This window comes from Mercurialis annua, linkage group LG2 (genome assembly GCF_937616625.2).
Source record: "Mercurialis annua linkage group LG2, ddMerAnnu1.2, whole genome shotgun sequence".
NCBI classification, from domain to species: Eukaryota; Viridiplantae; Streptophyta; class Magnoliopsida; order Malpighiales; family Euphorbiaceae; genus Mercurialis; species Mercurialis annua.
Genome location: NC_065571.1, coordinates 40,405,184 through 40,477,272, shown reverse-complemented (window position 1 = coordinate 40,477,272; position 72,089 = coordinate 40,405,184). Strand labels below are relative to the sequence as shown.

The 72,089-nt window shown below is 34.5% G+C and overlaps 3 protein-coding genes across 6 annotated transcripts; 2 read left to right on the top strand and 1 right to left on the bottom strand.

The window, feature by feature from the left end:
* Positions 1 to 12,217: 12,217 nt before the first annotated feature.
* LOC126668503 (zinc finger BED domain-containing protein DAYSLEEPER-like) lies at positions 12,218 to 13,180 on the bottom strand. The gene is made up of 2 exons (XM_050361694.2): positions 12,417 to 13,180; positions 12,218 to 12,318 (listed from the first exon to the last, which is right to left on the bottom strand). Exons 1-2 carry the CDS (start codon positions 13,081 to 13,083, stop codon positions 12,218 to 12,220), a joined length of 768 nt encoding a protein of 255 aa, XP_050217651.2. The 5' UTR covers positions 13,084 to 13,180.
* Positions 13,181 to 46,325: 33,145 nt separating this feature from the next.
* On the top strand, positions 46,326 to 47,381 carry LOC126668502 (uncharacterized mitochondrial protein AtMg00860-like). Its single transcript, XM_050361693.1, has 2 exons — positions 46,326 to 46,464; positions 46,789 to 47,381. Exons 1-2 carry the CDS (start codon positions 46,326 to 46,328, stop codon positions 47,379 to 47,381), a joined length of 732 nt encoding a protein of 243 aa, XP_050217650.1.
* A 12,425-nt stretch (positions 47,382 to 59,806) lies between these two features.
* On the top strand, positions 59,807 to 69,939 carry LOC126668820 (E3 ubiquitin-protein ligase BRE1-like 2). 4 transcript variants are annotated; one of them, XM_050362019.2, is made up of 19 exons: positions 59,807 to 60,026; positions 60,102 to 60,263; positions 60,351 to 60,402; positions 60,961 to 61,194; positions 61,343 to 61,510; positions 61,708 to 61,901; positions 62,009 to 62,092; positions 62,187 to 62,306; positions 62,386 to 62,572; positions 62,713 to 62,873; positions 64,317 to 64,388; positions 64,879 to 64,955; positions 65,772 to 65,966; positions 66,595 to 66,667; positions 66,770 to 66,856; positions 66,959 to 67,096; positions 67,643 to 67,845; positions 69,104 to 69,266; positions 69,599 to 69,939. In XM_050362019.2, the coding sequence occupies exons 1-19, from the start codon at positions 59,928 to 59,930 to the stop codon at positions 69,728 to 69,730; spliced, it is 2,601 nt and encodes an 866-aa protein (XP_050217976.1). In that variant the 5' UTR covers positions 59,807 to 59,927; the 3' UTR covers positions 69,731 to 69,939. The 4 variants fall into 4 exon arrangements, with proteins under 4 accessions (XP_050217976.1, XP_050217975.1, XP_050217974.1 ...); XM_050362018.2 differs by having other exon boundaries at positions 60,351 to 60,447; positions 60,985 to 61,194; XM_050362017.2 differs by having other exon boundaries at positions 60,351 to 60,447.
* The last annotated feature ends 2,150 nt before the right edge of the window (positions 69,940 to 72,089 follow it).

Here is a 72,089-nt window from a genome sequence, read left to right as displayed (position 1 = left end):
GATATTCCGGTCCGATTATCTCAAGAAGAAGGCAGCCTTGATAATTTCTCCAAAAGAAACAGAGATGTGGAAGGTAACAGGATGGCGAAGAAGATTTGTGTTCTCCCAGACTCCAAAATGGTGGAGGGTACCAGCCTCAATGGTACCCCGAAGGATATATGAAGATGCTGGGATGGAATGTTCAGGGTGTGGGGAGCCCCCTGACGTTCCTTAACTTTAAAGGGATTATTAAATCTCATTCCCCCGACCTTGTTTTCCTTTCTGAGACCAAGAATAAAGGACCGGTGGTGGAAAAGTTTTTACGCAAAGCAGGTTTTCGCAACTTTGAATTGCTAGATCCTATTGGCACGGCTGGTGGTTTGGCCTTGGCTTGGAATACGGGTTGTACTATCTCTATTATTAGTCATGATGTCTTTTACTTTCACTGTTTGGTAGTTAATAGGGATGATTTGTGTACCTGGAATTTCATTGGAATCTATTTGGATGTTTCTCTTTCGTCTCGTGCTGCACAATTTATGTTTTTGCAAAATTATTGCTTGAACCTAATAGGACCTGTGGTACTTGGGGGTGACTTTAATTGTGTGTGTATGCGTGACGAAAAGCAGGGTGGTGGTCCTTTTGACTATAGAAGGGCTGATGCTCTTATTAACTTCAAGTTAAATACAAGCCTCATGGAACTGAACTTTAAGGGATTCCCCTTTACTTGGAATAACAGACGCGATGGTGCTGCTAATATACAAATGAGGCTCGATAGGTTTCTAGTTTCAGTGGATTGGTGTAACCTCTACCCTAAGGGTCTTATTCTTCACCTCGATGAACTGGGATCTGACCATCGTCCCATTTTGTTGGACTCATCCCCTGCTACTAAGAAAAGTAAGAGTCGCTTCTTCTTCGACCAGAGATGGAAGGGTAACACAGAGGTGCAACAGATTATCTCTGATTCTTGGGCAAGACCACCAGATGGCTCATATAACTGTCTACAACAGGTCCATTGTAAGCTCCAGGCATGTAAAACTGGTTTGTTCAGATGGTCTAGGGATAAGAAGCATAATGCCCAAAGGAATATAGTGTCTCTTACTCACCAGATTTTCGCGCTGCATCAAAGGGGTTTTGGGGATAATGTGAGGGAAATTAGAGGACTTGAATCAACTCTGGCAACTGAATATGAGCGAGAAGAACAATACTGGCATCAAAAGGCGAAGGTGAATTGGTTAAAATGGGGTGATCGCAACACGTCTTTTTTCCACTCCTCAGTTGTTCAGCGAAGGAAGAGGAACAATATTACTCAACTTCGTAACAATGTTGGACATCTCTGCTCTGATGAAAATCAGGTTGTGAATATTGCCCTTGATCACTTCCGCAGCATTTACACAAGCTCCAGTCCCTCGCAGATCAGGGCTGCTACTTCTGGTTTGCAAGCTCGTGTAACTACAGCCATGAATCGCAACCTCATTAGGCCCCTATCAGACGACGAGATACGCAAAGCTGCCTTTTCTATTCAGCCGAATAAGGCCCCAGGACAGGACGGCTTAACTGGTCTCTTTTTTCAGAATAATTGGGAAGTAATTAAAGTGGATATTTGCTCAGCCATCAAGGCTTTCTTCGATGGTCAGAACCTCCCCCGGGCCTTAAATCATACTACCATTACCCTGATTCCAAAAGTCCACCTTCCTACTACGATGTCTGACCTCCGGCCCATCAGTCTTTGCCCGGTGTTTTACAAGATTATATCGAGGATCCTCACAGACAGACTACAACCTTTTATGTCTTCCATCATTGGGGAACAACAGAGCGCTTTCGTTAAAGGCCGTAACATTGCGGACAACATCTTACTAGCTCACGAAGTCACACACCATTTGAAAACAAGAAATAGCAAATCCAGGTTTGAAGTCGCCTTAAAACTCGATATGAGCAAAGCTTACGAGCGTGTAGAATGGGTGTTTATCAAGAGGGTCCTGCGGAAATTGGGTTTCCATCATAGGTGGATTAAGTGGATAATGATGTGTATTACGTCTGTTACATACTCTCTTAATTTCAATGGAAGTTCTCATGGGTTCATTATCCCTTCGAGAGGGATAAGACAAGGCGATCCGATATCCCCTTTCCTCTTTCTCCTATGCGCGGAATGCTTCTCTTCACTATTGTCCCAGGCTGAACAGAATGATCATATCGCTGGGGTCAAAATTTCCAGGAGAAGCCCAAGTGTCTCTCACTTGTTATTCGCTGACGATTCATTGTTGTTTTTTCAGGCAAATCAAGCTCAAGCTGTTTGTGTGTCTCAAATTATCCAGCTGTATTCAAAAGCCTCGGGTCAAGAAGTGAATCTCGCCAAGTCAACATTGTTTTTCAGCCGCAATTCTCCAGAAGCTCTGCGTCTTCAGCTTGCCGCTACCTTGAACGTAACCAGAGCCGGGGGTCAGGATAAATACCTAGGGCTTCCGGCACTTGTTTCCCGCTCTAAGACACAAACCTTCAAGGATATATGTTCCAGAGTGCGCCAGAAAGTGGCCAATTGGAAAGGGTGTCTCTTATCTCATAGGGGGAGAGAGGTCTTGATTAAAAGTGTTGCAACGGCTGTCCCGATATACTCCATGTCCTGTTTCCTCCTACCGAAAAGCGTTCATAAAGAGATTAATAGCATTATATCTAATTTTTGGTGGGGTAGAAAGAATACCGAGCGCAAGATTCACTGGATATCTTGGCGAAAGATGTGCTTGCCGAAAGATGCGGGTGGATTGGGTTTTAGAGACTTGGAGCATTTTAATTTGGCGCTTTTGGCAAAGCAAGGGTGGCGTCTTGTATCCCAACCGGATTCTCTTCTCGCTAGAGTCCTTAAAGGTAAATACTTCCCCTTTGGTTCGTTTTTGGAGGCAAATCAACATTCAAATAGTTCTTGGGCCTGGAGAAGTCTTATTCAAGGTAGATCACTTCTGAAGCAAGGAGTTAGATGGCAGATTCGAAATGGCGAACGAGTGTCGATTCTTAATACTCCTTGGCTTCCTAATTCTAGCCCATTCATGGTGCCTCAAGCCACGGTCCTTCCTGCCTCTGTTAATTCGGTGTCAGACCTGTTGCTTGGTAATAAAAGTGGCTGGGATGAGACGTTAGTCAGAAGCATTTTTCAAACCCAGGTTGCAGAAACTATCTTACATATCCCTTTAAGTATTACGGGAGCTGAAGACCGCCTGGTCTGGCATTTTTCCAAATCAGGGCACTTTTCCGTAAAGACTGCCTATCACCTCTCCTTCATGGGAGATCCTCTTATCCCAATTTCAGCTATTGAACCCGACTCTTGGAGGAACCTTTGGAGACTGAAGTTACCTCCAAATATCAAAGTCTTTCTATGGAAATGTCTTTGGAATGGGCTAGCCTGTAACTACAATCTCCATAGAAGACTTCCAGAGAAATCCTTCAAATGCCCGAGGTGCAATGAACCAGAAACCATAGAACACTTATTCTTTTCCTGCCCGTTCTCGGAAGCTGTATGGCTGGGGTCTGATGTGAACCAGTGGGTAAATGCCTCTAACTTCCACACCTTTGATTCCCTTTGGACGACAATTTGTGGAAGACTTCGTGATGTTCCTTCCAAGTCAGCGATTCTTCTAAACATCATCTGGACTATGTGGTCGATATGGAAAGCGCGAAATGTTCTTATCTTTCAAAATGAAGATAGTAACCCGATTCTGGTTCTGGAGAAAGCTAAGGAGATGTCATCTGAAGCAGATTTGGCAAGTCAGAGGAGAGATCGCTCGGCCAACCAAAGAACTCAGGCTGATTCAGATGCGGTTGCTGAGAGATGGAACCCTCCACCAATGGGATACGTTAAAATCAATTTTGATGGTGCTCTTGACTCTCACAGCTCAACAGGAACAGGTGCGTGTGTGGCTACAAACTCTGAAGGGAAGGTTATTGCCTCCATTGCCAAATGTTTTCAGAATGTTCAGTCTCCTGCCTTGGTCGAAGCCTTAGCTTTACGAGAAGCTATCTTGCTAGCCCAAAGATTGCGTTTTAATCAGCCTATGTTTGAAGGTGATGCGCTTAATATCATTGAGGCTATGAATCATAATTCTGTTGTGGATATGGATTGTGAGGTTGTCATTCAAGATTGTAGAGTGTTGAGTTCACATTTAGAATGCTGCTCTTTTATTTTTGTTAGACGTAAATGTAATTGGGTGGCTCATGAGATAGCCAAAAAAGCCCTTCGAGATACCGCTTTTTGTAACAATTCTCTAGCTCAAATGTTGTGGCTAGATATGAGACTTTCATAGTCGGATTTTAATGAAGATAAGCTTTTCTTCCCGGTAAAATAAAAAAAAAAAAACAAGGTGAATGGAAAGTGAATCGCTTTATAGATGAACATAAGCATCTATTTGCTTCGCTAACAAAAAGATATTTACTAAAATTTGTACGATCGGTTTCCCTTTCTAAAGGAGTAGTGTTAAAGTTGATGGATCCGGTCCGAGATCGTCTTGTCTTCCGGGTCGCTTTGTCACAAACTTGATGCTTAGGTGAATTCTGAGTTGTGTTCTTCAAGACAAACAAGGTCAGATAGTCTTCACCTTTTTCATGTAATATTCTACTTGCACTTTCGGATCTCTCATTATTTTGGAGATACGGTCTTCATCCTCTTCATATAATATTATCTTGTACTCTGGATCTCTCATAATCTTGGAGATTTGATCTACAAATAAAATCTTCTATGAACGGATTTCTCATTACTTGGGAGATTCGATCTTCAACTTCATATGTGTCTGAATCTCTTGTTGTCTCAGAAGTTCGATCTTCCACTTCTTCTTCATTGTTATTCTTGTATACCTGGATCTCTCATCATTGAGGAGATACGATCTTCCACTTCATGTGTCCGAATTTCTTTTTACTTCGGAAGTTTGATCTTCCACTTCTTTTTTATTGTTATTCTCTATATTTGGATCTCTCATCATTGTGCAGATATGATCTTCCACTTCACATCTTTGAATCGTTCATTACTTGGGAGGTTCGTTCTTCAACTTCTTGTTCTTGTACGCCCAAATCTCCCATCCTTTTTAAGATACAGTCTTCAACTTCTTCATTGTTATTCTCGTATGCCCGAATCTCTAATTATTGAGGAGATACGGTTTTCACCTTCTCCATGTAATATTTTACTTGTACTTCCGGATCTCTCATAATTTTGGAGATACAGTCTTCAACTTTTTCATATAATATAATCTTGTATGTGTGGATCTCCTGTTATTTCGGAGATCCGGTCTTCACATAATATTTCTTTGCATATCCAAATTTCTCATCATTTTTAGAGATCTGGTCTCTATAATATTTTTTCGTATGTCTGGTTCTCTCATCATATCAATGATCCGGTCTTCGTGAATATTTCTTGTGTCGGATCTTTTATGGGCATGTGCGTTATTCTATCTTGTTCTCGAATTTTAAGTGAGGAGTTTCACTCTCCACCTAGGGGTTTGAATTGTGCAGATATTTATGTCTGATTCTTCTATTCAGACGGTACTTTTTGTGGCATGTATTTGTTCATTGTTATTGTTTAGAGTTTCCTCTTATGTCTGGACAGTACCAGTGTGTAGCTTTTGTCATTATTTCCTCTTTTCTATTTTTTTAAAGTAATACCCCGTAAGTTCAGGTGTCGTTTAGTGCAACGTGTCCTGCAGAGAGGGACTGGAGTTGCAAAAATAATAGACTCTGTATATTAAAGAAAAAGGATAACTGTCACGACCCAAATTATTGAGCCGAGACCGGCGCTAGGGAATTGGAGTGGTAGCTCTGAAACCCGTAGCAAGCCTAAAACCACTAATAATTTTTCCAAAATTGAAAGTATAATATTATATATAAAACATTTCAGGAAACTCTTTTAGACAATATATTTATAGTTATTAAAATATCATATTAGAGTTAACATTAAGAATTAACTATTTGAAATCAAATCACAAGTTTTCTATTGACGCCTACTGACTATTGCAGCTCTACGAACTCATACTTGTGCAAGTCCATTGACTTCTAGTGGTTTGTCTGACCCGACTCCGTCTACCTGCAAACATCAGAGTGACGGGTCAGTATTTGGGAAAATACTGAGTGAGTTTGCAAGTTACTAACGGTATTATTAAAAACATGACATCGCATATGATAAAAACTCGTATATACAAAATCAATATTCGATATCAAAATATCATATAACATGCTATTATATTATCCAGGTATTAGATCCGGTTGAAACCCTAATTACGATACTTAATACAATCTATAACTTATATACGATCCATAGCGATAATAATCAATTCGATCGATCCGATGGGTAGGGTCCCGAGATAGTTCAACTGAGTTAAACCACTATCGTCTCTTAATACTAATGTGTGGGTCCCGAGATAGTTCAACCGAGTTAAACCCACACGATACGGGTCCCGAGATAGTTCAACCGAGTTAAATCTCGTATCCCATTTGATATACATATTCCGACTTCGATATGATACGATACGATTCGATAAGCGATGTTCGATGTTCAATATTCGATATTCGATATAATTTCATGACACGACAACAATCTAGACACGCTAGACTGACACACTTACCGGTGATCACACAGTCCTATTGACGCCCAATAGGTAGCACGTTTCCTCGGATCACACACTGGTTTCAAAACTATAATAATTCGATAAACGGTATAATAATCGATAATAACGATAAACGGTAATCGATAAAAGCAATTCGATAAGCGATATATCAAATCATGTACTATGCGATGTGGTTATCCATAATATATCAAAATAATAACTTTTAAATAACAATACACAAAAGTAAAGTGCCACTCACAGTGACCGCTATTCCTTATATCCGAACGTAAGTTCCAGGAGACTGGTCCGTCAATCCTCGTCGAGCTTCTTGGTTCGTCATACTCGTAGCTCGATAGTCCGTCACATCTTGAAATAAAGCTTAGGATTGATAGAGCTTCCAATTCCGAAGAGATTGCCTCGAAAATCACTCGAATCGGACTCCGAACGGCGAAATGGCGAGTGAACGAAGTTGATCGACGATTTTTGAAAGCTCTGGATCCTTCTTTTCTTTTCTCTCTTTGATTCCTTCTTTCATAATCCATTTCTTATATAGTTTGGCTAGAGTTCCACTTAGGTCCTTGCTTTCTTTATTTGTTACAAATTATCCTTTGAACTTTTCTTTTGTTCTATTTAGTCCATAACTAAATCAATCGATACTTTAATCCTAACATATACGTATTATTTATGTCCAATAAATAATACGAATCTCAATAGTAATACTTTCTCATTCATAATTTTTTAATTACTATTCTCGAGATTAATTGGCTAGTTTGCACTTTGGTCCTTGAACTTTTCAAAAGTTGCAATTTAGCCCAAAATGCATCCGCGTCCAAATTTTAAAAGGTCTCCGATTGACATGAAACTTTTACCACAGATACTATAAAACATTTCGCGAACCTTGGCGAAATAATTTCCCTTTTCGTGACTCAACTGGTTAAATTACCACTTTAGTCCCTGAACTCTAGTTTGGGACTTTTCTTGACATTTTTTCTGTTAATTTTAATTCCAACTTTAGAATTGGAATATGATATTAAATTCTGTATAGTTACTTTAATTTCTTGAAAATTATTTCCGATATCGCCACCCTGACAAATCAGAACTGGACACTTGGTCCAATTAGATACTTAAACATTTTGGGGTATTACAATAATACCGAGTAGGACGTCTATGTTTAAGGATTTGAATAAAAAAATTGGGATATTGGCAATGGTTAAAGCAAGAAATTATGATATTAAAAGAAATGAACGGAAAAATAGAAAAAGTGGAATTTATATCTCGGATTGGGAATTTAAGTATTTTAGCCGATAATAAATTAAAAAGGATTTATCATAATACAAATTAATTAGATATCAGAATAGTATTATTTATTTGGTTATAAATAATACGTAAGTGTTGGAATTAAAGTGATTAACCAATTGTTTAGTTAAAAGGCAAAGTTTAAAGAAAAGATTGTAAAGAATTGAAAAGGGAAGGATGAAACAAGCAAATTGGCCAACACATATAATTCATTAGCATTTGAAAGAATAAGAATCAGAGAAAGAAACTTAGTAGAGAAGGGAAATTGGCGATCAAACTTGCGATTGATACGGTTTCTTCGTTCAGAGTCGGAATCGAGCGATTCTTGCGCCGTTGAATCAAAAATTTGATTGTCTATCATCCTAGAGAATAAAATTAAGGTACGATTGATATTTCATTTGCTAAAAATCTAGGGCTTGGGGCTGTTTAGGTGAAAGTCATATGTGATCGAATGGAACACGTCGGAATCATGTTGTTTTTTGTCATTTTTTATGGTTTTCGATATGAGTTTTGTGTTAAACTGAAGTGGTAACATGTTGGAACCGATTGGAGGGTTTTCCGATGGTCGGAGACGCGTCGGAATAGCTCTAGGAGCTGTTCTCAATAGTCTCACGACGTGATACTGCCGTCTTACGACGTGAGACAGGTTTGTGTTGTCTTACAACGTGAGACATGGGTCTCACGACGTGAGACCACCCTCTCACGTTGTGAGAGGACAGGGCATATCGTGCCTAGCCAGTTTTAGCTTGGATACGACGTGCCGAGGCCCCCTACAGACAGCTCTAAATGATGGATCTGGTCCGATATCGTCTTGTCTTTCGGGTCGGTTCATGACAAACTTGATACTTAGGTGAATTCCGAGTTGTGTCCTACAAGACAAACAAGGTCAGATAGGATTTCAGACTCTTGGTCTGAAATCCACTCCGAAGCTTAAGTCAGTATGTATCTCAATATAATATATAAAAGTACTATTTGAAAGAGGTAATAAAACTTAACTTGTTATAGTAATAGGCTCGCTTGCCTTTATATATAGACTTGTTAAGTGGGTTTCCTTATAAACTAGCAATGTGGGATTTTGGTACAAAGTGGCCATGCGAGATTTTGTCTTATTCCATCATGTGAGATTTTGTCTTATTCCATCAAAACTCTGTGGTGAATTCTGGTATTCTAACTATTAATGCCTACTCATATATGGCTTAAGAAGGTGGAGGTGCTAAAATATTGGATTCACAAAAAAAAATTGCTACAATTACATTAATCTAGAGAAGAATAAGATGATCGAAGTTGGAGATTCTCAGAGTTTGGTTAATCATTTTAAACGAAAGGCAAGTGGAGAGGGAGAAATGTTGTATTAGGATGTACAACTTAATGAAAAAGAAAGAATGAGAAATTTTTATTGGCGAGATGGTAGATCTAAAGTTGATTATGATAGTTTTGGTGATGTGGTAGTCTTTTGATATCGAACAAATAGATATGAATTAGTATGTGCGCAATTTGTGGGGATGAACCATCATTGGAAAAATGTGATGTTCGGGTGTGCATTTCTCTCAGATGAAAGAGCTGAAATATTTGTGTGGTTATTTAGTACATTTTTGGAGTCCATGGGTAATCAATCTCCTAAAAAAGTTTTTACAGATCAAGACAAGGCAATGGAGAAAGCAATTGAAAAAGTGTTACCTAATACCCGTCATCGTTTATGCCTTTGGCACATCTCTAAAAATATAGCTTCTCATTTAGGTGCACTCAACTTTAATCAACCATTTCATAGTATTTTTCATAAATGTTTGCAAGGATGTGAGTTAGAAACGGAGTTTGAAACAATATGGGATAAGATGATCATGGAAAAAATTGATGGAAAACATAAGTGGCTCAATAAAATGTATAAGAGAAGGTTTAACTGGTGCACAGCTCTTAATAGAGATAGTTTTGATGGTGGTATAAAATTTTCTTAAAGAAGCGAGAGTATAAATAATGTGTTAAATAGAATAACTAATAAATTTACTTCTCTTACAAAGTTTGTGATTGAATTTGAGAATATGGTAAAGAAATGGCGAAAAACGGAAGGAAAAGATGATTTTGATTGTTACCAAAAAGTTCCTACTCGTGCAATTAAGTGTAGTAATATCCTAAGAGATACAGCTAATATTTATACACACAAGTTGTACAAATTATTTGAGAAAGAATATCTTGATGGATGCGGGGCTCTTAATTTCAAAGAGATTGCGTGTGATGAAGGATTATTGAGGTATGGTTGCACAATGCAAGGAAAATATTCAAGAATAAGAGTTGTATTTCTTAATATGCCTACTATGGAACTAAATTGTTCATGTATAAAATTTGAGACTCTTGGTTTACTGTATTCTCATGCATTGACTATTCTACACTTTAAAAATGTATATGAAATTCCTAAAAAATATATTTTGACGAGGTGGGCCAAGGAAGCAAAGACAAGAATTCGTTCATACTTCATAAATAAAAATTCTATGAATGACGGGTATGAAGCTGAAATTGTATGGCAAAATCAAGCAGTGTCGTATGCCTATGACATTGTAACAAGGGGACAAGAACATGAAGAAACAAGGCAACTTGTATGGCGTATATTCGATGATGGGCATAAAGAACTCAGAAATTATTACTCCCTTTATCCACAAAAGATAGGCTGATTTGGTTTATACACAGATTAAGAAATTTAGTTATTTTAGTTAAAATTACACTAGTTTCCTATAATAGCCTTATTAATTAGGTATTTCATTATAAACACAAACTCAATTTCCAAAATAAAAAAAATGAAGTGATACGGTTGTGTACATGAGTCATTATTAAAGCATTCTCCTAATTAATGAAAAGCACTGAGAATTTGCTTCTAAAATAATGAAATGCGTGTAAAAAAGCCTACTACACATTTTCCAACTCTCATTCCTATTAAAAACTAATTTATGTTATTATCAAAATATGAACAAAATATATTTTAATTGTCCAATTATCAAATGAACTAAGAATATTTTAGGTAGTTACTTAAACAACTAACTTATAAAAAAGGAAATCAACCTATAATTTGGGACAGCTAAAAAATAATCAGCCTATCTTTTGTGAACGGAGGAAGTTCAAATAATCAGCCCAAAGTGAAAAAATATAAATCTAGTATCATTCAGAATGGAGACAGTAATGAAAATCATGTGTTAGATCCTCTTGTTGCTAAAACCAAAGGAGTTTCCAATTCAAGGTTTAAAGTTTTGTTAGAGAAGAAATAGAAGAAGAAACTATCACAAAAAAAGATCAAAGAAACAAGTAAGCGTAAGACCTCCTAATCTTATTGCAATTCTTTTTTTATTTTTTTTATTCTTGATTTTTTTTTTTTCTAAAATTTATACGTTCTTGGTTGTAAAAATAGTGCGAGTAGCTTTTAATATGGATGAAGCAGATATTATAGTGCAATAAGATGCTTCAATAATTTTATCGACCACTCGTATGGTTGCCGCTCCGCTCCACCTTTTCAAGTTTCTTGAATCAATCGGCACATCCCAATTTGCAGAATGTAAGTTACGTTTTGCTAGCTGTATACACGTGTCGTGTTTGTACTTGTTTCGATATTGTTCTTTCTTATATAAAAACATATACTAATTATTTTGTATAGGTACATCCATGTCATGGTTATGTGCTTAATATCTCTAATCAAGTTCATGATTATATGTGGCACATGTTCTTACAACATGTAACAATATGAATACCCTTTATTATTAGGGATGGCAATGGGGCGGGGTGGGGGTGGGGAAGCTATCCCCATCCCCGTCCCCACTTCTATGGGGAATCCCCATCCCCGTCTCCATTTATTTGATGGGTATTAATTCATTCCCATCCCCATCCCCGTGGATTCCCCATCCCCATGGGGATCCCCACATCCCCGTGTAATTTCAATTTAAATATTTTTATTATTTTTATAAAACAATTAATATAAAAACATGAATTATTCAATGCCACAAATGTAGAATAGTATAAAATTAAATTATTCAAAAATTAATTAATTATCTAAAATATTCAACAATTTTAATATTAAACTAAACTAATCAAAACAAAATAAAATAAAAAGTTATTTTAACTTTTTTTGTCTTGTTTTCAAAAGTAACTTGTTGAGGAATTCATACATAATGAACAAACTGATCATAATTGCAAGATTATATAATAAATTCCATAGAAAAGATTCAAAAAAAGAGTAAATGGACTAATAACAGCTCAAGTGAAATAGAAACAGAAAGTGAAGAAACTGAATTTCATTTGTGAATTGCACCAATAATAGAACATTGCATCAGTTATGATCCTCCTCCTGCATCAAATTAATATGCATTAGTTTAAGTTAATTCACCAACAAATCAGTCTAATATAAAATAAATTAAAAGCAAATTCACCTTGTCATTTGTATCATATTCTTCATAAAATGTGCAACAGTCAGAATGGCCCGTTGAACAAGAATCTGAAAAATTGAATCAATAATTAACTTTAAACTATATATATATTTGTATAAATAATAAATTAAAATTAACTAAACTCGAAATATAATTATTCAAATACCTTTTATTTCAGCCCATAGCCAATTTTGTGCACACATTAAAGCTTCTAATGTGTTTGGATGAAGTCTGCTGCGATGTGGAGTTACAAACCTGCCACTCGTACTAAAAGCTGATTCTGAAGCTACAGTAGACACGGGAATAGCCAAAATATCTCTAGCAATCATTTGCAAAGTAGGGTATTTATGTGCATTTTTCCACCAGCTCAATATATCAAAATCAACTTTTCTGGGTATCACTCGTTCTTCCAAATAATGATCTAACTCAGTCTTAACATTCTCATTATTAGATTCAGATGCAACAAACAAGTCATATTTGCTCATAGGATCAACTTCCTCAACATCAAGAACCGAAGACTGTGAAAATATGTCATTTGAACTCTGAGAATCAAACCCATTATACCATGACATCTTGGATTTAGATGAATACTCAGCTAGCAAATCATAACAATGCTTTTGAATCTTATCAATCTCCTCAATTGATCTAATATCACCATAGATAAGAGGAAAATAATATTGTAATAATTTGAGCTTATATCGAGGATCTAAAACAATCGCCACTCCCATAATACCATGAATTTGAGACCAATATTTATTGAATTTTTCTAACATTTTTGCTGCCATAACTTCAATATAATCAATTCCACAAATAAGCCATCCCTTCAAAGCCATTCTAATCTCACATATCTTAGGAAAGTAAAGATTAGCAGTAGGATATTTGGTCCCAGAAAATATCTCAGTCACACTATGAAACAATTTCAATCTACCACCAATTGATGGAGATTCCCCGCCCCATTAGGGGCGGGTCCCCATGGGGATCGGGGAATCCCCTCCCCATTGCCATCCCTATTTATTATGAGTTTACATATAAATTTTGGAACTAATCCGATTTTTATTGGTTCAGAATTCATTTACTAACTTAAATATGGATGGATCAAATGTTCCTTTAAATCTTAATTTGCAAGGATTTGATTTTTCAAATTATTGTTTTGCGAGGTAAGTATAGGAACTTTGGCACTATACTTTTTTTACTTTTTTTATTTTGAATATCAATTTAATAAAAAATACTGATTTAATTAATAGAAATCTAGTTGTAAGTGGAGATTTCATAATTGAAGAATATAAAATTTGTACTCAGTTAATTATATAGATATAAATTATTTGTTTTGTTTTTATATTAGCTTCTCCAAGAATTAACTGTTGAGAGTTCATTATCTTTATTACTAAAAATTCAAAATTTGATGTTGGAAGTTCATGTTTCGTTGCTGCTGAAAAATCAAATTCTTCTGTTGATAGTTCAGAGTATGTTGCTGGTGAAAATTTATCTTTTAGTTAAGGTTGTTTTGTTTTGGTTTTTTTGAATTATAAGTTTCACAGAAAAGGAGATACAGAGTTGACAATCCTTTAATATTTATATTTTTTCATAATTAATTTAAATTTATTTGAGTTAATATTATTTTATTTTTTTAAGCACGTATAACAGTGAATTTAGAACTAAACATTAATAGTTATTTCAATTACCATAATATTAGATAGAACCTTTGGAAAATCATGATGTTTTTGTTCAACTGTCATTTTGCAAAATATTGAGCTGCTTATGCACTTAACTTTACCTAAAACACAAAAGTTGAAGTAATAAAAAAAAGTGGATTGAATAAGTAACAAAAGGACAACATCATTTCATAGAATTTAATCAATGTGAATACAAATGGTTCAAATTTTAGACAAAATAATTGGTACATCCATATAAATAATTATAAACTAATCCTTTAGAATCAAAGTGCAACACTAACACTGTCACGGCCTAATTTCATGAATCGTGACTGGCACTAGGATATGGGTATGGTCGTACCAAAATCCGTAACAAGTCTCGCGGAAATCAATCAAACACATTAACCTGCAGAAACTGCTCGGGGGCAACCGAGACTCCAACCTAAGTCTAGCAATTTATATTACAGTTTTAATATAAATAACTTAAATATCCAAAATGCTCAACAGCATGCCTTAAATATAATATTAAAATAATCCAGAGTAAACATGCCAATAATAAATAATCGATCAAATCGACAATCCAAAAGTGCAATAACAAATGTAATATATAAACTAGTCTTACTGCGGTATAAGAGTTCGAAAACAGAACTAGTTTAAATAACATAAAACCTCCAAGGAATCAAAAGAATCGGGGTGGAACAGCTTTCATATCATAAACCTGGAAAATTTGGGAAAACAACGGGGTCAGATATACTGAGATGAGTTCGCAATACTATTTACATTTATTAAGTTTAAAACCTTAAATTAAAACATTTTATACTAGTATAGTATGATTATGGAAAACAGTATTGAAATGATCACAGAGTACTTATGACATAGCATACTGATAAACCCAGAGTGGACGGGAACATATCCTCGTCATATACCAGCATAAGCAAAACATTAGTCTGCCGATCCCAGAGTACTTACCGGTGCACACAGTCTCGATACAAGCCTATCGAGCAGTTTGTTTCAATCCAGATCCATAATCCGTAGAAAACAGTTCAAAAGCATTTATAATATTAAAATACAATGCGGTACTTAATAAAGCAGTAAATAGCACTGCAAACTCACTGCTTGCTTATCCACGCGATACTTCGGCAAACAGCTAATCCTGGTTCGACTACGGAGCGCGAGTAGTCGAAGAGTCTAAAAATAACTCGTATGTTAAAATCGCTCCAACCCCTAACTCTAAGAATACTAGACACCACGTAGGACTAGCAAAATTAATAAGTTAGATAAAATCACAAAGAAACACAATCTCAATTAAATTATAATGCCGTAAGTAAATCAAGCCTATTGAGTTCATATTTAAAGTTCATCCGAAAATAATAATTAAATAATATTTAATTAATAAATAAAATTCATTCCTCAAATAGTGGGGTAGCCGAGTTTCTTAAAACTACCAAGCTAAACCCACATGTCGGTGACCAAAGTCTAAACCGACGCAACTGATATTCCAGAATTATAAACCATAGTTTATAATTAAATATTTAATAAAAACATTGGTTACATATCAAAATGAACTCAATAGATTGGAATCCAAGTAATTATAATTATCGGAAATATATCACAAATAATTAAATAACAAAATAAAACTAAATTATAACTTTAATCGCAAAGGCATTCTTAGCCAAAAATCTCAAATTATCAATTAAATAATAATTAATAATAATAGTTAATTTAATTTTTAAATAATTCAAATATTATTTTTATGTCTTAAAAATAATATGACTAAGTTGACAAACTTTCGAATTAAATGAAATCCCCAATTTTTATTTAATATAGTCAATTTATAAAATCACATATAAACTATAATAAGATTAATATTAATTTAAATTTAAAAATATTAATGCCCAAAGTAATTTCAAATTATAAATAATAATATTATTTAAATTTCTAATTGATAAGTCAAAATCAATTTCGTAAATAAATATTTAAAATCAATATAGAATAATTAACAAAGTAACTTAAGGGGTTAAACAATTTAACACCAAATAATTTAGTGGCCTAAAAGAACCTTTAACCAATAAGAATTAAAACAAGCCAACAAAACATTGACACATAATCATCTTCAACCTATTTCATAAGCCTAACCCATCAAATACCAAAACCAATAATTGCAGTAAAAGAAACTCAAAATTTACAAAGCTTCCAACAACGATTACAGTACAAACTAACGAAAATCTAAGCTACCAATTCAACATTTTCTCATCAAACAAACATCACCATCAAACAAACACCAGAGAATCCGGAATCAAGAGGAACTATCACAAAAACTATGAAACCGGGACAAACAAATATCGATTCACCGATTATTCAAAACGACTAACTAAAATCATACTAAACAATTACAAACAAGATTACCATACACTATAACTATATTTCACACCAAATCATCTCAGAGACAACGCCAAGAAATCGGCAGAAACTATTCAAAATAAAACAGTTAAAACTCAACTAAATACGACGAGACGACGACAATTGATATGGGTTCGTTTACGTACCGTTTGGCAAAAAACGAAAAGCAAAGTTGTAGAGGAATGAGTCTACTATCATGGGGAAGAAACGGAACTGGATTCGATCTAGAAACGGCTATAAACGAATCAAAATACGAAGAGATCGATTTAGAACTCAAAACAGCGAATTACATTAAAACGATAAACGGCGGCGGCTATAACGGAAAAGATAACGTACCGTTTCACAAAAACTAGGCTCGGTCTCGAAGATAAGTGAGTCTTCTATCGCTGGAGAGATTCAGAACTTATTTCGGTTCTGAAACGCGCGTGGAATTTGATTAAAAACGAAAGTAGTGCAAAAGAGCAAAACTAAAATTTAAGAACAATATTTACATATATTCAGCAAGGCTTTGGAGGAGAATGGCAACGTTTTTCTTCGGAGAAAAATAAAGAAAAGTGACGGCTAGGTTGTATGAAGTGTGGTGAAGATTTTAAATTGGTTTAAAATACTAAGGAAACGGGATAAAACCGTTGCACATAATCTGCAGCTATCCATTTAGCTACTGCTTCCAAATATACAAGATTAAAATAACGTATATGGCTGCATGTATTATGGACCAAAATAGTAATGAATGGGCCATTAAGGTGTAAGAAAAAAAAATAGGTTTAATTAATGGATTAAATAAAATATGGGCTAACCAATCCAACATAAATTAGAACACGAATTGAACCACGATCGAATCAACGAACGAATCAAATAAAATTAAATAAAAATATTTAATAATTAAAACTCGATGGAATGCAAAAACTAAAAGAAAAATTTAAAAATAAAAGAAAAAATACAGGATATTACAAACAACACATGTTGATTTAATAAATTTTGATGCCAATGGAACTTAGCAAACAGTGTTGCGACAGATTCTCCTAAGCTGTTGAAACTTGTTAAGCAATGATGGTGAATTAGAAGAATGATTCCCTAGCATGTTGCTTGATTCATCCACCACATGGAAACCTGCAGTTATATAGTATTGTTAAATTATCATGGTTACTGAATTAAATAGCTACAATTAGTAACCTGAAAAGTAAAATCAAAAAAGTTGTTGCTATCATGCTTTCAACAAGAGCCAAATACAAGTAATGTAATAAACATACACAATGCATATAAGGCTAAGAAATCTGAAGTAAACCACTAATAATTGAAACATAACAAAATCATGACAAAATTTGAAAAACCATCATATATCAGTATGCTTACTTTAGGTAAAACAATGTCTATGCTATTTTCATGTATCTCAATATATCTACCAAATACACAATGAGACAATAGGTTCTTTAATATTCATGAGGCGAACGTTTAGGCTAGACACTGCAAAATAGCAAGTTATTTTGGTGTTTATGTACAAGAATAGAGTTTTAAAATTCATTTCTCATACAGTAAATAAACTGAAAATGTTGATATAGAATTATCTAATCAAACATTGTTTCTTTCAAACCAACAAAATGCAAAGAATATATGAAAAAGAATGAAGAAAAAAAGGTTTATTAGAAGAAAATCCACAACTCTGTATTTACTGAAAAAAAGTGTTACCAGTTAAAGTGAAAAATAATTTTTTTATTGTATTTCAATATATATAATATAACTATAGGTAATTAGTAGTAATCCACTGCTGCAATACAGAGAATAAATGCAATAAACACATATGAAAATGAAAAGAAAATAATGAACTACAAAATAATATATATAGCTTTTGTACCAACAAAAGGAAATAATACGACACTCTTCAAAAATTGCATTGCACATCAACTTACCTCAGAATTGTGTATCTTACACCTTGCCTCACTGCTCATATTTATCACCACCCACACACCAATTAAAGCACTGCACACAAGTACAAAAAATTGATATAAAAAATCTCCAATGTTGTGACGTCTGCTTGTTGCCTCACAATCATTCTACTACGCTTAATCTAATTAACGAATCAAAATTATTTATTTATTTTCAATAATTTATAGCAACAAGGTTGGGCATCGGTTCTAAAGACCAAATAATTGCTTACGATCAATTATGAAAAAATTCAACAGTAAATTCTAAACCACAAAAAAAATTAGAAGGAAACAAAACCAGGAAATTGCCTATATAATCAATTGATAGCTTAATTTAATAAGACAAATTAAATTCGTAATAAGTACAATTCATTTACAGAATAATGATATTTGAGCTACAATTTTACTCAATTTTCTTAAAAAGAAACATAGAAACGTACCTCGCAAATCAATTTGAACTATATTCTGTCGCGCTGATGTTGGAAAAACTCACCGAAACGGCAAGCTGTATATTTCTTGAAGTGAGGCGTAAAAATCAACAAGATGAAAGAATGAGGAAGACAATGAACGATGATCGGCGGCTGTAAGTATCAGAGACGTGAAACAATTAGAAGTAGGAAGGATTTTCTTTCCAAAAGGATTTTTAATTATGAATTCTTAATGAATTACTTAAATAAAAATAATTATTGATTATTTAAATGATGTGGCATCATTTTATTAGCTCGGTCCACGGATGACGTGCTGGACCGAGTCTATCTAAAAATTTCTTCTTTATATTGTCTTTTTTGTCTTTATTTTTTTAATTTTTTTAATTTCTTTTACGAAAAATATTTTATTTTTTTAATTTCACAAATACTTTTCTTCACTTTTTAATGATTTATTCTATTTTATAGATTTTTTGTATCGTATTTTTTAGTGTAACTATGATGTATTATAGTATATCTATTGTGTTTTTTTTAGTGTAATTAAGTTGTTTTTATAGTGTAACAATAGTGTATATATAGTGTATTTATGGTATTTTTATAGTGTTTTAATGGTGTATACCATAAAAATACTGCAAACACACCATAAATACTGCAAATGCACCATAAATATAATAAAACTGGCAGAAATACACCATTAAAACATAAATATACCGAACAATACCAGAAATACAATATAAATACACTAAAAATACACTATAACATAAATACACTATAATAACACTGCAAATGCACCATAAATCAATTCGTTCTTTACAAAATCAGTAGCATTAAAATAAATAAACAAATCTATGAATAAGAGAAATACAAAATAATTATATGAATAATAGAACAATTTTATAAAAAAAAATCATATATCTACAAAAATTTATTTACAAAATGTTTAAATCATCACAAAAATCTAAAACATTACAAAAAAAACCAAAAACGATGTCGAAAAATTCATAGCGCGAAAGGAAGAGCCGAACGAAAAGGGCGAAAGGAAAAGACGAGAAACTCATCGGAAGTAGATGAACAGAAAAGCGAAAGGATGAGACGAACGGAAAAACAACCGGAAGAGACAAACGGAAAATCAAACGAAAAGAAGAGAGAATTTTGAGAGAAAAGAGAGTGTGGCTATGTGAAATGTTAACCTAAAATGAGATAAAACTTTTATATATAGTAAGTATTTTTGTAAATATGTTTGTTATTGGTGTAGAGTGGAAAATTATGAAAATGGACAAATTTATTGTAAATATGTTTTAAAATGAATTTTTTTTAAATAATTTTTAAATTAAATGGTAAAAAGACCAGTTAATTACTTTAATTAAATAATAAATTTTCAATTATTTATTTTGTTAATTAATTACTAAAGTGAACATGGTAACTCTTTCTTCAATAACCTATATTTTAAGTGACTCACAAATACCACAACTAATTCATCAAAACAAAAACAAAAATTATACTATTAGTTATTTGTTGACCATGTTCTTGGGGTGGAGATATAAATCCATCTTCGTATGTTCAAAAACAAATCTGTCTTCGTTTGATGAATAACTCAAATCAAATATGTTGTTTGTTTCAAATTCATATCTAATATGAGTTGAATTTGTTTATTGGGACAAAAATTGGAGTATTTGATGTTTCATGATTGAAAAATATTCTATTTTCACATTATAGTTATTTATTTTTACTTTTCAATAGTAGCCAGTTTAATTTGAAATTTGTTTTATTTTCATTATATCATATATTTATCATGTATTTTTTTTTTTTGAAATATCCACTATTTGCTTATAATTTAAATTTTAGGTTTCATGTATTATAAAAGATTGGATATTAAATGAATCATGGTTCATATTTAATTAGTATACAGTTTTATCGTAAGGTTAGTGATAAATCACTGAAAATAGAGATGGATCTGATACAACTCTAAAACCTGAGAACAGAGAACACGGTCAGATAAAACATCGGAAGGAATTTTTCGGGTGCTCGCTCTGACGTTCAAATAAATATTTAATGAAAAAAAGTGAAGTAAAAAGATTAAGAGTGAGATAAAAAAAGGAGATAACTTAGGTTTTAAGGATAAAGTGGTTTTTATATATTACCTCCTCTTCTTCACTCGTGTTTCTTGTGATGAGGTATGTAAGTTGATTTGGCCTTTTCTATTATTTTGGTATTTGGAGCGCAGATAGCACAATAAGTATATTCTCTTACCTAAGAATCTTCAGTGGTCATCTAGGCTATCATGGTTTTCTTTTACCTCAATTAATGCTCTATGGATGTCACACCTCGCCTAACTAAGCACGAGATGGACTTTGATAAATATTTATTGAAATTAACTTACTTCAAATACTTAATATTTTTATTAAAAACAAAAATTTGAAATAGTGTTATTCGCATAAATAAACATTTTATGAATCTCAAAAGTTTATTGATATTAAAATTATTTATTAATATAAATATAATATATACATGATACAAAAGTTTTTAAATATGTAGATAGAGTAGATACTATATAAATATTGTCTGTATACAAAATACATAGTACAAATACAAACGACACTCTAGCGGAGATGTGCCCAACCTTAGAGTTCTCACACATAAGAATATCTCAACCCTACACAAGTCACTCCAATTACTATGATAAGCCCTGCTAACTGAAAAGATTTGAAAATAACTAAAATGAGTGAAAACTCAGTAAATAGGTATAACAAGCATAAAGTAGTGTTCTTTTCAGTTTAAAATACGGATTTCAAATACAAAACCGTTAAACTTTCATAAGCACTTTAAACATGTTAAAAGAATCATCAAAAAACACATATAAAATAGAGTTAATTACATATAAAATTACACGAAATCTTAAAAATAACACGACCTTTAAAACGTGTCAATTCAGGGCATCACCTTTCATTTCTTTTCAAAAATAACATGAGCACATTTTTAAGTAAAATTTCGCTGACTTGGACACCCTATGGATCTGCCACGTGTCATGCCACGTCAGAAAAAATGCCACTAAAAGTTGCCGATGTTATTTTTGAAAACGAAAGGTGGTGCCTTGAATTGACATGTTTTAAAAGTCGTGTTATTTTTGAAATTCCGTGTAAAGGTGGTGATTTCATATGTAATTAACCCTATAAAATATTTAATGATTATAACACATATCATATTTAAAATTATTGCCAAAATAATATTAAAAATCAGATAAACATCGTCACGTCCGCCTCTGTTGTAATTCACTAAATCCTAGGTATATATGTAACTAGGAAAACAATGTTGGCTTATACCCTAGCCAAACCTTTCTAGGAACATTGATGGTTAACCCTTCCTCTTCATAAGCACAACTCAGTTTTTCTCCCTTCACCGACCATTAATCAAGTGTCGTGTGTCAAAATATGCACATAGATACACAAACATATCTTCCATGTGCATATATTAATCTCAGCACATAATCAGGTGCATATTACAACCTTGACACCTCTCATATACATCATTATAGAGTAGACATATCATAAACATAAATCGCTAAATCATTTAATCACAAACTCAATCACAATTTGACAACAAAATCAATCTCAAAAATGCTTTCATAAGCCATTTACCAAAAGAAATGACTATCTAACTAGCCAAAATGCATTTAGTATTTCATAAACATTCAATCAAAATATTTGAATCCTAAAAGCTTTTCCAAAATCAAACATTCGTATTGATTCAAAACAACATTTCTTTTAGTATAAACAATATTGTAAAAAGCGGTATTTAAAATGTTTAACTTGACATTTTGTTGAACACCTTATGTGTATTGTTAAAACAACCATATAAGATCATTTTAAATTTAACTAAACCTTGACATATTAAATATCAAAAGTATATGTTAATTCAGTTTTGAGGTCTTGCATATCTACTCACCAAAATGCGTCCAAAACATATGTTGTCGATTCACCGTTATTCATAATTCGCATCGGCACCTCTCTTTTCCTTATCCACACCTAAACCATGTAAACATAGCCTATATTTAAGTATGCATTCTATATGTAATGTAATACTTCCCAAATACACTAAATACCCATTACATAACCATTTAGGATCAATTCTATATGAAAATGCATGACAGTAAACAAAATATCAATTATGCCTACTAAGGCAGAACACATGCCCTAATATTTTTAAAAATTAATAATTTTATTTAAATTAATTTATTTTTTAATTATATATGTCTATGCTTAAATAGTTATCAATGGTGGCTAAAATATCTTTAGAATTTATTAACTTAAATTTGAATTAAATGATGTTAGTATGATGATCGAAAATTATTTATACAAAAATAATAAAAATATTCAAATATTCAAATTTCCAATTTAGTTTTATTAGTAAAATGTAACAATGTAATTGTAGAAATTAATCGGTATTTATACTTATGTTACTATAGACACCATATATATGGACACAATGTATGCAATTAGGATATGAAGTGTCCAATGGTAATTTTCAGAGAAATATAGCTAGCTAAAGAGATGGTTGGTTTGATTGAAGGTTTTATGCACTAAATTGCCCTATTGCGACGAAACTGGTGGATAAAAGTTAGATAAATTGAAATAATCCCAATATCTTAGAGTCTTATGGTTCAATTTGTACAAATACAAAGATTGAATATCTTACCAAAATTAACTAAAATTAAAGCAATTGAACATAATTGATGGATACTGAATCCTACGATAGTTATGATGGAGCCGAGTCACAGGAGATCCACTCTCAGGTGATACCGGACTCCCGATGAAGACCTGAATATATGAGGAAGGCGGCCGAATCCCTTGAGATCCGCCGATGCACCAATGAAGACCGAATCCCTTAGGATCCGCCCAAAGCGCGTTAATCCGGGATTCAGATAGATCGCCATGATCTACTATAATATCTCGAAGTATCTTCCTAGTTGGACACAATCTCTAACATGGAAAGATAAGCTCTATCTTAGGAAGACGAGACTATTTAGGAAGACGTTTCTAAATAGGACTCATGTACGAATAAGGTAGATCACGATAAATCAGGGGGAAATCCCTACAAAGTAGCTCGATCCCTACAAAGTAGGATTCACTTACCTACTATGACTCTACAAGGTATGCATTCATCTACTATAAAAGGAGCATGAGATATGCCTCGAATCACAATTACATTCATATACTCAAAACGCTGCTCAAAGCTCTAAACTGACTTTAGCATCGGAGAGTTAATCGGACCACCACCGTCCGGTTAGCTTCTATCCTGTTTTGCAGGTCTCATTCACCGGTTCAGAAGGCAGACTCCATCAATAATTATTATTTTAAATTATTAATTTAATAATTATTGACAAGTGAAGGGAAAGTATTTGACCTAGAATATATTGTGCGAGGTGAAAACTCTAACACAAACCTATTTAAACCACTTTATATCAATTAATTACGGTCAAGCACGTAATTAAAAAAGGAATACACACAAATAATATTTTTATATAGTAAAGCACTCAATATTGTAATACGTACCCTGTATTTTTATAAGCCCCGTGTAAGAATTTTATTAGCCGGGAATACGTAAATTAAATTTAAGCGTAAATTTAATTATAAGTATCCCTAAAAGTATATCATAATAATAGAAGATTAAAATTTAAATCGAGAATTTAAATTTTAATAAAGGGATATGAACGGGATTAATAGAACACAAAATACGACTGAAGTCGTAAGATAAAAATATATTTATAATTAATATATCAATATACCACTCAAATTGGAGAGTTTAATATTTTTAATAAAATCTCAAAATTTAAAATGTCGAAACTCGAAAATCTCGACGTGTTATTAACGAATATAAGTTAATATATATATAAAAATATAAATATATATATATATATAATAAATAAAATGAATATTATGATGAGGCGGTGGTATGCGTTGGGAATAAGAAGGAAAATTATTTCCTTTAGTCCTTGCATTCTTTACTTTAATTAGTTTTAGTTATAAACTAATTAAGTATTATTCGTTAATCCAAATTAAAATGAAAAGATTTATAAGTCCCGAGCGAATAATTTTGGTGTCATTATTCGCGAAATAATTTGACGAAGCTATCGTCAAATTTTCATGAAATTTGGACATAAAAAGTTTAATCAGTGGGACTAATTTGGATCTAATAAATCTTGAAAGATTTATTAAAAATAAATTATAAGTCGGATAAGAATAAAAATATATTTTATTAGATTTTCGGGTAAAGTTTCACGATATTTGAAAGTCGTTTCCGTTTGGGCTACGGACGACTAGTTTAGAAGTTGATTTAAAGTGCATGATTGAGCTAGTACTAAAGGACACTTTAACCAAATATATATATATATATATATATATATATATATATATATATATATATATATATATATATATATATATATATATATATATATATATATATATACTCATTCTTTTCAAATAAAAGAACAAATAGAGCTACTTAGCTCTGAAGACAGCGGGGGTTAGGGTTCGGATCGAACTCGACCGTTTCTCGATGCTAACTCCATTTCTTCGACGATTACTCGAGTAATCGAGGTATCAATCTCGTATTAAACGTTTATTTTGATATATTTCGAATATATATTCGTTTATAAACGGTTACTGTATCGAATCGAACGTATACCTATTATTTTTACATGTCGAATGTGAATTTGGATAGATTGGATTTTGTATACGTGTTAGGAACGGAAAAACAAGGTTAAAAGCACGTCGGAATGGCCTGGGGATCGATTTCCCCGGGAATGATAGGCACGAAGAAACTATGAAAATCCTGAGGGATAATTTCAGCCCAACAGCGACAAGAAGAAGAGGAAGAACAGAAAACACAAATCCAGGCCGTCAAGAGCCGAGGGGAGAAAACAACAGAAGAAGGGAACCCCGAAATGGAGGAAATGAAGAAAGAGACCAGGCAAGAAACGACAGAAGCCGACGAGAAAATGGAAACAGGAGTGACGAAGAAAGCCCAAGAAATCAAGAGAATGGAAAAGAAAAATCTGACGAGAAATCCCCTGAAACGCCCAGAAATGAGCAAAATCAAGACGATGCCCGAAGCGGGTTAAACTCAAAAGGAGAAGAACGAAGGAAGAAGGAGAAAGAAGATGCCTCACCTAAAAGCAAGCGACAAGACAGAGATGCAGGGAAAGAGCAACCAAAGAAAAAAACACCAAGAAGGGGAGGACGAGTCCTCAGAATCGCCCCAGAAGAGCAAAGCCACATATGTAGTCGAGGAATATCTGGAAGAAAAGATCGCCAAAGCACTCAAGCAATTGAAGTCGGAAGAGCTAGATATAGATGATCTCAGGCTGAAGGGATCGCCCCTTTCACCCGAGATCATGGAGGAAACCATTCCATATAGCATGAAGCTACTAGTATTGCCAACCTTCAACGGAGAAGGGGACCCCCGAGATCATACTTCCAGATTCACAGCCACCATGGGGATACTCAACGTATCAGATGCTATTTTATGCAGGGTTTTCCCAACCACACTCACCGGTACTGCCCAAAAGTGGTACAACAAACTAAAACCAGGATCCATCAAGAGCCTCGCATCACTATCGATTGAATTCCTCAACAGATATCTCACAAACATACCAGCAAAAACTACCACAGGCATCCTAAGATCATGCATTCAAGAAGAAGGAGAAATCTTAAGAAGCTACATCAAACGATTCAACAAGCAAGCTATGAAGATTGATAACCTGAACGTCGACATGGCAACCGAAGCATTGCGAGAAGGAACACGATTCGGAAAACTGGTAGACAAGCTGCTGGTTAATAAACCCACGACTTTCTCGAACCTGATGGGCATAGCCCAAAAATACTTCGAGCTAGACGAGGGGCGAAGGGCGATTTGTGGAAAAGAAGCGACGGGAAAAGAATCGAAAGAGAAATCCAAAGAGAAATCGAAGTTAAAATCTGAAGATAGAAGAGGAAGGCCAGAAGAAAATAGGCGATTCGCCCCCCAAACGAGATACGAACCGAGATATGACCCCAGAGACGATGAAAACAACTTCACACCATTGAACACCAGCCGAACTAATGTCCTCATGTGGATCAAAGAAAACGTCAAAAACGTAGTATGGCCACCAAAGATGAAAGTCGAGATAAAGGACACGAGAAAGTACTGCAAATTTCACGAAGACTATGGACATGAAATGGACAACTGCAAAGATTTGAAGGTCGAAATTGAGAGAATGATCGACACAGGAGAATTAAGGAAATTCGTGGCCTGCAAAGAGAAAATCAATGACAAGGGAGAAAAGAGAAGCAGAGATGGCAAAACAAAAGAAAAAGAAGACGAACGCCCATCCAAAAGATTGGGAACCATACACATGATCAATGGAGGTGGACACAGCAGCTCAACGATTAGGAGAAAGAAAAGGAGAGAAGTGATGAACATCAGAGAAACTCACATGCCACCCGTAATCTTCGATGTTGAAGATTATGAATATGTAAAAGCACCCCACAACGATGCCTTGGTAGTGACTACTATCATCGAGAATTGGAACATGGAGCGAATCCTGATCGAAGAAGGAAGCGCAGTGAATCTCATGACAAATGCGGCGTACAAAATGCTTGGAGGAACCGCGTCAAGGTTGCGCCGAGTCCCGATCCCACTATCAGGACTCGATGGCCCCTCCATCATTCCGTTAGGAGCAGTCACCCTGGAAGTAATAATCGGCCCGGAGAGAGGAATCAACAAAAAGGCTATGTCACTATTTAACATAGTTGACATGGAACTAACATACAATGCCATCCTCGGAAAACCTTTCCTTCATGACTTAGCTGCAGTGACTAGCATAAGAGCATTAGCAATGAAAATACCAACCGAGAAAGGAGTAGTGACGCTGAGAGAAGATCAAAATATCGCTAAGAAATGCTACGACGAGTCCATGGTAGACCTCCAAGAGAACAAGACCGAGAAGAAGGAAGAATAGGAAAGAAAAATGACCCATCGCTAGTAAAGATTTTACATCTTACCCGATGGTGTCAAAACTATCTTTAATGTTTTATATGCAGTCTTTTTATCAATAAAAGTTCAATTTCCCTACTATATGATTGGCCAGACGAATCACTAAAGAAACAAAAATCAAGAACCGCCATGAATGATTAAATCAAAGACGAACAATAACGAAATTATGAGTTTAGATTAACTCAGAAAAAAGGCAAACCGCAAAAAAAGAGTTTAGATTAACTCAAAACAAAACGAAATTATGAGTGTTAACTCAAATGAAAGAGTTTAGATTAACTCGGCCAAAACAAAAAGCGCCGAAGCGGGGTTTTGATTAACTCCCGAGGCGAAACGAAAAAGCTAAATCAAGTATCGACTCAGAAACATTAAATAGAACAGAAGCAAACACTTTATCCGATATTGAAACAAAAAGAAGATATATTCATAAATCACAAATTACAAATACAAAAGATACAAAAAGAAAAAACAGAATCTATTTGACACGATCCTTCGACATTTTATCAAGAAGATCACGAGCGATGACTTGAGGATCCAACCCGTTGACTCCAGACAGATCAATGTTTGGATTCTGCTCCAAAAGTTTCCTCCCAATAGCGAGGCGATACTCACTGATCAAAGCAGAATAAAAAGCATTCGTATCAAGTAGACAAATATGAAGCCCTTCTACCTCAGATCTTAGCTTATTTCTCTCTTCTCCAACAAGGGTATTGATCCAGATAAGCTCTTCGATCTCCCGAGTCAAGTCATTGGTTTTCTTCTCTATCACTTTGACCTGACGATCATTAATCGCATCTTGTGCCTTGAGATGTGATAAAAGCGAATCGTGCTCTTCTAAATAAACTTTCAACTTCACCCTCTAAGACTCAGACGTCGCCAGGAGAGAAGAAAGACGCTCGACCTCCTCCTCAGCACACTGGCAGCGATCATTCAACACCAAAACAGACTGGAGAGCCTACCATACAACACAGAAAAACAAATCATAAAAATATAAATAAGGAAATAATGAATTTGAAAAAGCAGTTTACTTAAACAATAATCAACTTACAGAAAAGCCGTGAAAACAAGCGAGATCAGAGAGCTCCTGCCCTGGCCTGGAGAAGAACCAAGTAATGTCATCAGGAATCGCCAACATCCTGATATATTCCGCCAACACTCTAGGATTCAGCAAACTTTCTGGATCGTGACCTTCAACCCACTGCACCAAATTGGGAGCAGAAGAAGAATCTCCAGGAAGACTCTCCCTCGAAGGAGAGTCATCATCAACTCGACGCCTTTTCCTAGACGGAGAATTCACCACGACTTGACTCGGGGAAATCTCTTCCGAATCAATAACAATCAACTCGCCTGAATTCACCTCCCCGGTCTCTTCTGGAATATCCACTGGAGCTGGAGGTGGAAGAGGAGCTATTGCAGCCTCATCAACTATCGATTCTTCAACCGCGTCGCCATCAGCTATGACGATTACTCCATCAGCAGCAAGCAACACTGCCCCGACAGGAATTATACTTAAAATAAATATCTAAGACTTCGCTCCTACGAAGCCCAGATCTGGTGATGGCCATGGCGGTGCATGCATTTTCCACTCGACTAAGAGGCATCCTAGAACAGGAAATCACAAACACAAATGAAAATTATAGATCAAACAGAGAAGATATTTAAGAACACCAAGAACAATAAAACATTTCCCAGAACAACGTTCTCAAAAATCGAAGAAAAACAGGAAAGTATATTCAACACCTTCAAAAGAACACAACAAACAAAAGAAGAAGCGTACCTGAAAATCTAGAAAAGCAAATGATGAAGAGTAGAATAATCAAATGAAGAACATAATAATCTCAAAAAGCCAGAAGAAGATAACTGAAAAATGAGAATAGTTTCAAAATACAAGTGAAAGGAGAAAATAGAAATATGAAGAGTTTAAATACAAAGAGTTCCAGTACAACGAACATTTATCAAATCATTAAATAATGACACGTGGCAAAAAAGAGAATCTTGCTAGAGAAGAAAAGCAACTCACCAATATATGAAACGACTCGCCAAGAATACAAAAAGACTCAGCTCCAAAAGAGCCAAAATCTACTAAGACATGAATACCAATCACTTCAGCTCACTTGCGGGGGGGCTAATAATGGATACTGAATCCTACGATAGTTATAATGGAGCCGAGTCACAGGAGATCCACTCTCAGGTGATACCAGACTCCCGATGAAGACCTGAATATATGAGGAAGGCGGCCGAATCCCTTGAAATCCGCCGATGCACTAATGAAGACCGAATCCCTTAGGATCCGCCCAAAGTAGCTCGATCCGGTTGATCCGGGATTCGGATAGATCGCCATGATCTACTATAATATCTCGAAGTATCTTCTCAGTTGGACACAATCTCTAACATGGAAAGATAAGCTCTATCTTAGGAAGACGAGACTATTTAGGAAGACGTTCCTAAATAGGACTCATGTCGAATAAGGTAGATCACGATAAATCAGGGTGAATCCCTACAAAGTAGCTCGATCCCTACAAAGTAGGATTCACTTACCTACTATGACTCTACAAAGTATGCATTCATCTACTATAAAAGTAGCATGAGGTATGCCTAGAATCACAATTACATTCATATACTCAAAACGCTGCTCAAAACTCTAAACTGACTTTAGCATCGGAGAGTTAATCATGAACAAGATTAATAAAACAGAAAATACGAATGGAGTCGTAAGATAAAAATATATTGATAATTAATATATCAATATACCACTCAAATTGGAGAGTTTAATATTTTGAATAAAATCTCAAAATTTAAAATGTCGAAACTCGGAAGTCTCGACGTGTTATTAACGAATATAAATAATAAATTAATAAAATGAATATTGTGATGAGGCGGTGGTATGTGTTGGGAATAAGAAGGAAAATTATTTCCTTTAGTCCTTGCATTCTTTACTTTAATTAGTTTTAGTTATAAACTAATTAAGTATTATTCGTTAATCCAAATTAAAATGAAAAGATTTATAAGTCCCGAGCGAATAATTTTGGTGTCATTATTCGTGAAATAATTTGACGAAGCTATCGTCAAATTTTCATGAAATTTGGACATAAAAAGTTTAATCAGTGGGACTAATTTGGATCTAATAAATCTTGAAAGATTTATTAAGAATAAGTATAAGTCAGATAAGAATAAAAATTATATTTTTATTCTTACTATATTTTATTAGATTTTCGGGTAAATTTTCACGATATTTGAAAGTCGTTTCCGTTTAGGCTACGGACGACTAGTTTAGAAGTTGATTTAAAGTGCATGATTGAGCTAGTACTAAAGAACACTTTAACCGAATCTATATATATATATATAACATTTCATTCATTAAAGAGGTACAGAAACCTCATTCTTTCCAAATGAAAGAATAAATAGAGCTACTTAGCTCTGAAGACAGCGGGGGTTCTCGACGCTAACTCCTTTTATTCGACAATTACTCGAGTAATCGAGGTATCAATCCCGTATTAAACGTTTATTTTGATATATTTTGAATATATATTCGTTTATAAACGGTTACCGTATCGAATCGAATGTAAACCTATTATTTTTATGTTTCGAATGTGAATTTGGATAGATTAGATTTTGTATGCGTGTTAGGAGCGAAAAAACGAGATTAAAAGCACGTCGGAATGGCCCGGGGATCGATTTCCCCGGGGCTGGCCTGCTATGCGAACGCACAGCCAGCCACGTGCGGACGCACAGTGGCTTGCCAACGGGACTTTTTTCGAAGACTTTTCCGGACCTATTCGTCAGACTTTCGAGGGGCGATTCCGAGATATTTTCGCCTAATAACTCGACGTGTTGTCTGATCGAACCTAAAATATTTTAAATAAATATTTTTAAACCTAAGCCAAATACTTTTAAAATGAGATTTTAAAAGTAAAATTAAACATTTAAAAAGGACTTTAAAAGAGTTAAAGTCGACGTTTAACCGGTTTAAAAGATTTAGCAAATGATCTTGTTAAATAATTAGTATACGACTGTGAATTGCTTTGGCAATCATGTCTATACTATTAAATGATTTTAATTAGGTATTGATATACCTAAAAGAACTTCTAGAGTGAAGTCTAAACGTTTTCTTAAGGTGAAAACGATTCAAATGGTTTTTAAAAAGAAAAAGACCATACGTGCTATGTGTTATATGTTAGATTAAACATAGGTTTCAGGACCTAGATGTTTATACCAGAAATGGGTATTGATGTATTATCTTGTGTGTTTGTATGTTTGATCCGACTAGCTGTCCAGCAGTCAGACCAGGACTCCAGGGAGTCTGTCACTCACACGGCGGTGCGAAGTAGTAACTTAGCAGTACTGTGAGTTTACGTGTTTACTTTTGAATATCATTATTCAACTGCTTTAAATCCATAAATCGCAGTAGTATAACTTAGCCAAGAGAGATCCATTGGAACGAGCTACCTATTTGGCGGCAATAGAGTTGCGTGATTACCAACACTGATTTCTAGATGTACTTCTGTCGAGGTATAGAGGTATGTCTGTCGTGTAAGTCATTGGGAAAGTAAATGCCCTTACTTTACGGGTAAACCCTGAGACGACAGTAATACAGATACGGTCACGGGTCAAACCGCGATGGCAGTTTCATGATTACGGTCCATGTACCAGAGATACAGAAGTGGACGGCAGTGACTCAGGTTACGGTCCTTAGTTAGTAGTCTATAAGCTTGTGATAAGAGTATGTCTGTTAGGACAGTTGTGAATTAGGGTCTCATATGGATCGACAAATTGGTCATATTTTATATATATTACTGTTTTTTATATATTATGCGATTTTGGTATTTATTTGTAAACTGTCTATTCACTAAGAAATATTTATATTTCTGACCCCGTTGTTGTTTCCCCATTTTCAGGAAACGAGTTTTGAGGTCAGTCGAGCTTCCACATCCCTTCTTCAGGAAAGCTCTTCTTTGGTAATTTACATAGGATTTTGTACTCTTAGTATGCTGCAATAGTATAAGTGTAATGTGCCAGCAGCCGTGCCACTAGTCCTTCATTTAGATACTCTGATAGGATCTAGTGCATGTGCATACCTTCTGGGTGGCTGCTTAGTGGCATATTGTATCAAGTTACCAAGTCGGCCTCGGGTGTTTTTGTGAGGGTCAAAAACAGTATGTTTTATATACGCCGGCTAATTGTAACCGGTCCGTTGTGTATTTTAATATGTTTAATACCACTGTTGCGAGACGCAGAGGTGTCCGCTTTATTTTATTAAACATATTAACGGTGGTGTGTGGTTTGGACCGGGGCTGCCTATGTGATAAGGCAAGCGAAACTTAAGTCCCTAGTTTCTAGTGATCACCACGCCAGGTTTTCAGAAGGAAACAAGGGCTGAGATAACGAGGTTATCCAACCAGTACTTCTAAAACCCAGACTTTCGCTTATATCTGTATTTTAGAAATTTGTTTGCGTTAGTAGAGAAATGTTTTAACGGTATTTTCTGAAAACGGATCGTACGCGAGGTGCGATCTTTTGATAATATTTGCAAAAAATTTCTAGAGGTTCTAGGCTTGCTACTGGTTTCGGAACAACCATTCCCATTCCCTAGCGCCCGTCGTGACTTGGATTAGGGTGCAATTCGGGTCGTGACAAAGGTGGTATCAGATCAACGTCTTAAGTACTCGAATGCTCGAACTACTGTTGCTGATACTGTTAAGTAAGTTGTGTTAGGAATTGTAAGAATTTCTAGTAGACTATTGCAGCAGCATAGGATTCGAGTCATGTCTTGAATCAGTTTTCGGTTGTTGAAAACATTCAGCTATAAGTAGCAGCTTGTATACCTGTGTAGTATATGTTGATGTTTGATCAAGAACATCTGAAATGTTCTTGTGTTTGAAACGCGACGCTAATGAGGGAACATGTGAGATGTTCCTGTGTTCGAGACGCGTTATTAAAGTAGTATGAAATGGTCACATTAATTGACCATTATTCAAGGAAGTTGATTCTATTCGAATACAGAACGAGGCGAAGATTCCAGAAGAATCGTTTGTTCGAGAAAATAGTTAGATTTTCTTTGAACTATATGTGTGATTGTTGTGTGCTTTGTTCTATATGTTCATGTTGTATTACCTGTTATATGAAAAATGTGTTTTTGTAAGATATTTGTGAGAGGCTTGGGTACAAAGTTCGAGGAACTATTGGCAGAGCAATCTGACTCAGCGATGTATTTGGCGGGACTTGCCAGACAGATTGAGCAGCGATTGAGCTAGTCGCCTATGAGCTGCTGCCAAGTGGAACAACCCTTTCTCTGTACAACGAGGAGGGAAAGGAAAACTTGTGCGTAGATGCGGACGAGGAAAAAGGTCTGATGATTCGAGAAGCACTACCGCCTCGACAATCATCCTCAGGTAACATTTAGATATGTGTCTTATGTTTAAGTTAAGTACGGTTATGTGTTTTAGTATGAAATACTAAAACTAGAAAACATAAAGTACAGATAGAGAATATCCTTAAACAAGAACACACATATTAATGAATAATAGTTGTTAATAAACAGTCTGACGATGAACAATAACATAAAAGGAAAATGTCAAATAAAGAACAATAAAGCCTAATGTGAGGATTAGGAAAATCTTGAAATGACACAGAGAAGTAGTTTGAAAGAAACTTGTTGAAGTTTTGTTTTACAGTTGAATGTATAATTGTGCTCATGCATTAAAGGTGCATGTTGCAAAAATCATTGTAGAAGAAGCATAACTGAATTTTATATATATTACATATATACATAAAATGATTTTGATTAGGGCATGCATCATATAATTGATATATCAGTATATCAATGAAAAGTGAATTGAAATAGCAACTCCTTTGGGATGAGAGATGTCATCACCCTGAAACACAATTGTATGAAAAAGGTTTTGAAACGTAAATTTGAGAATTCACCATTTGTTTGAAAAGTGAGATTTAAAAGGCCTGCATGCAGGAAAAAACATAATTGTCTCAGACGAGAAAGATTGTATTTGTCTGACAAATTGATTTGTATTTGTTAAGCGTCAGTGTACGCGAGACAAAACTGTATTTATTCAAACGAAAACTCTGTGATAGTGACGAGGTAGATGGGAATAAAGGGATAAAAGAATAACGGTTTTTATTATAAGAATAAATAATAAAGATCTAAATTCTAATGTTTCATACTGAGACATTAGAGATAAATGAAAATATGGGAAGAATAGAGAGAGTGAGAATTTATATTCTTACTCAAGAATAGACAGATGTAAGTCTAGTGGTGGACTTTTATAGTAAATAAAAGTTCAAGAGTAGATAATAGAAGGTTATCGCGATTAAGATAAGAGAGAGTATGATCTAATTAAACACAACTCGATTAGTTTGACTTCAAGTAACTGTCGGTGAACAAAGTCATACGTATGTGTTTAATTAAAAAGGATCTGAGATTGGTCTTACAGACAGAGCAGATGTCAGTAATAAATATATCTCTTGAATCCATACGAGTGGTTAGATAAACCAAAATTCATAAGTCTGAGAAGAGTAAACCTCAGCACTAAAATGATAAATAACAATGAAACATCTAAGAGAAAGATTATGAAAGGAAGTATGAGTATTCTCAGAACCAAGTAGATACACTACTAGTTCTGATATAAACAAAAAGGATTAATGAATATGTTAACGACTGACGGAGTTGGTTAAGTCGTGTTAACAGATATTCATTAAGAAAATGATTAACAAATCATAAAACAAATAAATAATATACTTAAAAAGTATATCAAACCTTGAACCAACATAAGATAAAGATGTTATCAAGGTGCAAAGGAAATGGAGATAGTGAATTGGACGAGTGAGTTTCAGATATTGTCTGGAAACTAGCAGGGTACAGTAAAACTCTAATAACTCATGATCGAACAGTTAGATCGGTATGATATTGGGATATGATGGTCCCAGAACGGTTATCTAAGTATTAACTGTTGCGATCGTCGAACTGAGAGGTAGACGATGTTCGATGATGGAGTCATGGTTGTAAAACTTGCATGAAATTTTGGCAGTAAGCCAAAAGTGCAAGTGACAACGATAAGAAGTATTAACTTTAATTAACTTGAAATTATCAACATAAGCTTCATATTTGAATACAAATCAATTTGAAAACTGTGTTGAGACAGTAGTTTCAAAAGATGGAAATTCCAAGAACTGAGGGTTATGACTGTGAAGTCTAGGCTGGCTGGTAATGGAATATACATGTAGTGTACATGTATTTTCAATGTCGGGCCAGAAATACGTAAAGTATGGCCGACTAAAAATGAAAAATGTTTAATAAACATTTTTTTCAAAGGGAAATGTTTTGAAAACGGAGCTAGAGTTGATAGTCAGTTAATTAAATACGAAAGTAACAGCTATGTTACAGTTATGACAACTGTTAGCTGTGAATAAGGAGAATATGTATGTGGGAAAGAGGCTAATAAGCCTAATTAACCTCGAAACTACCGAAAACTAGTGGCGGAAGTATAGTTTTGCGGTGACTGTGAACGAGTTAGGAAGGTGTTTCATGGGAGATGATTAGGTTATAACCTACACTTACACCCATACAATCACATCATTAGTGAGAGGAATCCAGTAACTCAATCTGTAACAGGAAGTTACTATAGATTGATGAGAAAATAAAAGACATTCTATACAAGATATAGAATCATGAGAGAAGTATATGATGATTAGTCTGTTTGTGGAACAAGAGTTCAGATAGATGAAGAGGGTAAGGTTAGAGATTAAAAATATTTAACCAACATTATTACCCTAAAACGAGTAAAAGATATGAAAAAATTTATAATAAGATTAAAAATCTTAATGATAAAAAGGTACAGTAAAATGTACAACCAATAATAAACAGCGAACTAGAAAGTTCAAGGAATAAAAAAAAAAGTGAATTCAAAGGTGATATCATAAGACTTAGTAACAAGCTGATATCCCAGAAATGAGTTCAAAGTTTGTACTGTCTGTAAGGAAGTACAGCAAAAAGGAAAAGTAATAAGATGTATAAATAATACAAGTATGGCTAGTAGCCAACTTCAAGGGTGATTTCGGAAACCGAAAAGAGGTCGAATTGAGTTCGACTCTTCATGAAAGTTGTAGATTGGATCTCAAAATATAGAATATGAAATAATATTTGGAAAAAGACTGGTTTAAATGCTTGTTTCATTGGCTTCAATAACAGCCATGACGGCAGTTTTGCAGTCTTTCAAAATTAGCTCGAAGAGGTAACTTTGAGATCGATTTTCGATACCTTCGAGAAAGAATCTAAACTCGAAGTCTGAACGGAGGTTGTAGAACGCGTTGCCTACTATAAGAATATCAAATTTATTTGGTAAACGGATTCTTCAGAAGAAGCGATTCGGGTAGCCGAAGTAGGCTTGAAAAAAAAGTAACATAAGGGAATAATCCGAGGTTAATGAGTAACAAGACTTCTGATAACAGAAGTCAAGGTTATAGGTTGAAAACCTATAAGTAAAAGTACAGTGAGATGAGATGTAAAACGATTGAGAGATATGAGCTGCAGTCAGAAGAGAACTGCAAGATGCTAGTATAAACATTCGTATACTAGTAAAATAAAGTATACGGTTTATTAGAACAAGTAAATACGAGATGAAAAGTTAAAATACAGAAGATAGTGCACGGCTGTGCAATTGTGCACAGCAGTTGTACCATATATGACAGCAGTAATATTAATGCTATGAGAAGCATAGAACAATGAATAAAAAAATATTGTTGGCTGTATAAGTAAAAGAAAAGGTATATGTAAATTCGAGGACGAATTTATATAAGGGGGAGAAAATGTAATACCCCGTATTCTTATAAGCCACGTGTAAAGATTTTAATAGCCGAGAATACGTAAATTAAATTTAAGCGTAAATTTAATTATAAGTATCCCTAAAAGTATATCATAATAGTAGAAGTTTAAAATTTAAATCGGGGATTTAAATTTTAATAAAGAGATATGAACGGGATTAATAGAACAGAAAATACGACTGTAGTCGTAAGATAAAAATATATTGATAATTAATATATCAATATACCACTCTAATTGGAGAGTTTAATATTTCAGATAAAACCCCGAAATTTAAAATATCGAAACTCGGAAGTTTCGACGTGTTATTAACGAATATAAGTCAATATATATATATATATATATATATATATATATATATATATATATATATATATATATATATATATATATATAATAAATAAAAAAATGAATATTGTGATGAGGGGATATTAAACTCTGTAGATCATTCAACTTATGCCAAATTACATAATGATCACTAAAGTCACTTTTGTTATAAAAGTGTCACTGAAGTCATTAAAAAGGTACAACGAGATGTCACTCATTCGAAACTCACCGTTTTTGGTGATATGGCATTGCCGGATTTGTCCAACAAAGCACTTTTTTCCACGTCATCCATGCCACGTCAATAAATGAATCTTTCTAATTAAATATTTAGCCATATTAATTTAACAAAACTTTAGGGATTATTTTAAACTCTTTTTCTTTTTCCATCTTCTTCATCTGCAATTAAAAAAATCAACCAAAACCCTAAAAAACAATTTCAGCTGCCGCCAACCACTAACCCACTCAACCCCATTGCTTCTCTTTTTCTGCGGCTCGAGAAAGGAAAGGAGAGATCTCCTTCTGTCATTACCGGCAACGAGAGAGAGGACAGGAGATGGGTGTTTCCTGTAGTCCATTGATGGAGCAGCGGCGCTTTTCAGTTCGTCTCCGGTAACAGTGGGGCAGTGGAGGTAGCAGGGATTAGGAGCAGCAACGACATTAATGCCGTCAAATTCCTTAGATTCCAAGAAATTTCAGCTCATTTCTCGCAGATCCGTCATGGCTGAATTTCACTCAATGCCTTACACTTCTTCTTTATCTTGCTGGGATCTTCAAAACCTTGAAATCCTCACCGCATACATGTCTTTTGGTACTGCTTTTTACTATTTCTCTTTTTTTTTTTCTAAATTATTTATTGGTTCTTGAATATTTTAATTAATTTTTATTTTTATTTTTGTTGTAGTTATGGAAGGAAATTTACCATTTTTTTCTTCTATGGAGTCTGATTTCTCTACTGGGTATTTTTTTTTGAATATTCTACTGGGTACTTAGAAGATGCTTTCGTTGAATTTCGTGAACATTCGAAACGGCGACACTTATACTAATGATGATGATGATGATCATCAGACCCAATTATCAAATGATCTTGTTACAAGGGAATTCACATAATTAAGGGCTTAATCTTATATATATGATCATAGATTAATGTTTGTTTTTTATTATGTGCAGAATGATGAGTGGGAAATGTCTGAGAAGCATAAGCAACGGCAGGAGAAGCAGGCAGCGGCGGAGAAGTAGGCAGGGTAGATTTAGGATTTAATTTTGAAAAAGAAAAGGAGTCTAAAATGGTCCCTAGATTTTTATTAAATTAATATTCAATTCAAAAGACTTATTTATTGACATGGCATGGTTGATGTGGAAAAAAAGTGCTTTGTTGGACAAATCCGGGATGCCATGTCACAAAAAACGGTGAGTTTCGAATGAGTGAAACCCCGTTGTAATTTTTTAATGACTTCAGTGACACTTTTGTAACAAAAGTGACTTTAGTGATCATTTTGTAATTTGGCATAAGTTGAGTGATCCACAGAGTTTAATATCCTGTGATGAGGCGGTGGTATGCGTGGGAAATAAGAAGGAAAATTATTTTCTTTAGTCCTTGAATTCTTTACTTTTATTAGTTTCAGTTATAAACTAATTAAGTATTATTCGTTAGTCCAAATTAAAATAAAAAGATTTATAAGTCCCAAGCGAATAATTTTGGTGTCATTATTCGCGAAATAATTTGACGAAGCTATCGTCAAAATTTCATGAAATTTGGACATAGAAAGTTAAATCAAGTGGGACTAATTTGGACCTAATAAATCTTCAGAAATTTATTAAGAATAAAGTATAAGTTGGATAAGAATAAAAATTATATTTTATTAGATTTTTGGGTAAAATTTCACGAAATTTGAAAGTCTTTTCCGTTTGGGCTACGGACGACTAGTTTAGAAGTTGGTTTACAGTGCATGATTGAGCTTAGTACTAAAGAGAACTTTAACCGAATCTATATATATAACATTTCATTCATTAAAGAGGTACAGAAACCTCATTCTTTCCAAATGAAAGAATAAATAGAGCTACTTAGACGATTACTCGAGTAATCGAGGTATCAATCCCGTATTAAACGTTTATTTTGATATATTTCGAATATATATTCGTTTATAAACGGTTACCGTATCGAATCGAACGTATACCTACTATTTTTACGTTTCGAATGTGAATTTGGATAGATTAGATTTTGTATACGTGTTAGGAGCGGAAAAACGAGATTAAAAGCACGTCGGAATGGCCCGGGGATCGATTTCCCCGGGGCTGGCCTGCTGTGCGTTCATGCGGACGCACAGTGGCTTGCCAACGAGACTTTTTTTGAGGACTTTTCCGGACCTATTCGTCAGATTTTCGAGGGGCGATTCCGAGATATTTTCGCCTAATAACTCGACGTATTGTCTGATCGAACCTAAAATATTTTAAATAAATATTTTTAAATCTAAGCCAAAGACTTTTAAAATGAGATTTTAAAAGTAAAATTAAACGTTTAAAAAGGACTTTAAAAGAGTTAAAGTCGACGTTTAACCGGTTTAAAAGATTTAGCAAATGATGTTGTTAAATAATTAGTATACGACTATGAATTGCTTTGGAAATCAAGTTTATACTATTAAATGATTTTAATTAGGTATTGATATACCTAAAAGAACTTCTAGAGTGAAGTCTAAACGTTTTCTTAAGGTGAAAACGATTCAAATGGTTTTTAAAAAGCAAAAGACCATACGTGCTATGTGTTATATGTTAGATTAAACCTAGGTTTCAGGACCTAGATGTTTATACCAGAAATGGGTATTGATGTATTATCTTATGTTTTGTATGTTTGATCCGACTAGCTATCCATCAGTCACACCAGGACTCCAGGGAGTCTGTCACACACATGGCGGTGCTAAGTAGTAACTTAGCAATACTGTGAGTTTACGTGTTTACTTTTGAATATCATTATTCAACTGTTTTAAATCCATAAATCGCAATAGTATAACTTAGCCAAGAGAGATCCATTGGAACGAGCTATCTATTGGACGGCAATAGGGTTGCGTGATCACCAACACCGATTTCTTGATGTACTTTTGTCGAGGTATAGAGGTATGTCTGACGTGTAAGTCATTGGGAAAGTAAATGCCCTGACTTCACGGGTAAACCCTGAGACGACAGTAATACAGTTACGGCCGCGGGTCAAACCGCGATGTCAGTTTCATGATTACGGTCCAGGTACCAGAGATACAGAAGTGGACGGCAGTGACTCAGGTCACGGTCCTTAGTTAGTAGTCTATAAGCTTGTGATAAGAGTATCTCTGTTAGGACAATTGTGAGTTAGGATCTCATATGGATCGACAAATTGGTCATATTTTATATATATAACTGTTTTATATATATTATGCGATTTTAGTATTTATTTGTAAACTGTCTGTCTACTCACTCAGAAATATTTATATTTCTAACCCCGTTGTTGTTTCCCCATTTTCAGGAAATGAGTTTTGAGGTCAGTCGAGCTTCCGCATCTCTTCTTCAGGAAAGCTCTTCTTTGCTAATGTACATAGGATTTTGTACTCTTAGTATGCTGCAATTAGACATGTTCATGGGCTTGGGTACCCGGCCCGCCTGCCCAGGCCCGTCCTCTTAGGGCCGGGCTTTAACACCAATTTTTGGTCCTAAGCCCGGCCCGAGCCCGAAAAAAGCCCGATTTTTTATGGGCGGGCTCGGGCTTCTAATATTGTAAAAAAACAACGTAAGCCCGCCCAAACCCCGCCCGAGCCCGTAAAAATAGTGAATTAGGGCCGGGCTTGGGTAGTATATTTAAAGCCCGAACTGGGCTTGGGCGGGCTTGGGCTTGCCTTTAGAAAAGTCAAGCCCGCCTAAACCTGGCCCGAGCCCGGCCCATGAACAGGTCTAGCTGCAATAGTATAAGTGTAATGTGCCAGCAGCCGTTCAACTAGTCCTTTGTTTAGATACTCTGATAGGATCTAGTGCATGTGCATACCTGATAGGAGTATTTTACTCCTATAATTAGGGTCGATTATACTCGGTTTTTATCATATTTAGTATTAATTACATACATTATCTGGCATTTTTATGTTTGATTGTGTTTGTTAGTGTTTCAGTGGAAATTAGGTACTAATCAAGTATTTGGAGCTAATTGATGATGGATTAAGCGTTGGAGTTAAAAGCGTAGCTTGCGGATGAAGAAATAGAATTTCAAGTAAAGAAAATTAAGAGTCTCGAACGAGACATGTGATTCTCGAACGAGACCCATGAAGAAAAGCATGAGTCTCGAACGAGAAAAGAAGTTTCGAACGAGACTCAAGAGAAAATAGGGAAGGTTCGTTCGAACCAAGGAAGAAAGAAAAGAGGAAAAGCTTTCGGAAACTTGAAGATACGAACGAGAAAGAGAAGGACGAACGAATCTGGTGAAAAACGCCTGGGTCTCGAACAAAACTTTAGGATTCGAACGAGACATATGTGGATTTTTCCTAATCAGACTTAGACTCGGATTTAATCTCCTTTTCCGACTTCAAACGCGACTCCTATTACAAATTCGATTTGTAAATCGACTTAGAAGATTCTAGAGCTTCCTCCACTATATAAAGACCTTGAAATAGACTAGTTTAACATATTAGATTACATTAGTTATATTTTCGTTCTCTTTAAAATAGCGTTTTAGCTTCTTTTTCCAGCAGTTTATAAGTAGTTTATAATTAGTTTCAGCAAAGAACGATTGTAAAGATTTCAAGTTTAATCAAGACGATTCTTCCGAAATTGACAACTCCGGTATTTATTGTTCTAATTATGTTTAATTCTTCATCTTCTTCTTTGTTTAATTTAAGCTTAAGCATGAGTAACTAAATCCCTTGTTCGGGAATTGATATGAACACTTAGATTAGTTTTCGAATTGGATTAGGATTTATTAAGTGAGTAAATTGTGTTTTAATTACTACAACTAATGCTTGAATTAATTTGATCACTTAGCTCATAATTTTGTGTTTGATAATCTAATTGAGAGATTGTTAATTAAATAGACATAGGTAATTAAGAACTTAGAGGAAAACACCGTGAGAGCGGGTTGGAATTTAGGTAGTCGTTGAGTTTGCTTCATAATTACAATTTGATTATTTAATTCAGTTTTAATATTGTGAGAGCAAGTTAATAATTGATTAGTTAATTAGGTTGTGATTTTATTTGAATCTTTGAAGCTTGAGAGAGCGGGATTCGGTGCATTAGAATAGCTCGATTCACAATAAAATCACTAAATAAGTTTTAATCCGTTCTTTTACTAGTTTATTTGGAATTATCAATCCTTGAGCTTGTTATCATTATTGTTTAAACCTTAAACTATTTACTTGTTTTTATTTTATACTAGTTTACATAATTGATTTAATTTACTTTAGATTTTCTTTAAGTCATAAGAACCAATTAATTCTTCTAACTAGCCAATTAGAGAGTAATCGAAATTAGTTGATTAATCTATTGCTTCTGTGGGATTGATACTTGGTCTTCCAAGTTATATTACTTGCGCGATATCGTACACTTGCGATTATTTGCCAACAAGTTTTTGGCGCCGTTGCCGGGGAGCAATTGCGATTAAATTAATGAAGAGTATCTTATTCTTAATTGAGTTAGTTTTATTTTTCAGTTATTTCTTTTAATACTTTATGAGTTTATTGTTCTTGGATTATACGTTGGTTTTCTTGTTTTTGTTTGCGCATGGGTTTTGGTTAGTGTATGCCTAATACACGACGTGCCAAACAACCGCCAGAACCGTTTCAGTCAAACCTAACGTCCTTCAAAAGAAGTATCCGAAAAACAGCTCGGAAATCCAAAACAATGGAGGACGACCGTAACCCTCCGTTGAATCATGATGGCGTTATTCCACCACCACCACATGATGGCCTTACTCTTAATAGGTTTAACGAAAGGGTTGTCCCTCATCCAGAAAGACGTACCTTGGGAGAGTTCTTTTTACCCAACGTTGACAACGCCAACTATGGATGTTTTGCACCTCCTATCCTTGCTAACAACTTTGAAATCAAGCCGGGAACGATTCAACTACTTGAAAGTCGTTGCCAATTTTATGGTTTGGAAAGCGAGGATCCAAACGCTCATCTTTCAAAATTTACGGAGGTGTGCAACACATTCAAAATCCATAATATGACGGAGGATCAAATCAAGCTTCGTCTTTTCCCTTTCTCTTTGAGGGATAAGGCGAGGAATTGGATTCAATCACTTCCAAGTACCTCTATCACAACATGGAAGCAATTGGCACAAGTTTTTCTCAATAAGTATTTCTCTATGGGCAAAACGGCGAGGATGACCAAGGAAATTATAGATTTTCTCCAATTACATGGTGAATCTCTATACCAACCTTGGGAACGCTTCAAAGAGCTTCAAAGAAATTGTCTGCATCATCATCTAGATAGAGAACACCTTATCTCTATCTTCTACAATGGTACCAATGAGCGTACACGGGCAACTATCGATGCGGCATCGGAAGGATCATTTATGAAGAAGACTTATGATGAGGCCAATAATTTGCTAGAGGAACTCGCTACAAATAGTTGTTTTTGGTCAACCGAGCGGTTGAGGCAACCACCTCAAAAGGGTATAATGACCCTCGAGCAAACCCAAGAATTTGATGCAATGAAAAAGCAAAGAATGCGACACTTCTAGCACAACTCGAGATGTACAAACAACAAGCTAATCAAAGGAATGCTCAACTTGCGGTAGTTCAAATGGGTTGCGAGACTTGTGATGGGCACGATCATTCGGGAATGGATTGCCCCGTTCTACATCAAAACTTAAATGAGCAAGTCAACTATGTCAATGGGCAAAGGCAAGGCAATGACCCATATTCCAACACCTACAATCCGGGGTGGAGGAATCATCCTAACTTTGCATGGAGGGACAATTCGGGTCAAGCCAATGCCAACCCAAACATGGGAGGAGCAAATTTTCAAGGAGGAAACCGTGCTCCTCCACACCAAGGTAACTTCAACAACTATCGGCCACAACATCCTCCCGGTTTTCAACAAAATCGGAATGCGGATGAAGGGAGCAAAATTGATAAGCTTATTGAGGAAGTTCGATCCGGTTTTAAGAACCAAGCTTCCGTCAATCACCATCTCGAGACTCAAATTTCTCAACTTGCCACCTTGCTTCAAAATAGAGCTCAAGGTGGTCTACCATCTACAACGGAATCAAATCCGAGGGAGCAAGTAAAAGCTATTGAACTTCGAAGCGGGAAAGAACATGATGATCCACATGTAAGTAAAGAGAAAGCGATTGATCTAACAATGGGCACAAATGAGGAGGAAGTAATTGAACTTCCATATGTCAAGCCGCCACCTCCTCCTCCATTTGTGCCAAGTCCCCTTTCCGGGACGATTAAAGAAGACGCCGGACAAACAAAAATTCCATAAATTTTTGGAAATTTTCAAGAAACTCTAAATCAACATAAGCTTTGCGGATGCTTTGCGTGAGATGCCTCAATACGCAAAATTTCTCAAAGAAATCATAACGAAGAAACGTAGTTGGGACGACAAAGGCACAATTTCTCTAACGGAAAATTGTAGCTCGCTCATCCTTAGTGACTTGCCCACCAAGCTTAAGGACCCAGGGAGTTTTACAATTCCATGCAAAATAGGCGATTTAAATTCAATTAATTGTCTATGTGATTTAGGGGCAAGTATCAATCTAATGCATTTGTTTCTTTTCAGGGATATTTTTTGTGATCAAACATTGAAGCAAACATCGATGATGCTTCAATTGGCGGACCATTCACTCAAAAAGCCATACGGAGTGGTAGAAGATGTTCTAGTAAAAGTAGACAAATTCATCTTTCCGGTGGATTTTGTCGTACTTGACTATGCGGCGGATAAAACATGCCCTATGATTCTTGGGCGTCCCTTCATGAACACGGGGAGGGCATTGATAGATGTGCACGCCGGACGACTCACTTTCCGTATCGATGATGACAAAGTGGAGTTTAATATGAAAAGGATCATGCGAAACACTTTTGAGGAGGAAGAATGCATGAGATTGGATATGATTGATGGAATCGTGGAAGAACTTTTCCCGGTTTCAAAAGTCACATTCCATTCCGATGAGACACACAAGACCACCGGAGAAGAATATTCCAAGGAAGATGAACCGAAAGCCGAGAATTTATTTAGAAGAGAAAGTGTTACACCACCTTCTTCTATTACTCCACCAAAAGTTGAGCTAAAAACATTACCATCTCACTTACGGTATGCGTTTTTAGGCGACAACATGACACTTCCCATCATCATCTCAAACAACTTGTCGGAAACACAAGAAGCGAGAGTTGTCAAAGTGGTGAAGCAACATATATTGGCAATTGGTTGGCAAATTTCGGACATTCGAGGAATTAGTCCATCGGTGGTCATGCACAAGATCCATCTAGAAAGTGAGTCAAGAGCATCGGCTCAAAGACAACGATGATTGAATCCAAATATGAAGGAGGTCGTGCACAAAGAGATAGTCAAACTTCTCGATGCCGGAATTATATACCCCATATCCGATAGTGCGTGGGTTAGTCCCATTCAATGTGTTCCAAAGAAAGGGGGGATGACGGTGATTGAAAACGAGAAGGGTGAGCAAATTTCCACAAGGACGGTAACGGGATGGCGTGTTTGTATTGACTACCGCAAGTTAAATACGAAGACGAGGAAGGACCATTTTCCGTTGCCCTTTATCGATCAAATGTTGGAGCGGGTAGCGGGCCATGCTTATTATTGTTTTCTCGATGGATATTCCGGATACAATCAAATTCTTATCTTCCCGGATGATCAAGAGAAAACAACTTTCACATGTTCTTATGGAACGTTTGCCTACCGGAGGATGCCATTCGGTCTTTGTAATGCACCGGCAACATTTCAATGATGTATGACCTCCATCTTCACTGACATGATTGAAGACATTATGGAGGTCTTCATGGATGATTTTTTGGTATTCGGGGACTCTTTCGAGATGTGCTTGAATAATCTCGAGCGAGTGTTGGCCCGGTGTGAGGAGACCAATTTTGTCTTGAATTGGGAGAAGTGCCATTTCATAGTAGAGGAAGGAATTGTCTTGGGACATAAAATCTCCAAGGACGGCATTGAAGTAGATAGAGCAAAAACGGAAATCATCGAGAAACTATCATCACCAACTACCGTAAAGGGACTTCGTGCTTTCTTAGGGCACGCTGGGTTTTATCGACGATTTATCAAAAATTTCTCTTCCATTGCTCGTCCTTTAACTAATTTGCTTGTTAAAGATATTCCTTATGAATTTACTAATGATTGCCTTGTTGCTTTTTCTAGGTTGAAGGAAGCGCTTATCTCAGCCCCAATTATTTCATCACCCGATTGGACTCTTCCTTTCGAACTTATGTGTGATGCAAGCGATATAGCACTCGGGTGCGTATTGGGGCAACGAAAGGAGAAGAATCTTCATGTGATATATTACGCAAGCCGAACATTGCGGGTGCTCAACTCAATTACACCACCACCGAAAACGAGATGCTAGCGGTGGTGTTCGCATTGGATAAATTCCGGTCGTACTTACTTTGCTCTAAGGTTATCATCTATACGGACCATGCGGCCCTTCGATACCTTTTTGCAAAGCAAGATGCTAAACCGAGACTAATCCGATGGGTGCCTCTCATGCAAGAGTTTGACATCGAGATTCTCGATAAGAAAGGAACGGAGAACGTCGTCGCCGACCACTTGTCAAGGTTAGAAATTCCGGAACCAACTTTAAGTGGCGTAGAGATTAATGAAACGTTTCCGGATGAGATGTTGATGGTACTTTCGGAGGTAGAAACGCCACGGTATGCGGATATTGCAAACTATCTATCTTCCGAAATAATGCCACCGGACTTGACTTACCACAAAAGGAAGAAGTTCTTAAGCGACGCTAAACGGTTCCTATAGGAGGAACCGTACCTCTTCAAGGTGTGTGGAGATGGGATTTTGAGGAGATGTGTACCACTACAAGAGATGATGCCTATACTTAGTCAATGCCATTCATCGGATTATGTGGGTCATTATGGTACATCAAGGATCGCCGCTCGTGTGCTAGAGTGCGGTTTCTTTTGGCCTACACTATTTCGAGATGCAAAAGACTTTGTTAGTCATTGCGATAGATGCCAAAGAGTGGGGAACATATCTAAGCGAGATGAGATGCCGCTTACCACCATTCAAGAGGTGGAGCTTTTTGATGTTTGGGGAATAGACTTCATGGGTCCATTTCCTATGTCGTTTGGAAAACAATACATATTGGTGTGCGTAGATTATGTGTCAAAATGGGTAGAAGCGGAAGCATTACCCACGAACGATGCCAAAGTTGTGTTGGATTTTCTCAAACGTTTGATGAATCGATACAGGACTCCTAGAGCAATAATAAGCGACGGTGGATCTCACTTTTACAATAGGCAATTTGATGCCTTGATGCGGAAGTATAAAGTCTATCATCGGGTCGCTACTCCGTACCATCCTCAAACAAGCTGGCAAGTTGAAGTTTCTAACCGTGAGCTAAAAAGAATTTTGGAGAAGACGGTTAATAGCACAAGGAAAGATTGGTCGCTAAAATTAGATGATGCATTATGGGCGTATCGTACGGCTTTTAAAACGCCTCTCGGAATGTCCCCATATCGCATTGTTTTTGGGAAAGCTTGCCATCTTCCGGTGGAACTTGAACATAGAGCATATTGGGCCATTAAAAAACTCAATTTTGACCTTAAAGCGGCGGGAGAGAAACGTATGCTTCAACTCAATGAGTTGGACAAATTTCGCTTAAATGCTTATGAAAACGCCAAGCTTTACAAGGAAAAGACAAAACGATGGCACAATGCTCATATCATTCCTAAAACCTTCACGGAATGGTCGTTCGTCTTACTCTACAACTCGCGCCTCAAATTATTTCCCAGGAAATTGAAGTCTCGTTGGAGCGGTCCTTTCAAAATTCGAAGCGTGGCGAGTCATGGGGTTTTGGAATTGGAGAATGCTAGCAGTGAAGTCTTCAAAGTAAACGGACAACGGTGCAAACCGTATCTTGGACCTTTGACGGATCAAGTGGTGGAACAAATCATGTTCACGACCCCTCCATAAATTTCGGGCCACAGTCTAGTTTTAAACTAAAAACAAAGCGCACTCGGGAGGCAATCCCGAGAGGTTCGTTTATTTGTGCTTTATTATTTTTGGTATATTTTATTTTATTTTGTTTTGTTTCCATTTAATTCCGGGGTGAGTTTTTGTTTTTGGTAGTGCAGGTATTTAATGGGTTTATAACAAGTTTCAGAGGGTTTCAGAAGGATTTTTTGAACAATTTTGCCTTGGTATAGTTCGAAATTTCAAAAATTAGAACGAGACCCTTACACAATTATTCAAAGTCTCGCTCAGGTAAAAAGGGTCTCGTTCGACATTTTGCAATTTCAAACGAGACACTGAATTTTCCTCTCGGTCTCGTTCGAGACCTAGAAGAAAATTCGAAGGGGAAAAGTCCTCGGTATCTCGTGGATACGAACGAGATTGCCATTCTCGTTCGTACCTAGGCAAAATTAGCCTAGGTCTCGTTCGAGAATTGCTTTCTCGTTCGAGACCTAGACCAATTTTGCCTATGTTCGATTCAGTCCCGAATGAGAAAATTTTAAAGGTTTCGATCCACACATTACACTGAAATTATTTCGTTCGAAATTCATAATTACCATTCGAAATTTTTGTTAAAAAATTATGGGAAATTTGATTTTTTCTTTCAAAATTTTTTGAATTAAAGTGTAGTAGATTTCTTGAGACTTGTGTTTCTTTTGGGACTTGTGTTTCTTTTGAAACTTGTGCTTCTTTGAGATTTGTGTTTTGAAAAATTTGAATTTTTCACTTAGATTGATGACTTGGCAAATCCGAACCATTCCTTAGTGCTTAAATTCACTTGGATTGATTACATGGCATTGATCTAAACCGTTTAATCAATTCAAAGTAATTAATTGAAAGTTTGAATGGTTGAGTGGGAATTCTTGAGATTTGTTTTAATTTCCCTATAAATACCTTGTATTTTTCTACTTTCTAATTCACAATTCCATTTCACATACTAATCTTCTTCTTTTCTTCTTCTATTTTTGCTTAGAAATTTTCATTCTGTAATCATGGTGCGAAGCAAAAACGCCTCAAATCAACCAATTCGCCGTTCAAGCACAAGAAATCAAGAAGCGGCAACTCCATCTTTACCGGTCGTCGGAAGAGGTCGCTCAAAATCAACCGGCCCTTCCGCTTCTAGAGTCAACACCACGGCGGTTTTGACATCTCGCTACAACGCCCCTTTCCAAATCCATACGGAAGAGGAAGGTGACTTGTATTTAGCGATCAAGGAGCGGGAGATAGCGGTGCCTTTTTGCATCGATTTTGATGATATGGAGCGCCTCGGGATTAAAGATGAAATCGAGAGATATTTAGACATCTTGGGTCTCATGGAATTGGTTAAGGTACGTCACCATTCCTATAATAAGATGACGTATGAATTCTTCTCTATTCTTCAACCAGTTCGAGGTTCTCCTACTTCCATCACTTTCCGCATCAACAACACAAGTCATTCTTTTAGTGTTGAAGATTTAGTGGAACTTTTTGGAATGAGGGGAACGGGGTTGATCAATTTGTCTCAAGAATTTGATCAAATAGCAATTTGGAGAGAATTGGCGGATGGTGACGACTACAAGGCTAAGGTGTCTAAAATGAATGAGGTAAAAGACATCTATATTGTGGTGTTTTTGAAATGGTTTGGGCATTCTTTTGGTGGGCGACACGAGTATTCCAAAATGGCGAAAATTGATCTCTTGGTGTTGAATGCCATTCTCCATCCGGAAATTGACGATTATCAAGTCAACACGGCTTATCGCCTTTTGAAGAGATTGCGAGCGGTTCCACAAGAGACTTCCAAGCTCGGTTATGGATGGATTGTTCGACTTCTAGCCGAGAAGTACAATTGTATGCCTACCGCGAATGTTTTATCCACTTTCATGCCCACTCCGGAGCGGATGATCAATATGTTACATTTAGATGTGGCCGGGTACGTGAAGCGGGGGAGAATTATTCCCTATCATAGAAGGGTGCGGTTGTTGTCTAAAGCCGAAAGAGAAGCGGCAGCGGAAGAAGAGAGAGAGCGGAAGAAGAAGGAGGAGAAGTAGAAGGAAGAGTAGGAGGACGAGCGGGAAAAGAACCCGCGAGGACTTCGCAAGCTGGCGAAGCGGCTAATGTTTCCGGATTTGATCAACGGTTTTCTGAGTTGGTTGAACAAAACCTGACCGGATGGGAGCAAAACCGGGTTGGTTGGGAAACTAACCAAAAATTACTTGAAGACATCCGACATGAGCAACATGTTGGTCTTGCACAACTTCAATGGAGGCAAGATCGAATGAGGGCACAGCTTAATCGGCAAGAGGATTTTCTTCGGGGTTATTTTAATACCGCCGGCGGAGCACGTTATCCATCACCGGAACCTTCACCGGATCCACCGGCCTTCGACTAGAGCGAGATTTGTTTTTTCTAACCCAAACTCCTTTAATTTTCTGTTTTAAATTTTCTTATTTCTTAACTTTGGGGACATAGCTAGAAATAGTGTGAGGAGGGGGGAAGAAAATTTTATCTTTCGTTTGGGTTATTTTCGGTGTTTATCTTCTTTATTTTCAGCTTTATTTTTATTTTTAGGGTGTTGAAGTAGTTTATTTTCAACTTTTTTTTAGTAGAATGTATTAGGGTGTTAAATTAGTTTATTTTCAAAGTCTTGTATCGCTCTAATCTTTGTCTTTAAATATAAAAAAGTGTTAGTTGATTTGGTGTGTATCTTAATTAATTTGTCAATTTTAAATTTCCCCGAATCAATGAATGTATGAACGCAACTTCTTAATTCGACAATTGATAAGTGATGCTTGCTTAATGACTTAATAATTCGCTGACATAATCCGATGAAATAAGGGTGAATTCAAAATTTAGACTTGTTCAAATCGCTGAAACATAATTGAATAACTTCATGCGAATTCATGACATGTCGATTGTTTATTTTTATAGTCGTTTTTAAACTTTTGGCATAAGTAGCATAATTTATGTAGAAATTGAGTTTATGGCATAACGCTACACACTTTTGAGAGTTTTGAGCTTAATTTCTTTGTTGTGAGTGTTGATTTCATGTTTTACTCATTGAACTTGCTCGGTGTCCGTTTAAAGTTACACGATTGAGTTTTCAACAATTAGATGATTAATGGCAATTAGGTATAACCTTTCTTTTAGACCACTAAATAGACTACCCTTTATCCCCTAGATTACACCAATTTGAGCCTCAACCCTTTTTATTGTTTTTACCATATTTTACCCTTTATCGTTCTATGTTTTACCTCTTTTGTTTACCTTATCGACTTGATATATTATTTGTTATGACTATGATGAATATAGGTGATTAAAAACTCAAGATTAGTGAAAAGATAAAGTGAATTACTTTGTGCTTAAAAAGATTAAGTTTGCGCCTTGAAAAAGATTGAAAAAAAAAAGAGATAGAAATTTGCAAGAAAAAGCTCAAAAAGAAGAAAAATTCCGAGATTGCAAAAAGCAATGAGTAAAGCGTAATTCACAAAGAAAAGAAAGTTACGAGTTCATATAAATACAAAAGCGGAGTTAGATCAACCTAGAAGTTAATAGTAGTGATAAATAATTTTATTAAGTTGATAATTAGCCTTTATTTTATCCTTTTTACCTACCCTTTTACCTTAACCACGTTACAACCCCAATAAAAGACCATACAATTTTTGTTGATTACCGAATCAAGTAGCGGAGTCCGGGACTATGAGCAAGCTTATGGTGGGTATACATGTTTCAATTAAGAGCTTTTCTTTGTTATCTACCCCTATTTGTTGATATATTGATGCCATTAGCTTAGTTTTTACTAAAATGTGCTATGATTTGCCTAAGTGAGAAATTGATTATTTTCCATGTCCCGCAAGTGATAGAGAAGCTTGAAGTGTGATTCAATTTGACCTTAGACTAATGAGTTAGTAACCGTTGTTATATTGAATTATGTCTTGAAATTATTTTTGTTATTTGATTGCATCATTATTTAATTGTCGGGTTTAGAAGCTTTGATTGTTCATATTGTTCATAGGTGGGGGGATTTCTTTTATTGATTCATTGTTAAGATATGTGCTAAGGATTTCTAACATATTTTGTAGAGTGAGATTTATTTCTTGCTTGAGGACAAGCAAAGGTTAAGTGTGAGGAGGTTTGATAGGAGTATTTTACTCCTATAATTAGGGTCGATTATACTCGGTTTTTATCATATTTAGTATTAATTACATACATTATTTGGCATTTTTATGTTTGATAGTGTTTGTTAGTGTTTCAGTGGAAATTAGGTACTAATCAAGTATTTGGAGCTAATTGATGATGGATTAAGCGTTGGAGTTAAAAGCGTAGTTTGCGGATGAAGAAATTGAATTTCAAGTAAAGAAAATTAAGAGTCTCGAACGAGACATGTGATTCTCAAACGAGACCCATGAAGAAAAGCATGAGTCTCGAACGAGAAAAGAAGTTTCGAACGAGACTCAAGAGAAAATAGGGAAGGTTCGTTCGAACCAAGGAAGAAAGAAAAGAGGAAAAGCTTTCGGAAACTTGAAGATGCGAATGAGAAAGAGAAGGACGAACGAACCTGGTGAAAAAAGCCTGGGTCTCGAACGAAACCTTAGGGTTCGAACGAGACATAGGTGGATTTTGCCTAATCAGACTTAGACTTGGATTTAATCTCCTTTTCCGACTTCAAACGCGACTCCTATTACAAATTCAATTTGTAAATTGACTTAGAAGATTCCAGAGCTTCCTCCACTATATAAAGACCTTGTAATAGAATAGTTTAACATATTAGATTATTTTCGTTCTGTTTAAAATAGCGTTTTAGCTTCTTTTTTCAGCAGTTTATAAGTAGTTTATAATTAGTTTCTGCAAAGAACGATTGTGAAGATTTAAGTTTAATCAAGACGATTCTTCCGAAATTGACAACTCCGGTATTTATTGTTCTAATTATGTTTCTTCATCTTCTTCTTTGTTTAATTTAAGATTAAGCATGAGTAACTAAATCCCTTGTTCGGAGATTGATAAGAACACTTAGATTAGTTTTCGAATTGGATTAGGATTTATTAAGTGAGTAAATTGTGTTTTAATTACTACAACTAATGCTTGAATTAATTTGATCACTTAGTTCATGATTTTGTGTTTAATTAACTAATTAAGAGATTGTTAATTAAATAGAAATAGGTAATTAACAACTTAGAGGAAAACACCGTGAGAGGGGGTGGAATTTAGGTAGTCGTTGAGTTTGCTTCATAATTACAATTTGATTATTTAATTCAGTTTTAATATTGTGAGAGCAAGTTAATAATTGATTAGTTAATTAGGTTGTGATTTTATTTGAATCTTTGAGGCTTGAGAGAGCGGGATTCGATGGATTAGAATAGCTCGATTCACAATAAAATCACTAAATAAGTTTTAATCCATTCTTTTACTAGTTTATTATCAATCCTTGAGCTTCTAGGTGGCTGCTTAGTGGCATATTGTATCAAGTTATCTAGTCGGCCTCGGGTGTTTTTGTGAGGGTCAAAAACAGTATGTTGTATATACGCCGGCTAAGTGTAACCGGTCCGCTGTGTATTTTAATATGTTTAATACCACTGTTGCGAGACGTAGAGGTGTCCGCTTTATTTTATTAAACATATTAACGGTGGCGTGTGGTTTGGACCGGGGCTGCCAATGTGATAAGGCAAGCGAAACTTAAGTCCCTAGTTTCTAGTGATCACCACGCCAGGTTTTCAGAAGGAAGCAAGGGCTGAGATAATGAGGTTATCCAACCAGTACTTCTGAAAACCAGACTTCGCTTATATGTGTATTTCAGAAATGTGTTTGCGTTAAAAGAGAAAAGTTTTAACGGTATTTTCTAAAAACGGATCGTACGAGAGGTGCGATCTTTTAATAATATTTGCGAAAAATTTCTAGAGGTTCTAGGCTTGCTACGGGTTTCGGAACAAACATTCCTATTCTCTAGCGCCGGTCGTGACTTGGATTAGGGTGAAATTCGGGCCGTGACAAATATATAAGAAAATATCAACGTATATACACATATTATAAATCAAATAAGAAACATTCAATTATAGTTCAGCCATCAAGTTCTCCGCAATAGCCGAATCAAGGAGCCGAATCTCTAACAAGATCAAATCACAAAATGAGTTAAGGCATTCAAATCATTAATTGAAGACCTTAAATTAGATATACCTTGCATAAGCTTCTCTTTCTTGATTTAGTTGTGTGTTTTTATTTGAATTTGATTATAAACTGTTTTATGTGTTCTTAAGCATATTTTAATTGAAACACTTTGAACAACATGTTTAGATCCATTTCTGGACTAAAAAAATTAACTATGATTCTTGAATATGTATTATTATTTTTGAGACATTATTTACAGACTTTTGGATATTTTAAATGCATGAAAAATGAAGGGTTAATTACATATAAAATCACCACCTTTACACGAATTTTCAAAAATAACACGACCTTTAAAACGTGTCAATTCAGGGCATCACCTTTCATTTCTTTTCAAAAACAACACGGACACGTTTTTAGATAAAATTTTGCTGACTTGGACACCCAATAGGAGTGCCACGTGTCATGCCACGTCAGCAAAAATGCCACTAAAAATGTGTCCGTGTTATTTTTGAAAAGAAATGAAAGGTGGTGCCCTGAATTGCCACGTTTTAAAGGTCGTGTTATTTTTGCAATTTCTTGTAAAGGTGGTGATTTTATATGTAATTAACCCAAAAATGAACGAGGTATAAAAAATGGGCTGAATCTATCCATAGATGAACAATCGTTATAAACCTTAGTGAAAAAATGACGCTAGTCTGAACTGACGCCATCCCTTGATGATCACTGGCTGTAATAGGCTTAATTTCTTAAAAAACCCCCACCTTGCATTTTTTTTTCGTTTATACCCTGACCTTGTAAAAACACCATTTGTACCCAATTTTGAGTTTTTATGTTTCATCTCTACCCAAAAATATTAAATTGTACTCTTTTCATTTGAAAAAAAGTTTAAAACAATCCTTCATTGTTAACTTATATATGAATTAGATATTAATGTTATTAATAGTACAAAAATACCATCTTTTTCAAAAAATTAAAAATAATAATAATTTTTAAAAAAATTTTAAAAAAATATTTCGATTTTTTTTTAATTTTTTAAAAATATTTCCGACAAAAAAATTAAAAATAATAATATTTTTTTAAAATTTTTTATTATTTTATCAAATTAAAAAAATTAATTAATTATTTGGATGTATTTGATTATTTTTTAAGTTTAAGGATTTATTTGTATATTTTAAAATAGAAAAAAGTATGTTTTAAACTCTTTTCCAAATAAAAAAAATACAATTTAATGCTTTTGGGTAGAGATGAAACATAAAAACCCAAAATTGGGTACAAATGGTGTTTTTACAAGGTCAGGGTATAAATGAAGAAAAAGTACAAGGTGGGGTTTTTTTAAGGAATTAAGCCGCTGTAATACAACACATTGTCGTGACATAAGTTTCTAATGTGTGATGAGTGATTTGCCAAAATTTTGAAATGAAACTTGTCATACTTATGGAAATTGACATTTGGGATATATGTTACCGATACATGGATTGGAATAATGAGAATATGAATTAACAATTCGCATTGGAATCAAAAGGTGTATACAATAATTAAAGTATCAAGGTGAATTGTGATTATAATTCATTAAACGGTTTGATACTGAATCAGAATTGAATTTTGTGTATTTCTTGCAGGAAAATAGGTGTGAAATGAGGTATTAATAAGATGGTATATGAGTTTTTAAATTAGGGTCAATATTGTTTTAATTCTTTTTGGAGTGTCACTTAAAATAGAGTCTGGGTGTTTTCTAAAACTGGCGGTTTGGTAAAACAATGATCAATCTAGATTTAACAGTTGGATTAGGATAACAATTGAATATGGGCTTCCCAAGATAATTATATAAGGAAAAATGGTCATTTATACCTCTAAGGTTTGACTTCAGGTTTAAATAAGCCCTTAACGTTTAGAAAGGTTCAAATATGTCCCCAACATATTAAAAGGTTTGGTTTTGGTAAAGTTAAAATTAAAAGGAATAAACAAACTAATAATAAAGATTAGATATAAATTAAACCACACACAAGTTTCAATCAATGGGAAACAATTGGGTAATTGACAAAACACATATACTTATGCAAACTAATGATATAAGAATAGCCCAGACGGCTCCTGAAAGGATACCTATGGTTAAAAAGATAAACCTTATACTTATAATACGAGAACTCAATCATCAAATTGTTGAATTAATTACGTGTGATCCAGGCTATTTCTAGACACTAATTTTGCTCTCTCAAGTCAACAATTAGCAAAGGTCAATTAACTCCAATTAAATTAATTAAGTAACTCACTCTCGTGCTAATACTAATCAACCTAATCAATTTTAATCAACCTAATAATACCATCATAGAAAACCTAACATACATTGCTCATTCTCATGTTATTAGGTAATATTGGTAATTGATTAATTAGGTCTAACTAGTGCTAAGTTTGCTAATGTCATATACTTATAGTATGTATAATTATTGAGGCCCTAACAACCCACAAAGAGCAATTAATCAATCCACACAAATAATCATACGCAGATACACCATTAGTTCACCTACGCATACGGTTATTGCCAACACCGAATTAGGAGATTAGTTTCTCATTACTTTTGAAGATATAAACACAATTGAAAAGTAGAGAAAGAACGACAATGAAACTTGAATCATCAAATGTATTAATTTTCAACAATAAATCATCTAGAATATCCTAGTTTACTCTCAAAATGGAGATCACACCAATTAGCAATAAGTAAATAAGCTTCCTAAATGGTAACAATATAGGGTTGTACAATGATTGGGGAATAAAATCTCAAAACTAGGAGGTAGGTGTGATGGAGGATTAAAGAAATCCTTATATAGCTCTTGACCTCTAAATTAGAGTTCCAAATACTAACTATGATGTTGCCCTCAAGTGTGGGGGATTGAAGGAGCAAAAAGGACTAATTTTTGACAATTTCGGTACCTGTCTGTCGAGTTGTGCGACCGCACTAGACATTATTGCTCGATACTGCTTCTGGCTTAGGCCCGGTGCGGGAGGCCTCCGAATTCTTCACTATGAGCTCTTCTGAGCGCCGCTTGATTTCCGGTTGATCCCCAAAGCTTCCAAACACTTCAATTATGTCCCTACACATCTTGATTTTGCATAAGTGACTTTGAAATGGATCAAGCAAAATAATAAAATAAATGAAGCTAAAAAATATAACAAATATGCAAAATCACACGATAAAAAGATTAAAAAAATAGGAGTATTATCTTAACACCCTACTTTGACATACAAAGAAGATTTTGCCCCCCACGTGTCGTAATTTTGTGCACACAAATGAATAACTTGATTTCAATCGCTCGCGATAAGCAAACATAAAGAGGGGATTCCATCCTAACCGATAAAGGTGCGAGCCTTTTTGGCCCTTTTACTAAAAATGACATTTTGATATTTTCCACCAAGTTGAGGGAGTGAAGTGATCCTTTGTTCTTCATGCAATCATCACAGTAAAACGACGACGTATTATGATCAAATTTCTCCGGCTTAATACATAGTTTAACCCCTGGACTTGTACCATTTTCCCATCTAATCTCTAAACTTAACGTGTATCCTATCAAACCTTTGAACTTGTTAAATAATCCTTTTTAACCCCTGAAACGGAAATTGAGTCTCAAATGCGCTGACGTGGCAAAAGACCTTTGACCGGGCTGCCAGCTCGTTTGCCATATCACTAAAAACATAACGCTTAATACATCATTTAACCCCTGAATTTATACTAATTTATCTATTTGACCCCTAAATATTTTGTTTAGTCCATCACACCTCTAAACTTATAAAATTATCATTATTAACCCATGAACCTAAGAGTTTTAAATTTATTTTAATTTACATTTTATTTTTAATATATATTTAGTTTAATTAATAATTACTAATAAAAAAATATTGTTTTTCCATACTTTATATACTATTTGTTTAAACGATACCATTTATTTTGTATATATTATCAATTCTAATAAAACTCAAATAAAAAATAGTTATAATTTATTAAATAATTATTTTTATTTATTTTGCAAAAGACGAGATAAAATATGAATGATCAGGTAAGACTTTTCAAATAAATATTATATAAGAAAATAATAATAAAAATTAATTAAAAAATAAAATAAAATAAATATTAAATTAAATGAAAATAATTACTATATAAGGTATAACTATTTTTCATTAAAATTTTATTAGAACTGATAATGAATATAAAATAAATGTAAAATAAACGATATATATTAAAGAAATATTATATAAAGTATTGAAAAGGAATAATTAGTTTATAGAAAATTATTTTATTAATAATTATTATTAAATTAAATATATATAAAAAATAAAATATAAATTAAAATAAATTTAAAACATTCAAATTTATGGGTTAAGAAGGATAATTTAACAAATTTATAGGTCTGATGAGTTGAACAAAAATTTTAGGGGTCAACTAGATAATCTAGTATAAGTTCAGGTCAAACGACGTATTAAATCATTTTATTTTATCCACCTAAGCTTTGCTTTTCTGCCATGACCCGTCAATTTTTGTTTGACCACACACGCTAAAGGCAGGTGGACGAGTAGGGGTTAAATATTTTCAAATTATCAAATTCAGAGGTCAAAAGGGATTATTTTACAAGTTTAAAGGTTCCATAGGATACATGTTAAATTTAGAGGTTAGATAGGTAAAAGGGTACAAATTTAGGGGTTAAAACTACATATTAAGCCAAATTTCCCCTTCTCCATTCCCATCTCTGTCCTCTAGGGTTTAATTGATTTTTCAATTTTGCCTTATTTTACAAACCAAGCAGTCTCTGTGTATCTAATGACTATGCTTTATTAAAAACTCTTAAAAAAACTTGTGATGGAAAACGCAGAATCAGATGAACCAGAGAAAAAGAGACCTCACTTGACTACTACAATGGCTCGCAACTCTTCCACTTCTCCTCCCTCCAATAAAACTGTAATTTCCATCTTTTAATTTACTTCATTATTTGATAATATTGGGTTGATTTTTAGGGTTTTTGTTTGTGCACAGGTTGATACGGCAGTTTTGCAGTACCAGAATCAAAAGCTAGTACAACAATTAGAGAAACAGAAGCAAGAATTGCATGATCTTCACTCCAAAACTCAGCAATTAAACGACTATCAATCTTCTTATGATGAAACTCTCATCGCAGTTAATCAGCTATGGAATCAGGTTATCAATCAATCAGTTGTACTGTGTGTAACATTTTGATTCATTTTTTTCGGATTAGTATTATGTTTTTTTTATTACTTATTGCAGTTAGTTGATGATTTAATCCTCCTTGGAGTTCGCGCTGGCTCGGCCGGAGGAGGTGAAGATTATTTACAAATGTTGAATCATTCAGATTATAATGGTGGTATGTTTGATGTTGTTTATTTTCTTGAATAGTAAAATAGTACTTACTTCACCGACTCGCCTTTCTCTTTTTCGGGAGCTTGATTTATATAGGCCTTGTTTGGAATAAGTTATGCGCAAAAGTTCAACTTACAAAATTATATGCAAGAGTTTAACTTCACTCACCTGCCTTGTTTGGAATAAATTCTATTCAACAGTTGATTTTTTTAATTTTTACAATGTTGGAAACACTGAATCCTGGTAAGTGGTAACTATGTGCTTTCCATACATGAGAATTGACTGAAATTCAATCAACATCCGTACATTTTAAGTCGTCCCAAACACATCTTATGGATTATTGCAAAATCATGGTGCATTTGGCGTCATTTTTTTCTAACAAAATGGCCTGTTTTTGTCCTATTTTAAAGTCTGCGATCTTTCCAGACAATAGAGGAGCATAGATAGACTTGTATATAGACTCTGCAAACATTATGATAGCAGATTGACATGGATGTGAATTCAAATCTTTTTATAGGTTCAATCCCATCATGCTCTGCAGATGAGATTTTTCTTTGTAGACTGCTAGGGGTAGATTTTATTCAAAGCAGCAGTGTAAGGAATGGGATTGTTGGTTCTGTTGAGGAAGCACTTTCTTCTCGGCACTCATCTACAATGAAGCTGATGAAAGTTTTGGATGATACGATTAGTGCTCAAAGAGTCAAATCTGAGAGCATAGCTCAGGCTTTACATGGAAACTTATCTACAGAAGGTCAGAAGAAATCTTGATGTGAAGTTATTAATATTTATTTCCTATAATTAGGTTAGTCTTTTTCATCTTGATTTCCATTGGTATTATTTTTAATACTTTCAAGGACATCCTTTCATTATTGTCTCTTCTTATATATTTGTGTTTTCAGATTGGATCATTCAGTTGTCTAGGATTGACGATATGATGAAAGAGGAAGTTAAGTATATACGCGAGGTGATGGATATTATCCACTCAAAGCATAAGGAGTATGCTGATGAGATACAGACTTGTATCAATAGCCATTCTAAGGATCAATCTGAGATTAAGCACCTTGCAGGTTATTTTTAAAGTTTTAGAATAGCTATTTAGACAGTTTATGAATATTTTTATTAGAAGGTACAAATGATTGGCAACAAATATGGACTGCAAGTATATTGGCACATACTTGTTCTGCATCGGATGCTGCTATTTCATATTGCTGTATTTTATGATTTGCTTTTGAATTACATATTGTTTTTTGGTTATTGATTAAAGTTGAGCTAGAAGAGACCATGGCTGAACTTGAAGAAAGTAGAAGAAGGCTAATCAATCTAAAAATGCAAAAGGATGCAGCAGCTTGTTTACATACTATGGCTCCAAGTGCTGTAAATGGAAACTTGTCACCTGAAAAGCCCACAGAGAAATCTAAGGGTTTGCAGGAGTTGAAGGATTCTATTGAGGAAACAAAGGTACTCATTTTGTGTGGCTTGTGCATGCACACACATCCTTCTGCATCTGCACCTTTGCATTTGCTGTATTATGAGCTGGAGAATGTGTTATTGAACAAGTGTTGCAGATATTGGCAGCTGATCGTCTCTCTGAGCTTCAAGATGCACAAGAAGAAAATCAGATTTTATCTAAAGAACTAGAATATCTTCAGGTCTCTTTCATTATTGACATAGTTTAATTATTATTATCCAAATATTACCACCTTTGCATTCAAGAGCCTGATTCATAATGATATTCTTGCACAGAATGAATTGAAGGACGACAAATTTGTACACTCATCTCGTTTGTACAACATGGTAAATGATCAACTTCAGCATTGGAATGCTGAAATAGAACGATACAAAACAATGATAGAACCTTTGCAGGTTTTTTCTAGTCCTATAGTTATCACCTATGCTTTGGATGCCTGTAGTATTTGCTGTGTTTATAAGTATATAATTTCAGTCCGACAGGTCTCATGTTGTTCGAAGGGAAAAGGAAGTCGGTGCAAAAGTTGAATCAGCAGATGCTGCAAGAAATGCCATTGACACTTCAGAATCTAGAATCGAGGAGCTTGAACTTCAGTTGCAGAAATGTATCATTGAGAAAAATGACCTTGAGATTAAAATGGAAGAAGCCATGCAAGATTCAGGTGAAATTACTTTCATAATCAGTATCTAATAATTAAGTGTTGTTTTGGTATTAGGTTTTTTTATTTGAAGTTAGCTTTGACCAAAGGTCTGTTATAGTTGTACTGCTATCTCACAAAAATGTAATGTGATCGTGATCCAGGGAGAAAGGATATTAAAGCAGAGTTCCATGTAATGGCTGCTGCTTTGTCCAAGGAAATGGGCACGATGGAAGCACAATTGAATCGATGGAAGGAGAGTGCTCATGAAGCACTTTCTCTGCGTAAAGAATCCCAATCACTAAGAGTCTTGTTAAGTGAAAAGGTTGGTTCCTTTCCTGTGTAAGATTTTGTCAATTGCATGAACTCAGTTTTAATATTAGCTTTCTTTTTGTTTTCTGTTCCCTAGCTTAGCTCCATTTTATCATGTGGCCTTACAAGTCTGTAAAGCTTATGTTGATATAGAGGAGTGCTTTTATATTATTATTGTCATTTATTTACCTTGTATATTTAGCAGTCACATAACGTTTTAACAAATGTCTCTCAATCAATACAATTCATTTGATCTTTCCCTTTTCTTGCGGTACACTTCTGTTTTCCAGTTTTATTGCTTAATTCAGTATTTGACATATCCTATCTGCCTTTTCCCCCCCCATAAACTTGTAATTTTTGTGAAAGTTTTTCTGTTTACATGATGCTTCTGGTTCTGGCATTTGTGATATGCTCAATTGGTTAACCGTTTACTATTACATATAGATGTTTTTCATAGGGGATGGGCAAAGATTTTGTTACGTGAATTGTTTATTACCGCAGTTAAGCACCGAAAATAAGTGAATTTTATCATAACGACTTAAGGTTTGATTGATTCTAGTTGAAAAAGGCAAAAAGTTGTTATGGATAAAAGAAAACATTTTTAATCTTATAGCTTTCTTTGATTACCCATAACAATTTAGCAAAAACTACACCAAATTGGCAAATCCTAGATCTTAGGCTTTTTGATTCAATGATTTTCACATATCTTGAAATCCTTAATTTTGGAGGGACCATTCCTTAGAATGTATTGTTAACTCTAAGCCTTAAATGTGGAATTTTATTGTTAGCACAATTTTTCTTCTTTTTTCTCCACATTCTTGTTTTCCTTGGAATCTTGCCAATGGAATGTGCAAAGAGGACTTTAATAAGTTTCTGATTTAGTTCTTGTCTCTGTTTACACTTCTATCACGAATTAAAATTCAGTTCAAATGAAGACTAGTTTTTATTTCAGTCTTAGTTCTTCTACACAATTTTTCGCACAACCCAACTATTTTAATGTTTTATGCTTGTAATATGTCAGATTAAATTCTATATTCTATGGATAAAGAAAATCCTAAGTTAGTATTGCAAATTAATGTTGCAACTTTTTTTACACTCTCACTTTAACAAAAACTTTCCTGTTATAAATCCCTGAACTTTTGTATAATTCGTAATCTATCATCAGTTTATAAAATTCAAGGTTGAAATGACAAAACTTTGGTGTTTGGGATGTAAAATGAATTCAGTTGCTAACTCTATAGGTTCAAAGTTTTAATGTCTGCATTCCCAAATTTTATTTATACCATTGATTGTAATTTCCTTTTTGATTCTGTGCGCTGAATGTTATTCTTCACTTTGTATGCTTTCCTAGCTAAGCTAGGAAGTCTGGTACATTACCTCTGCTCTCTTTGTTTATTAATCTCGTATCTCCACTGGAATTAACAAGTGCCCATTCTTTCATAAATTGTTGATGCAGGAAAAGGAACAAAAATCTTTAGCTGGCAAATGTGCAGAACAGACGTCAGAAATCAAATCTCTGGAAACTCTAGTAAGCATTCTATACTTGATCCAAGCTTCTTCATCCTTCATTCTTATATAGTAGGTATTAGCATCTTTCATAAATATTTAAGCTAAGTAAACTTTCATTGATTTACTTTTACCATCTGACAGTACATTGTCCTCAATATTCTATCAATATTTAAAGTGATCTGAATCCCATCACTTGGTAAGTTAGTATTATATGACTTGTGAATTAATTACAACTATTAATTATGAATAGCATTCCGCTCACTGAACAAGGCTAAAATTGTTCTCCATTTTTTTGTCTCCAAGTTACATGTAGCGTTTGCGTAGTCCAATTTCAATGGTCATACATTTCTCATATAAATATCATTGACAAAGTCTGAACTCATTTATGCATTTAGACATGCTGTAGTCTCCGATATTGAGTAATAATATTGTTACCATTAAATTGTTTATTACTCGTACTTTTTACTATGAATTAATATCAGTAACATAATAAGTTGAGCATACTGCAGATTGAGAAGTTGCAGAAGGACAAACTGGAACTACAAATAACCTTGGACATGTATGGACATGAAAGTTATGATAGCAGGTATGTTGCTCTTAAGAGCATCATATTTTTCAACCTGGCAGAGAACCATTTACCTTTATAGATGTCTTAGATAATGCAATTAGTCTAAAAATCTAATGGCCACTGGGTACTGTACGTTGATACTTGAAATTTAAATGAGAATGCCATATAAAAACATTGTTGGACTCATCAGATGGTAAAATTACGTAGATAAATTTTTAGATTTGTATGTTTGATGACATACATTTTTTGATAAAATTACATAGATAAATTTTTAGACTTGTATAATTTTTTTTAAGTATGGATTAATTTATTATAAATATTAGTTAAGGGATTAAAATATGTAATTTATTTTTATCAGTTAGACCCTCCATATTTTTTATTTGTTGCTTGCTTGGATATAATTGACACAAATCACAACATTGCTGGACTAAACTGATTTTCTTTTGTTTAGGATATATGTGCCAATTCCATTATAGTTCACATTTATTAATACATTTTGCCTATTTAGATTCACGTATCTTGAAAAAGTGGTCAGTCATTTCAGTAGGCTTGCATTTATTGTTGCCTTGTCCACTGCTGTAGTGATGCAGAACATTTTTATGTCCTTTCTGGACTTGGATTTTCGCAGACACAAAAAATGAACCTAGGTATGTCCTCTTAGTGGTTTAGATGAGTCTGGTGGAGGTACAAGTCGAGGATCTCTTTTGTTCCTTTACGAGTATATACAAGGTAGCTTTTGTGTAGCAATTCAGGGAGTCGTGTATTTTTATCTACATTCTCGCCCTATGTTTCTAAAAATCTTTTCCTCTGAACTAGTTGATGAAATTTTATCAGAGACTTGGTGGAAATAAGAGAATCGGAACGTAGGGCTCAGGCGCAAGCTGAAGTCCTCAAGGGTGCTCTGGATGAACATAGTTTAGAGTTGAGGGTCAAAGCTGCTAATGAGGCTGAGGCTGCTTGCCGGCAAAGGCTTTCTGCAACAGAAGCTGAGATAGCTGAATTAAGGGTCAAACTAGATGCTTCTGAAAGGTTGGTTCTCGTGATTAGTTATTTGAATGTTATATGATACTTAGAGGTCTTGGTTTCATATATTATTATCTTTCGTTTGTTAGAATTTCACAACCTTGCCTTAGAATATACAGTCAAAATTCTCTCATAAAGCAATTAGTCGAACAGTACTTGAAAGAAATCCTCAAGTAGTTGAGTTCAAACTTTACAATCTGTTATATTCCTTTTTCCTGAAATCAGGTTAAGGGTTTTTCAGTTTAAATTGCTTTTGCACTTTTCTAACTCAAGTGGCTCCATGGTTATCAAAGGCGCACCTCAGGTGCTTCCATGGCGCCTCACCCACCAAGTAGTGCGTGCCTGCCTCCAGCGTGCCTGCCGTGAGGCGAGGCGCTGGTAAGGCGCTATTTTTTTGGATATCCAGGGTCTTTTCGACTTCTTCTGCGATTAGAATGTCAGTCTTAGATTCCACCTCAATTAAAATGAAACCCTAGGTTTGTGGTAGTTAGATTCCACCCCAATTAAAATGAAACCCTAGGTTTGTGGTAGATAGATTCCACCCCAATTACTGAGGATTCCATTCATTTCCTTTTTTTCCATCTAATTCCTACGGAAATATTACAATGTTGACGTGTTGTTAATTCATGGGCAGAGATGTTTGGGAGGTAGCAGAAGCTATTAAAAGTAAAGATAGGGAGGCTGAGGCATATATCTCGGAAATTGAGGTGTCTTGCTTCTCGATTTGCTTTTAGAAAACTATTTATCTTTCAGTCATTTGCTGAAGTTTAATTCTATTGGTCTTCTCATGCTGAATTTTACTCATTTAGACCATTGGTCAAGCATATGAAGATATGCGAACACAACATCAGCATCTGTTACAGCAAGTGACAAAGAGAGATGACTACAACATCAAGGTCTGCGATATTAACCATCTTCTGTAAACATGTTGCTTAGTCTAGTTTTGAGAAACTCAGTATAGCTATATAATATCTTATCATTGAGGTTTTAAAGTGCAGCTTGTTTCTGAGAGCGTGAAGACAAAGCAGGCACAGAGCTCTCTACTCTCTGATAAGCAAGCCCTAGCAAAGCAACTTCAACAAGTTACCACATCGGTAGAATTTGTGAAAACGAAAATTTCCCAGAGTGAGGAAAAGGTAATGTTTTCCGAATATGCACCGGAGAGTTTTTTTTTTCTCTCCTTGTTACTAGAGGCATACACCAGGGGCAAGGTGCACTAGACCTAACCAGGCATTATATCCCCCTCCTTTCCTTTTGATTCCTTTTTTTATTACTGAAAGGCATATGTGTAACTTATTTTATTTGCACCAGTTAATAAAATTCCGGAAGCTTTCTTGTCAGTGTTGAATGGGTTCAAAATGAAATGACTATTTGCTTAAACTTCTTTTTTCTGCTATTATGGTGATACTTTGACCTTATTTATTTTTCATTGGTTGTTAGACTCTTTTGGTCTTAGCAGATGGATATGGGTGCTGTTTAATTTTTTTATTTCCAATTTGTTGGGAACTACTCATCTGTATTCTAGTCTAATTATTATTTGTATATTACTTTTTAGTGTTCTTGCGCTAGACATCTCTTAGGCACATCCCTACTTCCCGACTATAAGGCACCTTTTGCACCTCAATACACCCTCTTTTATTAGTAGTAATGATTTTAAATTGATTGGTGGTTGACTTCTTCAGATGAAAGTTTGTTTGACGGGTGCAATTAGATCAACTGAAGAAGACAGACATGTTGCTGTGATTCTTGAAACTGCACGATGGGAATTGACGGATGCTGAAAAGGAGCTGAAGTGGCTTAAATATGCTGTTGGTTCTTCCGATAAGGAATATGAGCAACTCCAGAAGAAAATAGACGACATTCGAACCGAGTTGCACAATGAACGGTATGTCATTTCTGGTGACCCAGTTTGAATTTTGTGATGTTACCAAGTCATTTAATTTGCATTTTGGAGGATGGATGTAGAAGATAGGGCTGAATGTTTAAACACTTGAACTTTAACCATTTAATTATCTAATAGAGACTTGTACTCTGTTTTTATAATTTTATAAGCACCTAATTTTTTATATAACCTAACAAACACTTAAACCCTTCTTTTTAATATGGTAACATCTAAACACCTGCACACTATACAGATATGCTGTGTTGAAATTAAGACAGGTCAAAAAGTTTTTAAATATCACCAGAAAGAAAAATCCACAATAAAAAAAAGTAACAAATTGAGGTGCAGACTAGGCTACATTGAAAGTTAAGGTGTTAAATTGACTAAATAATCAAAATTCACGAGTCCAATTATGCAGGCCAAACATTTTAGGTTTAATGATACCCTTTTTCAGTATTTGGCAACGTGCTACGCACGTGAATCACATTCCCGTTATAAATTTTATAACAATCGAATAATTCAATATAATAATTTAATTTTTGATTTTAATTATTAATTAATATATTCATTCACAGATGTTTAATTTTATTATTAATCACGTGTGTAACACGTGAGTGATGGTTATAAATTTAAGTTTTTTTATATTATCAAATAATTTAATTTTTAATAAATTATTATTAATCTATTCATTGATAAATTTTGTTGATTAATATACTAATTAAGGAAGAGGTTAATTCTAATAATTTATAGTTTAAAAGATAAGAGTTTAATTCCAATTTTACCCTCTTCAATTAATATCTTTTGAACAAATATCTTTTGGGAAATGTGATGTATTTATTTTAACAATAGGGTCTAAAGATAAAAATTAAATTTTATGTTATTGAATTACCTTAAACAATATATATATATATATATAAAATCTTGTTAATTAGGATGGGATAGAGGGAGTAGTTCATTAGAACACTGTAGTAACTAATTTTGCTTCTGGTTGTTTAGTAGATGGCTATTTTTTGCAATTATTTTGTGCTTGTGGTTCTTTTTGGACTTGGGTTTTCTAGCATACTTCACGTACATCCTGTACAGGCAAGCACATTGAATAAAGGTCGTTAAAGTGAAAAAATTAAATCATATGTTCCAGTCTTCCCGATAAGTAATTGTATGCCATAGAAAATTTAGAAGCTTGTGCTTGCAATCTAATTCAGCTCCCCATGTCGAATGAAATATCTGATGTCATCGAGGGACCTTTTTGTTTTGAAACCAGAAATGAGAGGAAGAAACTGGACGAAGAGCTCAAAGAGTTGAATGATAAGATTGATGAGCTGACTTCTGAAAGTGGTGAAGCTGCAATACTACGACTACAGGATGAAATAAAAGAGTGCAAAAGTATGCTCAAGTGTAGTGTATGTTCTGACCGGCCAAAGGAGGTAAACAATTCAGTCAATCTAGCTTCTACCTAGGGATATACATTTGGCTCGAACTGAACCAAATCAAAATTATGATTTTCTTTTTTCAAATTGAATTGAATTGATTTTACAAGGATTTACAATGTTTTAAATCAAACCAAGCCGAACTAGTTTGTTTGGTTTGGCTTTTGTCAAAATTATCATGTCGACATGAACAAAATTCATTGGTTTGGTTGATTATTCGACATAGTTAGGTTTCTGGGCGTCCTTACTTGTACTGCTTTTATTACCTACGATTATAGTAAATTTGTGTTGGGTGCTAAATCTATGTGAGGGTATTATGCATTTGGCAGGTTGTAATAGTGAAATGCTATCATCTATTCTGCAATCCATGTATTCAGAGAAATCTAGAGATTCGGCATCGAAAATGTCCTGGATGTGGAACTGCATTTGGTCAGAGTGATGTTCGCTTTGTTAAGATATGACTTCTCTCTCTCTCGATTGAACTTGGTACCTCTGGTATAGTTAATAACATTAGCCTAACCATGACGCATTAGAGCCTTAATTATCTTCAACTTAAATGCTCTTTAGTGGATTAGAAATTAGGGTATTGTTATGTAATTATTTGACAGGTCATGTATTTGTAAATATCGGAAGTGGAAACGAATGCAAGGAACATCATTTATCTTCTTCATGATTAGAGTGATGATGCTCAAGTTACTTTTTCTTTTTGGGAAAACCCTCAAAATTGATTTTTTAAGGGTTCATTAATTAGTAGGCCAATATCTATAAAAAAAAAGTCTCATTGTTAATATTTTATATTTTTTGGTTTTTGACGAAAGTAGTCAATATTATATTTAAAATAGAGTGATCTATATAAATCCCCTAAAAGTGTCACAGTGTTATATTTTTATCTCATCATTTTGATTTTGACAAAATATCTCAATAAAAAAATCAAAAATCTCCCATAATTCAAAAAGAAAAAAAACGATATTATCATTAGTATATATCGACATTTCAGTGTTCTATATATGAGTCAACAAAATATTGACATGTGGCAAATGTGGATTGTGATTAGATCAACCAACTAATTGCTACCGACCACCGGCCGGTCAACGGCGGTCAACTATAGTGGTGAGGTTTTAAAAGAATTAAATAAAACACAATTTTACTCTCAGTGTGATTCAAATCCATGATCTCTCACTTTTTGTCCACCGTTCTTGTGTCTAACCACCAATGCGACGCATGTTTATTGTCTCTATTTTGTTTTTTCCAAAGCTAAAAGTTCATTAAGAAGATACAAGTACAAATTATGAAAGTCATATCACATCCAAATTATGATTTTTCAAGTTTGAACAATTAGAAGCTAAACAACAATTCCTAGATAAGCAAAAAAGAATCGAAGGGGAGAAAAATCCGTGACATGGATCCCGCATAAACTTAACAACGATGAAACTATGTTTCTCGTAAACGGGGTACTTGGATAGTTCTTCTTCTGATTTTGTTTTTGAAACTGTTCTATCCTGTTGAGTCTAGCATTCTGGTCTTCATCTTCAATGAATTCTTAGTAAGATAAACCAACAAACTACCCTATTTTTAGATCTTCAAAAATTTAAATCGATCTTCAAACTCTCCGAATATAGATCTACAAGAATTTTGAAAGATCTAAAAAACCCTCAAAATTTTTGATCTTCAAGAACTTGTATAAATCTAAAAAACATTCTCTACATATTTTTTAGATCTTAAAGACTCGAATCTCAAGTCTGAAAATCCACCAAATACCTTGTTAGATCTAACAACTACAAAACCAAAAGACCTAAAATTATTCAAACATAATAAATTACAAACCGAAATCAAAAACTTCATAACAAAAGCATTATTCAACCAACACAAGTAGATTTATACTAATTAATTTTATGGGCGGAGACCGGAAAATCATCTTCTCCCACCCTTAAGAAGAAGATGAAAAAAAGACTTTTTTTAGAGAGAAAGAGGAGCACAATATTTTTAGAGAGAGAGAACTTTTTTACATGATCGTCTCTACTCTTTAATATATATATATATATATATATATATATATATATATATATATATATATATATACACACATACACACACACACACACACATGTACTCTTTAATAATGTATAAGAAAGGATGCAAACTAAATATAAACTAATTAAAATGGTTGATTATAAATAGTATATTATTATAAAACAATAATAAGATATTAGGCTTGTCAGAATTTAAATTAATTTCTTCTAATAAATTAATATTAGGATAAATTAAATATTAACTTAAAGTAACCTAAGTTAAAATAAATTTATAAATTAATGTATTAAAAACACAATCAATTTAATGTCAACTCGATGTGAACTCAAAATAAACTATATAAGTTAATTTAGTTTATATTAAGTTAAATTTTAAAACTATAATAATTTACTAAAAAATTTACTTCAGATTGACATTTATTTTACATTAGGTTTACATTGAGTTGACTTTAGGTTTACATTCAGTTGACATTGAGTTGACATTGAGTCGTCATTGAGTTGACATTGAGTTGTCATTGAGTCAATGTTGAGTTAACATTAAATTTATATAAATCACTGTGAAAAATCTTAAATAATTTACTTTCAATCTACTATTTGTTTATTTTTGAAAGTATAAATTATAGAAAAAGAATTTAAAAAAAAATTATAGAAAAATAATTGAGTCGACAATGAGTTTATATTAAGTTTATATTGAGTTGATATTAAGTTAATTTTTAAAAGGGTTAATGTCAAAAAAAATCACGAACTTTACACGTTTTCTCATTTTAATCACGTAATTTAAATTTTCTCATTT

Coding starts and splice junctions, on each gene's coding strand:
- LOC126668503 (XM_050361694.2), bottom strand. CDS start 13,083: ATGGCTTTGAAGGGATGGCTTATTTGTGGAATTGATTATATTGAAGTT. Junction 12,319..12,416: donor GCTATGGGCTGAAATAAAAG/GTATTTGAATAA, acceptor TCAATTTTTCAG/ATTCTTGTTCAACGGGCCAT.
- LOC126668502 (XM_050361693.1), top strand. CDS start 46,326: ATGAAGGAGGTCGTGCACAAAGAGATAGTCAAACTTCTCGATGCCGGA. Junction 46,465..46,788: donor GGTGATTGAAAACGAGAAGG/GTGAGCAAATTT, acceptor ACATGATTGAAG/ACATTATGGAGGTCTTCATG.
- LOC126668820 (XM_050362017.2), top strand. CDS start 59,928: ATGGAAAACGCAGAATCAGATGAACCAGAGAAAAAGAGACCTCACTTG. Junction 60,264..60,350: donor TTAATCAGCTATGGAATCAG/GTTATCAATCAA, acceptor TACTTATTGCAG/TTAGTTGATGATTTAATCCT. Junction 61,902..62,008: donor ATTCTATTGAGGAAACAAAG/GTACTCATTTTG, acceptor CAAGTGTTGCAG/ATATTGGCAGCTGATCGTCT.